Source organism: Mobula birostris, chromosome 5 (assembly GCF_030028105.1).
Source record: "Mobula birostris isolate sMobBir1 chromosome 5, sMobBir1.hap1, whole genome shotgun sequence".
Classification (NCBI taxonomy): domain Eukaryota; kingdom Metazoa; phylum Chordata; class Chondrichthyes; order Myliobatiformes; family Myliobatidae; genus Mobula; species Mobula birostris.
Genome location: NC_092374.1, coordinates 188469108 through 188534797, shown reverse-complemented (window position 1 = coordinate 188534797; position 65690 = coordinate 188469108). Strand labels below are relative to the sequence as shown.

The window sequence follows — 65690 nt, the reverse complement described above, 5'->3', positions numbered from 1 at the left end:
ATCCTGCTTTCTCTGGCGGACAGAGCGTAGGTGTTCAGCGAAACGGTCTCCCAGTCTGCGTCGGGTCTTGCCAATATATAGAAGGCCACACCGGGAGAAATGGACGCAGTATATCACCCCAACCGACTCACAGGTGAAGGGTTGCCTCACCTGGAAGGACTGTCTGGGGCCCTGAATGACCAGCATTTGATGTCCATCTCCGTGTGCGTTCCTGGGGAGAGCTCGTAGATCAGAGAGTCCTCCATCATGCAGCTGCGACGCAGGCCCCTTGCATCTTCCGCTACATCCTCTTCGCAAACCCACAGTCCGCAAAGCGGAGAGTGACCGTCTCTTTCCCACTAGCGGAAAAATGAATCTAATTTTTGTTGGCCTTCTGTCCCAGGGAGCACTTTCTCTGCACAGTCACCTTCCACATCAAAGGCAAAGTCAAGCCAAAGTAAAATTTATTATGAAAGTACGTATATGTTACCATATTCCACCTTGCATGTATTTACTGAAAAATAAAGCAATACAATATAGTTCAGATTTAGATTAGATTATGAAGACACGTAGTCCTCCTTTATTGTCATTTAGTAATGCATGCATTAAGAAATGATACATTATTTCCTCCGGTGTGATATCACAAAACACAGGACAGACCGAGACTGAAAAAACTGACAAAACCACATAATTATAACGTATGGTTACAAACAGTGCAACAATACCATAACTTGATGAAGAAGTCCATGAGCACAGTAAAGTTCTAAGTTTCTCAAATGTCCCACATCTCACGCTGACGGGAGAAGGAAGAAAAACTCTCCCTGCCATGCTGACCACAATCCGACTCTAAGTCATCTGAAAAACTTCGAGCTCTGATCAGCTCTCCGACACCGAGTACTGAGCGCCATCTCTGTCCGAACGATTCGACCTCCTTCTCGGTCGCCAAAAGCAGGCAAGGCCGGGGATTTTGAGGCCTACCCTCCGAAAGATTCCCGACCGCGCAGTAACGACAGCAGCGGACTGGTGTTTCAGAAATTTCTCCAGATGTTCCTCTGTGCTTTCACGTCCATTCTCCATCAAATCAGAATTGTCCACGGCCCCTTTTTAACAGATACAGTATCGTTTTTCACCGGAGGGCTGTTTGCACGCAGGCGCCCCGCCATCCTCTCCTCCCAATTTGGGCCACTTAATTAAGAAAGATTCTGCTGGCAACTTAGAGGGTCCGGAGGAGGTTCACAAGAGTGATCCCTGGAATGAAAGGGTGTAGGAGGAGTTTAATGGCTGTGGGCCTGTACTTGGAGCTCAGAAGAATGAGTGAGGATCTCATTTTAACCTATTGAATATTGAAAGGCCTAGCTGGGGTGGACATGGAGAGATTATTTCCTATAGTGAGGGGAGTCTAGGACCAGACGGCACAGCATCAGAATAGAAGGATGTTCCTTTAGAACAGAGATGAGGGTAGATTTACTTAGCCAGAGGATGGCAAATCTGTGGAATTATTGCCTCAGACGGCTGTGGAGGCCAAGTCATTGGGTGTATTTAAAATGGAGGTTGATGGGTTCTTGATTAGTCAGGGTGTCAAATGTTACAGGGAGAAGGCAGGAAATGGGGTTGAGAGAGGTAATAAATCGGCCATGACTGGATGGCAGAGCGGACTTAGTGGGCTGAATAGCCTAATTCTAATCCTTTATCTTATAATTCTGGAATCAGTCTGAAAGTCAGGCAGTATTGGTGAAGGGAGGAACAGTTAATATTCCAGGTTCGAGGCCCTTCAACAGAAATAGGAAAGAGAGTGAAATAAATTAGAATCAGAGTCAATGTTCAAAGTAAATTTATGGTCTAAGTATGTAAGCTTACTTTACCATAAACTATCTTGAGATGCATTTTCTAGCAGGTGTTCACATCAGAACAAAGTAATGAAATAGAGTCAATGAAAGCCCATATAATCAGGTTTATTGTCACTGCCACATGAGGCCTGTTGCTTTACGGCAGTAGTATTGTGGACTTCAAGCTCCCGGGTGTCAATATCTCTGAGGATCTAACTGAGTCGTAACATATTGATGGAGCAAGAAAGAAGGCGAGACAGTGGCTATACTCCATTAGGAGTTTGGGGAGATTCGGTTTGTCACCTAAAACATTTGAAAATTTCTACATATGTACTGTGGAGAGCATTCTGACTGTCTGGTATGGGGAGGGAGGGGCTAATGCACAGGATCAAGGGACACTACAGAGTTGTAAATTTAATCCACTCAACCTTGGTACTATCCAAAATATCTTCAAGGAGCAGTGCCTCAGAAAGGTGGCGTCCACCATTAAGGGACCCCACCACCCAAGACATGCCCTCTTCTCATTGTTACCATCAGGAAGGACGTACAGAAACCTGAAGGCACACACTCAGCAATTTAGGAACAGCTTCTCCCCCTCTGCCATATGATTTCTAAATGTATATTGAACCTCACTATTTTTTAATTTCTGTTTTGCATGATTTACTTTAATTTAACTACTTAAATACATATTTACTTACTGTAATTCATTGTTTTTCTATAGTTATCATGTATTGCATTGTACTGCTGCTGCAAGGTTAACAAATCTCATGACATTTGCCAGTGATATTAAACCTGATTCACGTGTACTGAGATACAGTGAGGTACAGTGAGATACAGAGAAATACAGAGGGATAGAGAGAAATAGAGTGAGATACAGAGAGATACAGTGTGATACAGAGAGATAAAATGACTTCTGATACAGACAAAGGAAGCAATGTTGAATTCTCCATCTTATGACAACTCACCTTGTTGACTACTAACCACCCTAATAACACTCTAACCACACGATGAAGCCAGAGGATGCTTGAAATATTGAGCAGCATACACAACCTGCTGGGGGAACTCAATGGGTCAGGCATTGCCTGTAGAGGGAAATAAAGAGCTGATGTTTCAGACTGAAACCCACCCCTCCCCATTCCCTAGCACTGTCCCCTGTGACTGTGAAGTTGTAACGCCCATGCCAACACCTGCTTGCTCACCACCCATCCGGGAACCTAAACTGCCCTTCTCCTAGCCTTGTCCATCGCACCTGTAGCTCCCTACGTGGCATCCCCTTCATCCGTAAGATCAAGTGCAAACTGGACATCTGCTTTGCTGAGCACCTGAGCGCCACCCAGCACGGCCATCCGGAGCTGCCCTCCCGCCATTGTACTTCTTCCCCCAAGCCCACACCAACAGTCTCCGCACTGGGACAGGTGTGGGTACTTGGAATTGGTTTACTACTGTCACGTGTAGCAAGATACAGAGGAAAGCTTGCCTTGCATAGGGACCCGATCATTACAATGTGCATTGAGGCAGAACAAGGTAAACCAACAACAATGCAGAATACTGTAATCTGCATCAGCTACAGAGAAACTGCAGTGCGGGCTGAACAATAAGGTGTCAGAGCATAAGCAGGGAGATTGTGACGTTAAGAACCCATGTTCTAGTGTTGGTGGGCCGTTCAAGAGTCCGATAACAGCGGGATAGAACCAGGCCTTGATCCTGATGGTATGTGTTTTCAGCCTTTTGTATCTTCTTCCCGGTGAGAGAGGGGGAGAAGAGAGAATATCCGGGTGGAAGGGGTCTTTGATTATGCTGTCTGCTTTACGGAGGCAGCGAGAGTGTAAACAGAGTCCCTGGAGGGGAGGGTGATTCCTGTGAGGTGCTGAGATATGTCCGCAACTCTCCGCAGTTTTTTGCGGTCATGTGCTGAGCAGATGCCAAACCAAGCTGTTACGTATCCAGAAAGGAAGAATTAGAAGATTTCCTGGCCGTGTCATTGATGTGGCTGGATCAGGACAGATGGTTGCCCCGAGGAACTTGGAGTTGTCAATATGAAGTGTCCAGCCTATTTTCTCAATGGCATGAACACTGAACTCACCAATTTCTGCTAACCTAGTCCCCCAATCCGTCCTTTCATCTCCCTCCTCAGTTCCCCCTACACCCACCATAGCCCCCTTCACCATTTGCCCTCCTCTACCCGATCCATTGCCCAGCATCTCCACACCCTGCTCCCATTGGTTCCCCCTTCCACCATTCCTATCGGCCTTCCCCACCTCCCTCACATTATCCCGTGTTTCGTCTTCCTGGCCCTTCCGATTCCACCTGTCGCGCCCACTTCGCGCCTCGCACAACCAAGGTTTGTCTCAGGAGTTCTCGTCTGCCGTGAACCGCAGGGTTGTCAAAACGCTCCCCGCTGCCTTTAAATGGTTCTGATCACCCAAAACATTGAGAAATATGGGCTTTTGAAGGTAAGCAAAGACTTCCCATTTCCGTTAAATTTCACTTAAGATATCCCAACCAAAAAAAGGACTTTGCAAATCATCAGCAGCCACTCCGCGCCAGTATTTTGAAATGAACCCGGAAACTGCTCGGTATCCAATCAGAAACTTCACGCCCTATTTCGGTACTTGTTTTCAGCTGATCGCGGGGCAGTATCGTCGAACACCCAGCTCCCCTCACCCCTTCAAAAATTAAAAAAAAATGTCCACATCTGCCATGAAATGGTATCAGGCTCCACTGGAAAGGTAAGACAAAAAGGCGCAATGGACGGTTAGACTTGCGTGCTGTCACTTATCGCTGCAAACTCTGAGCAACTCCCGATGCTGCTGAGTTTACATTTCTGTCGCTCCGCAGGTTCATGGACAAAGTGGCCATTATCAGTGTGTCGACCTACAGGGATCGCTACCTGGAGGAGCTGGAGAGAAATACCTGCTTGATGGGGAGAAGGACTGAGCAGGATGAACAGAGCAAGGTATTGCTTCGCCGCACAGCGATCTCGGGAGTTTAACCCACCCATTCCTGCCCAGCTGTTAAAACTCCCAGTGAAGTCTCGGCTCGAAGCGTCGATTCTTATCGAGGCTGCCCGGCCCGTTGCGCTCCTCCGGATTGTATGCGTGTCACTCCGGGTTCTCTGGCAATACGCGCAAAATGCTGGAGAACTCAGCAAGTCGATCAGCAGCAATGGACGGGGATTCATTTCTCTTTCGCTTTCAGACCTAGTGAAGCGTATCGGCTCTGAACGCCGACTGTTTATTCATCTCCATTAGATGCTGCCTGACTTGCTGAATTTCTCCGGCATTTCTTGTGTGTTGTTTATGAAGGTCTCTCTGGCGATCTCAGACACGATCTAGCAAGTGATGACGTCTGAGCTGTGTTCATATTTTCCTCTAGCAATGGAAACCCAGACTAGAAAAGTAAAGTTAATGTGGAGAGGGGTTTACCCACCGACCTCAGTTCTTTTTTTTAAATATCATCTCGGCGTCATTTGGAGGCTGGCGTTAACTGCCATCCTCACCGAGCAGAACAGGAGACACCAGCTGATTAACCTGGTGATACCGTAGTACAATTCATTCCGTTCCGTGCGAGCAGCAAGTTCTGACGGAGTAAGGGGCCACAAATAATAGATATTTCTGAATTCTATCTGAGTATTCCCTCTCTATTTAGGGGAAACTTCAGCGTAACGGCACAAACAAATCTGCAAGTGTGCCATTCTTGAAGTGCTGGGTAAACAGAAAGCCATTTATGCATCCATTTATTTGCCTCACCCAAATCCCTATTTGACTATAAGACATAAGAGCAAAGTTAAGCCATTTGACCCATTGAGGCTGCTTCACCATTTCATCATGGCTGATTTGTTCTCCCTCCCAATCCTATTCTCCTGCCATCTCCCCATAACTTTTGATGCCTAGACTAATCAAGAACTTACCAACCTCCACATTAAATATACCCAATGACTTGGCCTCCACAGCCGTCCATGGGAATGAATTCCTCACAGTCAGCACTGTCTGGTGGAAGAAATTTCTCCACCTCAGTTCTAAGGTGATCTCACTTTATTCTCAGCAGCACATGCAAAATGTTGGATGAATTCAGCAGTACCGGTAGCATCTATTGAAGGGAATAAGCAGTTGACATTCCGGACCAAGATCCCTCATCAGGTCAGGGTCTTGGCCCGAAATGTCGGCTGTTTATTTCTCTCCATAGATGCTGTGTGACCTGCTTTGCTCCCCCAGCTTTTTGCACGCATCTGTATCTGTAGAAATTCTTATTCTGAGATTCTGTCCCTAGATCCTAGTCTCCCATACTAATGGAAACATTCTCTACCAGACATTTCAGAATTCAGTAGGTTTCAAAGAGATTCTCCCACCCCCACAAATTCTTCTGATGTCCATCAAGTACAGACCCAGAGACATCAAGTGCTCCTGGAATGTTAACTCTTTCATTTCTGGCATCATTCTTGTGAGCATTTCCAAGGCCATCACATCCTTCCTTAGATAACAATATTGCTCACAATATTCGAAATGAGCTCCGCCCAACGTCTGTATCTGAGATAAGGTATTTAAGATCAGCTATAACATTCAAAAGTGAGCTATTAGTACCTGTAAATTAGTAAATAATTAGCAGAGCCAAGCGGGGGGGGGGGGTGCGTGGGAGTAGCTGGAATCCCCTCATGTGGAGCCTGTAGTGACTTGATGAGCTGAACAACCTCATAGCCATAGAACACTACAGCACAGAAACAGGTCCTCTGGCTCAAATAGACCAAACTGGTCTTCTGCCTCAATGACGCACACCATAGCCCCCAATACCCCTCTCATCCATGTACCTATCCAAGCTTCTCTTACCTGTTACAACTGAACTCGCCTCTGGCAGTTCCTTCCACACTCACACCACCCTCTGACTGACAAAGTTTGCCCTCAGGTTCCCCTTAGATATTTCACTTTTCTCCCTGAACCTGTGGCCCCTAGCTTTCATCTCACCATACCTGAGGGGGGGGGGGGGTGTGGAAAGCCTCCATGTATCCACCTACCCATTCACTCATCTTTCTGAGTACCTCCACAAGATCCCCCTCAATCTCCTGTGCTTCGGGGAATAATGTACTAGCCTATTTAACCTTTTACCTATCAAATGCTGGCAACCTCTTCTTCAGAACCTTCACCTGTGTTTTAACTGTTCTCATGTGCTGTGAAAAACAGAGCTACTGTTACAAATACAACTTTTTGCTCCCCTCCAAGTGTGTTAATTAACAGTTTTTAACTCTGGTTCTATTATGGTCCCTGCCATAAATAAGCAATCTCCCAAGCTTCTGAGTATGCAGAGAAAACAAAAACAGTTAGGCTTTGGAAGAAGTAGTAGTTGGAAAAAATAATTAGCCTGACAGATATATGAAAAGACAGGAAACCCTTTAAGAAAAATATTGGAGTTTCATTTAATTCATATCCACCCAGTAGTCCAATGACATGTTGGTATTTTAATGATGACTTATCACAGCTGATAATCGCTAAATAATCTGCAATAGACTCAAATAAAGTAATACACTTTCCATGTGTTTAATATAGTATTTTGATTCATTTATATCACTGTAAGACAATTGTATGATTGAATTACAGCAAATTTGAGGAGCCGGCAAACAAAAATGACAAGAGTGGTGACACAGCGCCACATAGTGGTAGTAGGGATGTACATACAAGTCATACTTTCATTGTGAAGTTTAAATGTCCATATTTAAACTGATAATTGGACGGAAAGATTTCATTAGATGGAAATTACGATTTCTAAATTATTGCAAATTGGCATTGATTGCATACAGTACATCCATGCTAGGGCAGTTTGGAAATGGAAATTTGGTCCTACGGAATTTATGAAGCAGCGCAAAAAAATTGAGATGCAAAATAAATAGCTACACATACCATTTTTATGTGATCAAAAAAAACCTAAAGAAAACACAGAATGCAAAGGAAACAACAGTTTTTGTCAGCTCTTCTCAGGGGTTCAGAGTGTGGAAATTCCTGTTTTCCAGGAATAAACCGTTCCATGATGTACTTTATTTGTTGGGTTTAGCAGCACTTGTTTGTCAAGGAAAATGGCAGCTACTGATCTAATAATATTTTTTTTCTATATTACAGGGTGTGCCTCAAAAATCAAACAAAAAAAGAAGTCAACACTGAAATCCAATCCATCCGACCATGTTGTGTAACAATGAAAGCAAATCAACAAAATGTTTAAGCAATCTGTTTCTTCTTCATGTGCCTTGTGTGTCCCATCTCGCGCAGGTCATTTTGCCCTGCCAGTCTGCTCCGCCGTTCAATCATAGCTGATCCCTTCTTTCCCCTCCTCAGCGTCTGTAACGTTTCACTGCTAATGTAATGGTTTCTCTGTAGCAGCAATGTTTGGGTTATGACTAGAGATAACGGGGACTTTGGAATGTAATGTTAGCCAATGAGGGGGATGGTGTTCTTTTTCACAGTCTTTTGTCAGCAAGAGATGTAGAGGGAAGAAGCGAGTGGAGAGACCTGGTAGACCACCACATGGAGTGGACTGGGATCAACGAAGATCAGCGACACTGGGTGGAGTTCGATGGTTGATGAATGGCCATATCAGTGAACTCCAACGTGCAATTTTGCCTTTTCCTTAAAATGGACCCGTTTTCTTTTTCTTTATGTTAATATCTTCAGAATAAAATTTATGAAGTTTGATCATTTAATTCCATATAGTGTACTGATTGGTATATTGCAGTGAGGATTTGTAACCGGGCAACACATCACACAGCATCCACACACGAGATTTCTCAGTTTGGTGGGGCCGGAGGCTGTTTTCCCCTAGACGAACACGGGCTGGCTGAACCTGAGGACCTGAGGGTTACGCATCTTGTTTTTTGCACCACTCTCTATAAACGCTCCAGACAGTTGTACATGAAAATCTCAGGAGATAGGTGGAGGAGCGGGTAGTGTTGAGGAAACAGAGAACCTGCAGAGAGACTTAGATAGTTTAGGGGAATGGGCAAAGAAGTGACAAATGAAGTACAATGTTGGAAGGTGTATGGTTATGCACATTGGTGGAAGAAATAAACGGGCAAACTATTACTTAGATGGGGAGAGAATTCAAAATGCAGAGATGCAAAGGGACTTGGGAGTCCTTGTGCAGGATACCCTAAAAGTTAACCTCCAGGCTGAGTCAGTGGTGAAGAAGGCAAATGCAATGTTGGCATTCATTTCTAGAGGTATACAATATAAGAGCAGGGATGTGATGTTGAGGCTCTATAAGGCACTTGTGAGACCACACTTGGAGTATTGTGTGCAGTTTTGGGCTCCTTATTTTAGAAAGGATGTACTGACATCATGGGCATGTGGCCAAGTGATTAAGGCATTGGACTAGCGACCTGTAGGTCGTGAGTTCGAGCCCCAGCCAAGGCAACATGTTGTGTCCTTGAGCAAGGCACTTAATCACTGCGACGACACTGGTGCCAAGCTGTATGGGTCCTAATGTCCTTCCCTTGGACAACATTGGTGTCGTGGAGAGGGGAGACTTGCAGCATGGGCAACTGCCGGTCTTCCATACAACCTTGCCCAGGCCTGCGCCCTGGAGAGTGAAGACTTTCCAGGCGCAGATCCATGGTCTCACAAGACTTACTTTACTTTACTGACATTGGAGAGGGTTCAGAGAAGATTCATGAGAATGATTCCAGGAATGAAAGGGTTACCGTATGAGGAACGTCTGGCAGCTCTTGGGCTGTATTCCCTGGAGTTCAGGAGATTGAGTAGGGATGTCATGGAAACATTCCGAATGTTAAAAGGTCTGAACAGATTAGATATGACAAAGTTATTTCCCATAGTAGGGCAGTCTAGAACAAGAGGGCACGACTTCGGGATTGAAGGACGTCCATTTAGAATAGAGAGGTGGAGAAATTACTTTAGCCAGAGGGTGGTAAATCTGTGGAATTTGTTGCCACGAGCGGCTGTGAAGTTCAAATCACTGAGTGCAGAGATAGAGAGGTTCTTGATTAGCCAGGGCATCAAAGGATATAAGGAGAAGGCAAGGGAGTGGGGATGATTGGAAGAATTGGATCAGCTCATGACTAAATGTCTGAGCAGACTCAATGGGCTGAATGGCCTACTTCTGCTCCTATATCTATGGTCTTACGGAGATCAAAAGGTTCTGAGCTATTCAAAACCACCCTGTCTGGGACCAACAATCATTCCATGATCAAAGTCACTTCGATCCCATTTCTTCCGCATTCTGATGTTTGGTCTGAACAACAACTGAACCTCTTGACTACGTCTGCATGCTTTTTCTTTGCTGCAACATGATTGGCAGATTAGATGAACAGCTATACAGATGAACCTAATGTAGTAGTCACTTATTTTTTTTTTACTTTTCTATCATTTACGTCAAACTGAATTTCAATAGTTCTCATGGATGGCTTATTAAACTAACGTGTTTATTCAACTAACTTTTTAAAAATATATATTTCTTACTGTAATTTACAGTTTTTATTATAATGAATTGCAGTGTACTGCCCCTGCATAGCAGCAAATTTCACGACAGACAGCATGCGAGTGATATTAAACCTAATCCCGATTCAGATCCTGGTTCTGAATATCATGCACACATTTCTTATGCAGCTCGGGGCATCTGGAAAGTTGAAAATGACTGCAGAGCATCAAGCATGCCAGTCTCAGTTTTACAGCAGAGCTGCCAAACCGGACCTTGCAGACACAAGGAGCTGTTAGTCCAGGTGAAGACGAATCTCAGCCTAAAGTGACGACTGTCCATTTCCCAATGAGTTAACGTACAACATGGAACCGTGCAACACAGTAAAGGCAGTTCTCGTGCCAACATATAAACCCACTCCAAGATCAATCTAACCTATCCCTTCCACCTAGCCTCCATCCATGTGCCTATCTGTCAAGTGTCAAGTGAGGTTTGTCATTTAATTACAAACGCACATGTAATATATAGACACGAGACAATGTTTCTCCAAACCAGGTTGAAAAGTACATGACACACATAACACACTATAACTTATGAAGGAAAGGATAAAATCTACAGGTGAATCACACATAAATAACAAACTAAAGTGCATTAATATTTAATATTGTAAAGTACAGAGCAACACTTCGAATACATTTGCGGCCGGGAGTTCAGAAGCCCAATGGCCTGGGAGAAGAAGTTGTTTCTTATCCTAACCAGTCTTGCTTTTGTGCGTCGTAGTCTGCTGCCTGATGGTAGAAAGTCAAAGAGGAATACCAAGTGGACCAGTGGATTCCTTAAGAATACCATGGGCCCTGCGCATGTGGCGCCCCTGATAAATGTCCCCGATGGATGGCAGGGAGACCCCTGTGATCCTCTCAGCTGTTCTCACAGCCCTTTATAGTCATAGTCATACTTTATTGATCCCGGGGGAAATTGGTTCTCGTTACAGTTGCACCATAAATAATAAATAGTAATAAAACCATAAATAGTTAAATAGTAATATGTAAATTATGTCAGGAAATAAGTCCAGGACCAGTCTATTGGCTCAGGGTGTCTGACCAGCCAAGGGAGGAGTTGTAAAGTTTGATGGCCACAGGCAAGAATGACTTCCTATGATGCTCAGTTTTGCATCTCGGTGGAATGAGTCTCTGGCTGAATGTACTCCAATGCCCAACCAGTACATTATGTAATGGATGGGAGACATTGTCCAAGATGGCATGCAACTTGGACAGCATCCTCTTCTCAGACACCACTGTCAGAGAGTCCAGTTCCATCCCCACAACATCACTGGCCTTACGAATGAGTTTCTTGATTCTGTTGGTGTCTGCTACCCTCAGCCTGCTGCCCCAGCACACAACAGTAAACATGATAGCACTGGCCACCACAGACTCGTAGAACATCCTCAGCATCGTCCGGCAGATGTTAAAGGACCTCAGTCTCCTCAGGAAATAGAGACGGCTCTGTCCCTTCCTGTAGACAGCCTCAGTGTTCTTTGACCAGTCCAGTTTATTGTCAATTTGTATCTCCAGGTATTTGTAATCCACCACTGTGTCCACACTGACCCCATGGATGGAAACAGGGGTCACCGGTACCTTAGCTCTCCTCAGGTCTACCACCTTATGGGGATCTTATGGGGATTTCTGGTCTGATGCCATGCCAGATGGAGATGCAGCTTGTCGGGACGCTCTCAATGGTGCTCCTGTGAAACACAGTTAAAATTTGGAGGGGGGGAGTGGGATGGGTAGCCTTGCTTGCCTCAATCTTCTTAGGAAGTGGAGGTGCTGCTGAGGGTCCTTGCTCAGGGAGGTGTTGTTAAGGTGAGGTTATCTGTGATGTGAGTTCCCGGGAACTTGGTGCACTTAAATCGCTCTACAGCAGAGCACTATTCGCAGGGGGGGATGGTTTGTCTGCATCTTCCTGAAGTCCACAATGATCTCCTTGCTCTTGTCCACGTTCAGGCTCAGGTTGTTCTCCTCACACCGATCTGCCAGCCGCTCCTCTTCCTCTCCATACTCCATCTTGTCACCGTTTTTGATAAGGCCAACAACTATTGTGCCAGCCGCGTACTTGATGACACGGTTTGAGCTGGGTTCAGTTCAGAATCCTGCACGCTGGCATCCTGGTGTGCTCTGCACCCTCCCTCAATAATGAATACAACAGAGGGCTCTTGGGGTGTCTGTCTACAGATCCCTCAAAGTTGCTGCACAAGTTGCTTGGGCGGATGAGAAGGTGTATGGTGTGCTGTTCTCCATTATTCTGGTGATTGAATCCAAAATCCGTGAGGTAATGTTGCAGGTTTATAACACTGCTTGGACCATACTTAGAGTATTGGAAGGATGTGGAAACTTTGGAGAGCATGAAGAGGAGATTTACTAGGATGCTGCCTGGATTAGAGAGCATGTCTTATGAGGAAAGGTCGAGTGAACTAGGGCTTTTCTCTTCAGAGTGAAGGGGGATGGGAGGTGACTTAACAGAGGTGTCCAAACGAGCAGGCAGTAATAGAGTGAACAGCCTTGATAACCCTGCCTGTACAATATGTGAACTCCTCCCATGTGCGAGTGGTTAATGGAGTGCCATAGGAATAACACTATTAACTACCACTACACATTTTACTAAGAATCATGTCATTAACCTTGTAATCTGCCTTCAATATGACCTTCTGAAGTGCATCACTTCACATTTTTTATCAATGGGCCTTGGGTTTTCCAACTGGCCCTTTCAGAACATGCATTCAAAACTTGACGCCGATCAGAAGAGATGTTATTCTTGCCCAGTCCGACCAAACTACCACTTGTGCTAATTAACAGGCCTTTTAACCCAAAACCTAAAGGCTGCAGGCTTGTTTAACAGTAAGGTATAGTGGGCTGTTCAGCTTTGTTGGAAAGATGGAACATTAAGTAAAGCTTTTTGAAAGTGTCGTAGCTCTGGTCAGAATAATAGTTCGGCACAGACCAGATGGACTAAAGGGTCTGTTTCTGTGTTGTAGTGATTTGTGATTCAATGACTCAGAGACAGAAGCTTTCAGATACACTGAACTGGTGACAAACACAACAGGTTTTGATGCCTACACCACTGGGAGTTGGCCATGAGAGATTCAAGATTCAAGACTCAAAACTGGTTAATGTCATTTCCTTTGCACGGGTGTAAAAGAGAATGAAACAATTGTTACTCCAGATTGGATCAGCACAACGAAACACGATAATATAAAATACAGAATAATAACAATAAAACACAATAAATATAATACATAAGATTGTATAAATGTACAAATGGTGTTTTATATATAAAATAAATATAATCCATAAGGGCAGTGTCCATTATTAAGGACCCCAACATCCAGGACCTGCCCTTTTCTCATTGCTACCATCAGGAAGGAGATACAGGAGCCTGAAGACACACACTCAGCGATTCAGGAGCAACTTCTTCCCCCTTTGCCATCCGATTTCTAAATGGACATTGAACTCATGAACACTATCTTTTTTAACTTCTGTTTTGCACTATTTTTAAGTTAACTAATTAATATACGTACATATACTTACTGTAATTGATAGATAGATTGATTGATTCTATATTATCATGTATTGCATTGTACTGCTGCCGCTGAGTTAACACATTTCACGACATATGCCGGTGATGTTAAACCCGATTCTAATTCTGATTCTGATTCTGACATAAAGCCGAAGAGAGTCCAGTCCAATCCATGACTCACAGAACTTTGGTAACATCCTCCGACACCCTCGAGGAAGAGGAAGACAACTCGAACACAGAAGCAGAGGCAGAGGTAGAGCAGCAAAGGAAATAGGTCATCACACAGAGACACCTAATCTATCAGCCACGAGTGATAGGCAGTCACACACAGATATCTTATCGTCAGCAATGAGTGATAGGCAGTCACACACTGACATTTTATCCGGCAGCTGCAAGAGGCAGATAGTCGGCTCCTTGAGGTTTCAATCTTCCTCAGTGCTTTAATTGCCAATTAATGGATGCTTTAATTGGTGAAATGGAGTGGATCATGGACTCGCGCCCATCTCTGAGTTTCACCATGAGGCTGAACACACTTGTCTCCTGGGAGACAGCAGAGCGCAAGATAACTCAATCTCTAAACTGTAAATCGCCGACTCTAACAGTTCCAGAAGCACATTTAAGATAAAAGGAAGATGTACAAGAAGTGAAATAAACAGTTTCGTGGACTGTCTGAAAGACATTGCCGGAGGATTTTTTTATTATTCGTTTTTGCTCTATTTTTAATTTAACTATTTAGTATACATATACATACTGTAATTGATTTATTTATATTTTCATATAATTATCATGTTGTATCATATTGCTGTTGCTAAGTTAACAAATTTCATGGCAGGCTGGTGATCCTGACTCTGGTTAAATGTATAGACCCATATAACATATACATATGTACATAAAGTGATACTAGGTGCAGGAGTTTCTGCGCATAAGGTGACTGACAGGAAATGATAATGTAGAGGTAAATGGGAGAGGAAGCGATAAGGATACCTGTAGAGAGGCCACACCAGCAGTGCCGCTGTGTAGCCGTCAGCGCAATCACTTTTCAGCAATCACCAAGTGGGTTATGATAGGTTTTCCAGAGTTGTTCGAGAGGGTTTAAACTAATTTGGTGGAGGGATGGAAACTGGTATGGTAGTGCTGAGGATGAGGTAGATAGATAGATAGATAGGTAGACATACTTTATTGATCCTGAGGGAAATTGGGTTTTGTTACAGTTGCACCAACCAAGAATAGAGTATAAATATAGCAATAAAACCATAAATAATTAAGTAATAATATGTAAATTATGCCAGATGGAAATAAGTCCAGGACCAAGCTATTGGCTCAGGATGTCTGACCCTCCAAGGGAGGAGTTGTAAAGTTTGATGGCCACAGGCGGGAATGACTTCCTATGACACTCTGTATTGCATCTCGGTGGAATGAGTCTCTGGCTGAATGTACTCCTGTGCCCAACCAGTACATTATGTAGTGGATGGGAGGCATTGTCAAAGATGGCATGCAACTTGGACAGCATCCTCTTTTCAGACACCACCGTCAGAGAGTCCAGATCCATCCCCACATCATCACTGGCCTTGCGAATGAGTTTGTTGATTCTGTTGGTGTCTGCTGCTACCCTCAGCCTGCTGCCCCAGCACACAACAGCAAACATGATAGCACTGGCCATCGCAGACTCGTAGAACATCCTCAACATCGTCCAGCAGATGTTAAAGGACCTGGTCTCCTCAGGAAATAGAGACGGCTCTGACCCTTCTTGTAGACAGCCTCAGTGTTCTTTGACCAGTCCAGTTTATTGTCAATTCGCATTCCCAGGTATTTGTAATCCTCCACCATGTCCACACTGACCCCCTGGATGGAAACAGGGGTCACCGGTGCCTTAGCCCTCCTCAGGTCCACCACCAGCTCCTTAGACTTTTTCACATTAAACTGCAGATAATTCTGCTCACACCATGTGACAAAGTTTCCCACCGTAGCCCTGTACTCAGCCTCATCTCCCTTGTTGATGCATCCAACTATGGCAGAGTCATCAGAAAACTTCTGAAGATGACAAGACTCTGTGCAGTAGTTGAAGTCCGAGGTGTAAATGGTGAAGAGAAAGGGAGACAAGACAGTCCCCTGTGGAGCCCCAGTGCTGCTGATCACTCTGTCGGACCCACAGTGTTGCAAGCACACATACTGTGGTCTGCCAGTCAGGTAATCAAGAATCCATGATACCAGGGAAGCATCCACCTGCATCACTGTCAGCTTCTCCCCCAGCAGAGCAGGGCGGATGGTGTTGAACACACTGGAGAAGTCAAAAAACATGACCCTCACGGTGCTCGCTGGCTTGTCCAGGTGGGTGTAGACACGGTTCAGCAGGTAGACGATGGCATCCTCAACTCCTAGTCGGGGTTGGTAGGCGAACTGGAGAGGTTCTAAGTGTGGCCTGACCATAGGCTGGAGCAGCTCCAGAACAAGTCTCTCCAGGGTCTCCATGATGTGGGAGGTCAATGTCACCGGTCTGTAGTCATTGAGGCCGCTGGGGCGCGGCGTCTTCGGCACAGGGACGAGGCAGGACGTCTTCCACAGCACAGGAACCCTCCGGAGCCTCAGGCTCAGGTTGAAGACATGGTGAAGTACTCCACATAGCTGAGGGGCACAGGCTTTGAGCACCCTGGTACTGACACCATCCGGTCCTGCAGCCTTGCTTGGGTTGAGACGTTTCAGCTGTCTTCTCACCTGTTCAGCTGTGAAGCCCACTGTGGTGGTTTCGTGTGGGGAAGGGGTATAGTCATGAGAGCAGGGTGGGGGGCTATGAGGAGGGGTAGGAGGGGAGAGTGGAATATGTGTTGATTGGGGGCCGACAACAGATGGCTCATGAGGGGGATGGGCAGGGGTCACAATGTCAAATCTGTTAAAGAACAGGTTAAGTTCGTTGGCCCTGTCCACACTGCCTTCAGCTCCTCTGTTGCTAGTCTCCCAGAACCCAGTGATGGTCCTCATCCCCGTTCAGACCTCTCTCATGTTGTTCTGGTTTACAAACCGAGACAGTGCATGGTGAGACTCCTAACAAGGAGAGGCTGACGATCGGGCAAAATTGCAGTCAACAGGATGAGTTACAGACAAAATTGAAAAGGATGAATACAGGACTGAAGTTGTTATATGGAATAATGTAGAGGAACTTGTAGCACAGTTGCAGTTTGGCATGTATGATGTTGTGGGCATCATTGAATCATGACTGAAAGAAGATTAGAGCTGGGAGCTGAATATCAAAGGATACACGTTGTATCGAAAGGGTAAGGATTTCACGCTGCATACTGACATTAAATTGAACCACTGGACCTTTTCTGGTTGGCTGATGGTGACTAGCGGTGTTCCTCAGGGGCCTGTGTTTGTTTTCACGTTATAGGTCGACGACTTGGATGATGGAATTCATGGCTTTGTAGCAAAGCTTGCATGCCATACGAAGGTGGAGGGACAAGTAGTTTTGAGGAAGTAGAGAGTCAACAGAAGGACTTAGAAAGATCAGAAGAGTGGGCAAAGAAATGGCAGATAGAATACAGAGTCAGGAAATGTATGGTCATGCACTTTGTTAGAAGAAACGAAAGGGCAGACTATTTTCTAAGTGGAGAGAAATTTTGAAAATCCAAGAGGACTTGCATATCCTTGCACAGGATTCCTGAAAGGTTAATTTGCAGGTGGTGAGGGAGGCAAGTGTGATGTTAGCATTCTGTTTACGAGGGCTGGAATATAAAGCAAGGATATACTGTTGAGACACTGGTGAGGCCTCAGCTGAAGTATTGTGAACAGGTTTGGGCCCCTTATCTTAGAGAGGATGTGCTGACACTGGAGAGGGTTCAAAGGAGGTTCATGAAAATGACTCTAGGATTAAATGGCTTGTCATATGAAGAGCGTTTGACGGCTGTGGGCCTGTATTCACTGGAATTCAGAAGAATGAGGGGTGAACTGATATTAAACCTATGGAATGTTGAAAGGCCTCAATTGAGTGGATGTGGAGAAGATGTTTCCTCTGGTGGGAGAGTCTAGGACCAGAGGGGCATCCTTTTAGAACAGAGATAAGGAGGAATTTCTTAGTCAGAAGTGGTGACTCTGTTGAATTTGTTGCCACTGGCAGCTGTGGAGGCCAAATCTTTACGTACATTAAGGCAGAGTTTGATAGATTCTTGATTGGTCAGGGCATGAAGGGATACAGGGTGAAGGCAGGAGATTGGGACTGAGAGGGAAAATTGATCAGCCATGAGATGGCAGAGCAGACTCAATGAGCCGAAAGGCCTAATTCTGCTCCAATATCTCATGGTATTATACGGCCCTATTCCTGCCACTATCTGAAATGTACGTATTCTAGACTATGACTACTACTACCATTCCCTGTGACCACAAGGGTGCTCCCGTTTCCTCCCATATTCCAAAGATGTATGGTTAGTAGGATTATTGGTCACATAGGAACAATTGGACAGTGTGGGTTTGTTCTGCTGGCACAAACAAAAGTAACGATAAACGTGACTGAGGATGAACCTGAATCTGATCCAGGTTTCTATTGTGGACTGACAGTGGGAAGAAGGCAGGGAGAGGGGAATCTTGGTTGGCAAAAGGGGAAAAGAGAGCAGGAAGCACCAGAGAGACATTCTGTAATCAATTGTTTGGAATCAAAGGACCTTGCCTGGTGTCTCAGGGCTGGGTGTGTCTGCACCCATGCCACCCTCCCCCAACCCCTAGCACACCTTCTCTGTCCTCTGTCTCACACCCCTCCCACAACACCCCATCCTCACCATTTCCAACGTCTTTTGCTCCTTCCAGATTTATAATCTCACTCAAAAAATGCTGGTGACTGCAGCAGGCCAAGAGCATCTCTAGGAAGAGGTACAGACAACGTTTCGGGCCGAGACTGTTCGTCAGGACTAACTGAAAGAAGAGATAGTAAGAGATTTTAAAGTGGGAGGGGGAGATCCGAAATGCTAGAAGACAGGAGGGGGAGTGATGGAGCCAAGAGCTGGACAGGTGATTGGCAAAAGGGATACGAGAGGATCATGGGATGGGAGGCCTAAGGAGAAAGAAAGGGGGAAGGGAGCCCAGAGGATGGGCAAGGAGTTATAGTGAGAGGGACAGAGGGAGAAAAAAAGAGAGGAAAAAGGGGGGGAAAGGGGGGGGGAATAATAAATAGATAGATAGATAGATAAATAAATAAATAAATAAGGGATGGGGTACGAAGGGGAGTTAGAGAAGTCAATGTTCATGCCATCAGGTTGGAAGCTACCCAGATGGAATATAAGGTGTTGTTCCTCCAACTTGAGTGTGGCTTCCTCTTGACAGTAGAGGAGGCCGTGGATAGACATGTCAGAATGGGAATGGGATGTGGAATTAAAATGTGTGGCCACTGGGAGATCCTGCTTTCTCTGGCGGACAGAGCGTAGATGTTCAGCAAAGCGGTCTCCCAGTCTGCATCGGGTCTCGCCAATATAGAGAAGGCCGCATCGGGAGCACCGGACGCAGTATATCACCCAAGCCGACTCACAGGTGAAGTGTCGCCTCACCTGGAAGGATGTGTTTGCGTTATAATCTCACTCTCCACCTCATGTTGACAGATACAGGTGCCGAGGACTCTTGCACTTTATTAGGTATGCCTGTACACCTGCTCGTCAACGCAAGTATCTAGTCAGTCAATCATGTGGCAGCAAATTAATGCATAGAAGCATGCAGATGTGGTCAAGAGGTTCCTTTTTCTGTTCAGACCAAACATTAGAGTGTGGAAGAAATGTGATCTAAGTGACTTAGACCGTGGATTGATTGCTGGTGCCAGACAGGGTGGTTTGAGTATCTCAGAAACTGCTGAACTCCTGGGATTTTCATGCACAGCTGTCTCTAGATTTTACAGAGAATGGCATGAAAAACAAAAAGACTTCCAGTGAATGCCGGTTCTGTGGGCAAAAACACCTTGTAATGAAAGAGATCAGAAGAGAATATCCAGACTTGTTCAAGCAGACAGGAAGGTGACTGTAACACAGTTGTGTGCAGAAGAGCATCTGTGAATGCACAACACATCAAGCCTTGAAGTGGATGGGTTATAGCAGCAGAAAACCACAAATATACATTATGTCACACTCTGTGGCCACTTTATGAGGTGAAGGAGGTTCGTAATAAAGTGGGCACTGAGTGCTGTTACATACAAAATGGATTTTGTGGGGATTTCCCACATGAAAATAGACAATGTATACGCCAAATCTCAACACTAATGATAGAGCAGCAAATCGTACATGTCTCATTGAATTTTGCTTGTTAGTGTTACAAACCTTCCTGTTTGAAACATTGCCCAGTAGTCTGTTTGATGTTGAATACTTGCCAGAACTGTGAATTAGGTTATTAAGTTTTGTCCATATAAGTAAGGTCCTAGTGAATGGTTAACTTGCAATAGAACACAGAACATAGAACATAGAATAGTACAGCACAGTACAGGCCGTTCGGCCCACAATATTATGCCGATCCTCAAACCCTGCCTCCCATATAACCCCCCATCTTAAATTTCTCCATATACCTGTCTAGTAGTCTCTTAAACTTCACAAGTGTATCTGCCTCCACCACTGACTCAGGCAGCGCATTCCACGCACCAACCACTCTCTGAGTAAAAAACCTTCCTCTAATATCCCCCTTGAACTTCCCACCCCTTACCTTAAAGCCATGTCCTCTTGTATTGAGCAGTGGTGCCCTGGGGAAGAGGCACTAGCTATCCACTCTATCTATTCCTCTTATTATCTTGTACACCTCTATCATGTTTCCTCTCATCCTCCTTCTCTCCAAACAGTAAAGCCTTAGCTTCCTTAATCTCTGATCATAATGCATACTCTCTAAACCAGGCAGCATCCTGGTGAATCTCCTCTGTACCCTTTCCAATGCTTCCACATCCTTCCTACAGTGAGGCGACCAGAAATGGACACGGTACTCCAATTGTGGCCTAAACAGAGTTCTATAGAGCTGTATTATTACCCCGTGACTCTTAAACTCTATCCCTCGACTTATGAAATAACTCCTTTTTCAGGCTGGAACATAAAGTGCATAAACAATTCATGTGTGCTCCACTGTTTTCATGTCATTATTGGTGGCATGCGTCTTTAGTGGTTATGATTCTAAGGTCTGAGAATTCCCTTCCTGAATCTCTCTCATTCTCCATCTCTCTCCACTACTTTGAATTTCTACCAAGGACCTTTTAGCTTTTTAGCCAGCTCTCTGCCAGCTTCCTTTATACAGTATGTCATAGAACACAAAACATGAGAGCACAATAAAGGGCTTTCAGCCCACAATGTTGTGCTGACCTTTTAACCTACTCCAAGATCCATCTAACACTTTCCTCCCACATGGACGTCCATTTTCTCTTTTCTCTTCTCTTAGACGTCCCTAATGTATCTGCCTCCACCACCACCCCTGCCAGCACATTCCATGCACCCACCACTCTCTGTGTAAAAGACCTACAGTATCTCTGACACTCACCCTGTACTTTCCTTGACATTATTTAATTAAGGCATCCATTAGTCTTGTGAGACCATGGATCTGCGCCTGGAAAGTCTTCACTCCCCAGGGCGCAGGCCTGGGCAAGGTTGAATGGAAGACCAGCAGTTGCCCAAGCTGCAAGTCTCCCCTCTCCACGACCTTGATGTTGTCCAAGGGAAGGGCATTAGGACCCATAGAGCTTGGCACCAGTGTCGTCGCAGAGCAATGTGTGATTAAGTTCCTTGCTCAAGGACACAACACGCTGCCTCAGCTGGGGCTTGAACTCACGACCTCAGATCACTAGTCGAATGCCTTAACCACTTGGCCACGTGCCCACATCTTAAAATTCTGCCCCCTCTCATTAGCCATATCTGTCCTGGGAAAGTGTCTTCTTCAATGTATGTGTGTAGAGATGACTGAATGCCTCATTGACTGAAAGAGAAGATTGGTTCTGTTAAGTTTAACAGAATGTGTTTACCGAATTGACATTTTTCAGTAAGGATACACTTGAAACACTAACAAATATTTCTGTTTTTTGAAACCATTCCATAACAGCGAGGTGCTTGGAGAGAGAGAAGCCACAAGCAAGCAGATTTCCTGTCCTAGTAGTATCAGCAGTGACCAATGTCTTCCAAAGAGTAACCAGAGCAACAGGGTCAGAGGCACAGAAGGAAATAGCTCTCTACAAAAACTAAGTAGCAGCTTGTTCAGATGAAATAATTGCTGTGTGCAAATGTACACACTTGGGATTTATACTTGGCGTCTCCATCAAAAGATGTGTTCAACCAGGAGAGACTAGGGATGGGCAAATCAAAAGGACCCAAATGAAACTTCTCCACAGAGAAGGGTAAACAGTGATAAAATGATAAGATCATTATCACGATATTAAAAGAGAATCTTTATGAGAAAAGTATATTAAATAAATAATTATATAAACATAAAAATAATTAGAACTCTTCATATATATATGGATTACCTCCACCAACCCAGAAAGCCCACAGCCTTTGTCAAAGCTGGAAAACAACCACAGCCTCAGCTCAGACCACCAGCAGGTTTGTTCACCATGGCACCTGACTGGCAACTGAATGTTGATCTTGGCAAGTTCCCCGACTTCATCGTATCATCATCCCTGAGGCCTCACATGGTCACTCTCAGAAACCTCAAAGCAGGTGGTCAAGGTAGAACTGACAGTGCCATGGGAAGACTGGACTGAGGAGGCACTTGAGTGTGAGAAAACCAGGTACCAGGAGCTGGTCGAGCAGTGCCCGAGATGGTGGGGGGGGGGGGGCGGGAGGGCACGATGAGAGTCTACAGAGGTGGGGTATAGAGGTTCTGCCGGCTGCTTGCTGTGAAGAACCTACTCTCTTCTTGACATGACAGGGTCTGCACACAGAAGAACCATCAGGACCGTCACAGAGGCTGCTGAGTGAGCCTCCAGATGGCTATGGATCAAGAGCTGTGACCCCAGGACCATTGCTGCTGGGACACAAGCCAGGGACTGATCAACCCTGGCTGGTTCACCTGGGCGAGAGAGTCTGATGCTGAAAGACCTGAAACACCCGATGACCGCAGACTACATCACTGATGATGTGTCCCAGTGCATCTTAGGAGGTGTCTCAGCATCATTGAAAATAAAATCATAAACTATCAATATAAAATAATAAAAGTGACATGTATCCGTACTAAAGATCTAAATTGATAATGCTTTGATTGTCATACTGCATGCAATTAAAAACGGTAGATTTAATTAGTGGGACATAAATGACATTAAAGTTAAATTGTAAACTTTAAGTGGAACTTCACTGGATTTCTTCCAGCTTCATTGGGACTAACCACCATTGCAGCTTTCAGCTCTCCCACAAATAAAATCACATATTTCATCAAAGACAAAACCAAACAGAACTACATTATTCTGGCTGCTGTACACAGTGTTCCTGATGTGGCCTCCTTTACCAGCTTTTTTGAACTACTCTGTGGAATTCAATACCTAAAACTATAGGGGATGCAGACTCAGTTGACACCTTTAAACTCCAGCTCAAATCCGATTTATTCAACCTTGCTATTAATGAACATTGTTTTGTCTTTTATTTACATGTTTATTTCTATTTTATATTATTTTTATACCTATAATTTTATCCCATTGTAAATTGCTTTGAACTACATGATCTGTATAGAAAGGGCTCTATAAATAAAGTTATTGTTCTTATCGTATTTTTATTGTTTCTCAGCTCAAGCTGGTGAAACCTGAGGTACAGACATAGACAAGCACGCTCATTTCTTAATCGCTAGGATTTTTACGACTATTCTAGTGGTGTTTACTATTGAGGCTTTCTGGAGATTTGCCTAGATATGGCTGTATAGGCCTAATTGTTTCGTGCTACTGTGTCGTGACTGTGGTGATACCATTTGTAGATATTACTGCTGGGATATTATCATTTGTGTATATTATTATTATTATCATCACATTGGTGAGAACCAGTGTAGATGATTGGGACATGCTTCATTGAGCACCTCAACTCTATCCACAAAGTGGAATTTCCCAGCAGACAATCATTTTGATTCCTATCGCCATTCGCATTCTGACACGTCGGACCATGGCCTCCTCTTCTGCCACGATGAAGCCACCTTCAGGCTGGAGGAGCAACACCTCATGTTCCGCCTATGTAGCCTCCAACCTGATGACACAAACATCGATTTCTCCAACTTCTGCTCCCCCACCTTTCCTCTCCCTTATTCCCCCACTCTGGCATCTTACCTCTTCTCCTCACCTCCCCCCAGTGCCCCTCCTCTTTCCCTTTCTCCCAGGTCCATTCTCCTCTCCTATCAGATTCCTGCTTCTCCAGGCCTTTGCCTTTTCCACTTATCACTTCCCAGCTTGTTATTTCATCCCCCACCCCCACTTATCAACTTCTAGCTTTTCCCCCTTCCCCTCCCCCCACCTTCTTATTCTGGCACCTTCCCCCTTCCTTTCCAGTCCTGATGAAGGTTGCCCTCCCAAAATGTCAGCTGTTTATTCAATTCCATCGGTGCTGTCTGACCTGCTGAGTTCCTCCTGCATTTTGTGTGTGTTGTTCTGTTAACTCAGGATTGCTCTGGGCTGTGATAAGCCGTCTTTAGGAGGATAAAGAAACTGCTTCAAGGTCATGCTGATATTAATCTTAACAATAATCATAATAACCTCAACAACTTATGGGAATCCCAAGTCCAAGGCATACTGGAAAAGATGAAGAACTTTGTGGTTCCAATGGGAGGACATCCATTTAAATATTTAAATGTTTTGCCTCAAATTAATGAAAAACGCATGCTAGAAAATCATTTGTGCATGAGGTTGCCTACCCCTGCCCTAGACGAACCATGAGATCGCGGTCTGCTGAGGGCCAGAAAGTGCCATTCAGGTTTGGTGACAAACCAAGATGCAAGAGGTCCAATACGATTTCCAGAAGTGGCAATTCCATGACAAACTTGAATCACTGACAGATGCTCAACGCTGTGGGAAGGCTTGAATGCTTTTCCCTCTTAAAGATAGGCCCAATGCCTTCGATGCTGGCTTTAACCATTAAAACATGGAGAAATATTCACGAACTCCCACTGCCCCGATTACCCTGTGAGGCCAATGTGAGATCACCCTTCAGGCGGGTGAACCCATGAAAAACATCCAGGTCAGTTGGGGTATCTGGCCAAGTACTAATTGCCTGTGCTGATCAACCGGATGGAGTGTTCACCGATACCTTTAACCTCTCGCTTCAGCAGTCTGGAGCAGGCTTCAATTATACCAGTGCCCAAGAAGACTGTGATAATCTGCCTAAATATCTATTACCCAGTAGCACATACATTCACGGTGATGAAGTGCTTTGAGAGGTTGGTGATGCATGAGAAGCAGCTGAGAGATCCGCTCCAATTTGCCTGCCAGCACAACAGGTCCACGGCAGATGCCATTTCATTCGCTCTTCGCTCAATCCTTGAATATCTGGACAACAAAGGTGCATACATGATTAGGATGCTCTTTATCCGCTACAGCTCAGCATTCAATACCATCATCCCCTGAAATCTAAGCAATAAGCTTCAAGACCTTGGTCTCAAACCTCCTTGTGCAATTGGGCCCTCAATGTCCTCAGTTCGGATTGGCAACAACACCTCCTCCACAATCTCCATCAGCACAGGTGCACCAGAAGGCTGTGTGCTTAGCCCCCTGCTCTACTCACTTTATACTTATGACAGTGACGCTAAGGACAGCTCTAATGCCATGTTTAAGTTTGCCAACGACACCACTGTCACTGGCTGAATCGAAAGTGATGATGAATCAGCATATAGGAGGGAGATTGAGAATCTGACTGGGGGCGTCACGTGATGGCGTGGGATTGAGACGTGTAAATCCAGCTCTCCCGCAACAAATCAGTAAAGTACCGTTTAAACAAAACAAAGTTAGTAAATATTTTCTGAAAACTATTTATAAACTTTGTAAGACTACTTTACGATATGCCTCCTAAACCGCAACAAAAGAAGTCTGCTGTTGCGAAGCAGCCGCGAGACGGGAAGAAAAAAGAGCCTACTGCAACGATGGAGCCTCGGACTCAGGTTGGATCTCCTTCGGTAGAACAGGGAGCAATGCCGGTGGTAGCGGTTTCTCCGAAGAAGACACCGGAAATGCGCATGCGCAAATCGACACAACACAAACTACAAGAACCGACAGCCACTGCAATTGAAAATGACTCAGAGTCAGAATTGGATTCTGCAGAGAACACAGATGAAGAAGAGGAGGAAGAATTGGAAGTGATTGGAAGTAAAGGAGATGATAGAGATATGAGAGAGGCTATATTGCAGTTAACAGCTGAATTAAGAAAAGTAAGAGAAGAGCTTGGAGATACGAAGATGTGCTATGACAAAGTTATGGCAAGACAGGACAAAATGGATAAGAAGCTTCAGAAGATGGAAAGAGCAATGGGGCATATGAATGATAGAGTGGAAAAAACAAAAAATGATCTGCTTGTCTGGAATTCGGAAAGAAACCGACTCTTGGAGAAAGTGGACCTGTTGGAAAATTTTAGTAGACGTAATAATATCAAAATTGTTGGTCTTAAAGAAGGTACGGAGGAAGATAAACCAATAGAATTTTTTCAAAGATGGATCCCGGATGTTTTGCAAATGGAAGAGGAGGTTCGACCAATTGAAATTGAGCGGGCACATAGAGCTTTAAGACCAAAACCAAAAGATGACCAATATCCACGATCAATTTTAATAAAATTCTTAAGATTTCAAGACAAGGAAAGGATTCTACAGGCAGCTGCTCGAGCTGCCAAAGATAGAAAAGGGCCATTGATAATTAAAGGGAACAAAGTTTTTTCTACCCTGATATAAGTTACGAACTTTTGAAGAGAAGGAAGAAATTTTACCCAGTGAAAAAAACCCTATGGGATCATGGTTATCAATTTACACTGCGTTATCCTGCAACCTTGAAGATTTTTTTGCCTGGTGGAGAAAAAAGATTTTTTGATGACTACCAGAAAGCAGAGCAGTTTGTGCGAGATTCTCTGAATATTCACCAGATACAAGAACAAACCCAGGAGAGAGAATCTGGCTGAGTTGTGCCACAACAACAACCTCTCACTCAATGTCAGTAAGATGAAGGAGCTGATTATTGACTTCAGGAGGAGGAAACCGGAGGTCCGTGGGCCACCTTCACCAGGGGATCAGAGGTGGAGAGGGTCAGCAGCTTTAAATTTCTCATTGTTATCATTTCGGAGGACCTCTCCTGGGCCCTGCATGTAAGGGCAATTATTACGAGAGCACAGCAGCATCTCTGCTTCCTTACAAGTTTGCAAAGATTCAGCATGACATCTAAGATTTTGACCAGCTTTTATGGAAGTGTGATGGAAAGTATATTGACCGGTTGCATCACAGCCTGGTATGGAAACACCAATGTCCTTGAATGGAAAATCATACAGGAATAGTTATTGCCCCTCAACCATCAGGCTCTTAAACCAATAGGGTTAACTTCACTCAACTTCTCTTGCCCCATCATTGAAATGTTCCCACAACCTTTGTATTCACTTTCAAGGACTATTCATCTCATATTCTCGATATTTACTTCTTTTTTTCTTTTGTCTTTGCACAGTTTGTTGTCTTTTGCACTTTGGTTGTTTGTCCGTCCTGTTGGGTGCTGTCTTTCACTGATTCTATCATGTTTCTTGGATTTAGTGTGTATGACCGTAATAAAATGATTCTCAGGGTTTTACGTGGTGACATGTATGCCCTCTGATAATGAAGTTACTCTGACCCTTGAACATTGAACTTAATATTATCTGTATTGGGACAAGAAGTCATGAAAGACAATGGAAGAATCAGAAATGGCAAGGATGGAAAATATCAAGAAAGGTGCACTGGCATCTTTTTCTCAGAAAGTTATGGAGGCTTAGCATGTCACTAAGCATTCTAATTTACACAGATATAGTGTTGAAAGTACCCTGCTGGTTGCATCATGGTCTGGAATGGCAATCTGAATATGCAGGAATGTAAGAAACTGCAGAGAATAATGGATTCAGCCCAATAGATCACTGGCACATTCCTCACAACCACTGAGAGAATAGACATGAGGCACATCCTCCAGAAAACAGCAACAATCATCGAAGACTGCTGCCATCCAGCCACATTTTCAGCTGCCATTGGGCAAGAGGTACAGAGGCCTGATGACCCACACCACCAGGTGCAAGAACAGCTACTTCTCTTTGATCCTTGAACCAACCTGCACAACCCTAATCACTACCTCAGTACAGCAACACTATGAACACTGTGCAATAGTGGACTTTGTTTTCTTGTGCGTTTTTCTTGAAACATTTTGTCTAATTTATGTTTTTCTTGTAAATGTTGTGTCTTTAATGCTGAATCCCTATGATCCTGCTACAAGTAAGGATTTGCACTGGAAAGTACTGCACACATGTACTTGTGCAGATGGCAATACAATTGACTTTGACTTTGAAATAGACCATCAATGTTCAGCATGAAGGGTAAAGAAACATTCAAATTCTGAACTAGAACAGGAAGCATCACCAGTACAGTCATTAATGTACAGAAAGAGAGGTGAGCAGAACTAAAGCAAACTTCCATTTATTCCCCAAACAACTTGGATCCATATGGGTTTTCATAGCCATTACTTTGATTTGGCACAGGGGTTCCCAATCTTTTTGTGCCATGGACCCCCGTCATTAAGGGGTTGGGAACCCTTGATTTGGAGGAAGTGAGCAGAGTTAAATGGGAAGTTATACATGGTGAAAACCAAGCTCAGCCAATGAAGGAAGTGTGAGGGTGAGAGAGACTGGTTGGCCCTCTTTACCAGAGGAAATGAAAAATCCTGTTGCTTTAGTGGTGTTAGAACATAAAAAACCTACAGCACAATACAAGCCCTTCAGCCCACAAAGCTGTGCCAAACATGTCCTTACCTTAGAAATTACCTAGGGTTACCCATAGCCCCATACTTTTCTAAGCTCTATGTACCTATCCAGGAGACTCGTAAAAGACCCGATCGTATCCATTTATTGTGTTGGATAAAGATTAGAGGGATAGAAATTCCACAGTGAAAATGAACCGAAATCTAGAAATTTATTTTGAATTATTCTTCTCCTGAAATAGACCAACTGTTTTGAAAACAATTTATCCCTTTGTTAATTTAAATTGATTCAATGAATTTTCTGTGAAACAAGTTCAAATTTAATTATCACCATTTACTGAACACCCATGAATACAGCCAAATGAAACAGCATTTCCCCAGGGTCAAGGTGCAGAACACAATCAAACGCAGCGCAGAGCACACTTAGTACATATGATATAGCAATAAATATACAGATGCACAAAAATAAATATACGAGGGGTGATTGATAAGTTTGTGGCCTAAGGTAGAAGAAGATGAGTTATTAACTTCAAAATTTCTGCATTTTCATTCAAAGAGTTGACCTGCACATGCATGTAACGAGAGTGTCTTGGATCTCCAGGTGGTCCACAGCAGGGGTGATTGATTAGTTCATGGCCTAAGGTAGAAGGAGATGAGTTATACAGTTCTCGTTACATGCATGTGCAGTTCAACATCTGAGTGAAAATGCAGTAAGTTTGAAGTTAATACCTCATCTCGTTCTACCATAGGCCATGAACTTATCAATCATCCCATGCAGTGGGGGCCCATTTCTGGAGGGCCAAGACACCGATTTCTACAAAGAAGGGATCCGTATGCTCCACGACCGCTGGACTAAGTGTGTAAATGTAGGAAAAATAAATGTGCTCGGTTTTCTGAAATTGACTCCTTCTACCTTAGGCCACAAACTTATCAATCACCCCTCTAATATAGCCCAAGTCCCTGAGTGACTTGTCCCGCAAATTAATCGTGCATGGGCGCTGTTGGCAAGAACAAGCAGTTTTCAGCAGTCTGCAGTCAAGCATATGCATGCACGCATGTAGACAAAGGTTGTTTTCCACTGGGTGAATACTGGAGGGCAGCACCAGTCAGGGGTTGGGCCAGCCCCCAACCCCGCATGGACAGTGCACCATACTGCCTCCGGCATCAGCCCTCCTGGACTGCTGCAACAGGCAAGTCCGCAGCATGAGGCCTGGTCCTTGCTACAATGGAGGCCATGCTGCTCCCCTCTGTCAGTTTCACAAATATACCAGTGGCCCATACTTGCATTATTTTACATTACTAATGCCCAATATTGTCTTGCATTCACAAGGAAAGCATCCAAGACAATCACTCGCTGTTAGACTGCACACCAATTCCAATGCCCCTCCCGAGCAGACAACAGCACAGTCTGCACCAAGTGCGGTTACTCCAGCTCTTCTGTTATCGCTGCTGGAGTAGACCTGCAGACCATGGAGTTCTAAATGCTGTGATCAGAAAAAAATGTTTAAAAAAGAAAAACACCTTTGTTTGGTCCCGGGGAGGCAATGGCATCCAAGCACATCACTATCTTACCATGAGCAATGTGGCCCAAGGCACCAAGTGTCACGACATGCTGATATTCCACCTGTCCCTGGTATAGCAGAAGAGAAGCCTGGCTCCATTGTCGAGCAACGTCCTGGTCAGCTGGATGTTGCCACAATACCTGGCCTTTTTGGAAAAGTCCATCTTTGAACAAAAGTCCAATAGTCCGTGGTCAGCAAGGAATGCAGATACTGTGGGGCAGGGACACTGTCGTCCATTGGTTTGTTTCCTAAACAAGCAATCCAAACCATCTAGCATAACGTCCTATCACCAGATCTGACCAACAAGCACCAAGACCTCATTTGGCTTACAGAGAAAGGGTCTCTCAGAGTCAGTGCTTTCCTCTACAGATGACGTATGTACTCTGCCCTTGGGACGGCTGTGATGGGGAAGGTCATCCACCTCTTCACAGATTGTGGATTTGCTAAGAGGGTGTGGAAGCAGATGCAGGGGCCCAGGTTCATCCCCAACAGTTGTGTATAAGAGGACTCTGCGATCTACAGGCTGTTCTCAGGGTCACACACTGAGACAGACATTAAGTGTTGGTAGGTGATCAGCTCTCTGAAAGATGTACTTTGGTCTTCCAGCACAGTGAGATGTCCATATGGAAATGCTGTTGGCTGGCCCAGTTCAGGCTGTAGAGATACATGCTGGAAGCTCCAAACAGATAACACTAAGGTTCTATCCAGACCCCTTTTGCAACCACACATGGATGGGCTGAGTTACTATACATGACAAAACCCCTTGACCATGAAAGGGAGATCACCTCAGGGAGCTTTATGAGGGACAATGGCACTATGTTTGTGATTTTTCTTAAGTTTATACTACTGAATGAACCAATCATGAATATAAAGGTTTTCGAGAGAGCTATAGATGGTGGTGAACCCAAGTGCAGAGAAAGGTCTAGAATTAACTCACACTCAGTCTCAAAAAATAACAAGACAGCACAAACAAAATCAAAAGGCAAAATAACATACAATAGTACTAGAAATCAAACTCCTATGATTGAGCACTGAGTGCTCAGCATGGGACCTTTAAGTACAGACTTTTCGAGAAGGAATGTGACAGGCAATAATTGGCAGTCTGACAGTGGCAGCTAACCATACTCTGGGGAATTGGAGCACTGAAACCTGGATGCCCGACGAAGTTCAGCCGGGACCATGAAAATTTCTTACCTTGCATATATTTTTTTATCATGAAAAAGTTTATTTTTGAAATGGAATAATACAGTTCTATTCTTTGGGATATTGCCAGATTTTTGTTAGATGAAAAATATAAAACCAAACATTGAAGGTTAGGAGAAAAAGCAGGGCGGAAAAAGAAATTCAGATACCATAATTAAATAGCTCTTCATCATCCTGTCCAATATTAGACAATAAAACTACAAGACGTAGGAGCAGAATTAGGCCATTTGGCCCATCAAGTCTGCTCTGCCATTCAATCATTGTTCAACTTATTTTTCTCTCATCCTCAACCCTATTTTCCAGCCTTCACCCTGTAACCTTTAATGCAATGTCCAATCATGAACCTATCAATCTCTGCCTTAAATGCACCCAACGACCTGGCCTTCACAGCTGCATGTGGCAACAAATTCCACAAATTCACCACCCTCTGGCTAAAGAAATTTCTCTGCATCCCTGTTTTGAATGGATGCCATTCTATTCCAAGGCTGTGTCCTCTTGTCCTAGACTCTCCCACTATGAGAAACATCCTTTCCACATCTACTCTGCCTAGGTCTTCCAACATTCATAAGAACCCCCCCCCCCCCACCACCACCATCCTTCTAAATTCCAGAGAGTCCAGATCCAGAGCAATCAAACGTGTCTCGTATGCTAACCCTTTCATTCCTGGAATCATCCTTGTGAACCTCCTCTGGAGCCTCTCCAATGCCAGCACACCTTTTCTAAGATAAGGAGCCCAAAACTGTCCACAATACTCACCAGTGCCTTACAAAGCTTCAGCATCACAACCCTGCTTTTCTATTCTAGACCTCTTGAAATGAATGCTAACGTTGCATTTGTCTTCCTCACCGCTGACTCAAGCTGCAAGTTAACCTTCAGGGTGTTCTACATAAGGACTCCTAAGTCCTTTTGCATCTCAGATTACTGAATTTTCTCTCCATTCAGAAAATAGTCTGCACATTTATTTCTACTACCAAAGTGCATGACCATGCATTTTCCAACATTATATTTCATTTGCCACTTTATTACCTATTCTTCTAATCTTTCTAAGTCCTTCTGCATCCTACCTGCTTCCTCAACACTACCTGCACCTCCACCAATCTTCGTATCTTCTGAAAACTTGGCAACAAAACCATCTATTGCATCATCTAAATCACTTATATACAGCATAAAAAAAAGTGGTCCCAACACCGAACCCTGTGGAACACCAATAGTCACTGGCAGCCAACCAGAAAAGGATCCTTTTATTCCCACTCACTGCCTCCTTCCAATCAGCCAATGCTCTAATCATGTTGGTAACTTTCCTGTAATACCATGGGCTCTTGTCCAAATATACAACATCCATTGCATCTCCTTTATCTATCCTACTTGTAAACTCCTCAAAGAATTCCAACACATTCATCAGAAGGAAACCATACTGACAATCTTGTCCTGTGTCACCAAGTACTCCATCACCTCATCCTTAACAATTGACTATAACATCTTCCCACCACTGAGTCAGGCTAACAGGTCTATAATTTCCCTTCTGCTGCCTTCCTCCTTTCTTAAAGAGTGGAGTGACTTATGCAATTTTCCAGTTATCTGTCACCATACCAAAGTCTAATGAATTTTGAAAGATCATTACTATCGCATCTACAACCTCTACCACTAATCTTCCAGCACACTCGGGTGCAGTTGATCTGGCTCGGGTGACTTATGTACTCAAATGTCTTTTAGCTTTTTGAGCACCTTTTCCCTTGTAACAGTAACTGCACCCACTTCTCTTCCTTCACTCACTACAAGATCTGGCACACTGCTCATGTCTTCCACAGTGAAGACTGATGCAAAATACTCATTTAGTTCATCTGCCATCTCCTTGCCCCCCGTTATTATTTCTCCTGCCTTATTTTCTCGCGGCCCTATAACCACTCTCAGCTCTCTTTTATTTTTTACATATTTGAAAATACTTTTACTATCCATGTTGATATTATTTGCTAGCTTGCTTTTATATTTCATTTTTTTCCCTTCTAATGACTCTTTTAGTTGCTGTCTGTAGGTTTTTATAAACGTCCCAATCCTATATCTTCCAACTAATTTTTGCTTTGTTGCATGCCCTCTCTTTTATTTTTACATTAGCTTTGACTTCCCTTGTCAGCCACAGTTGTACAATTTTGCCATCTGAGTATTTCTTCATTTTTGGAATACACATGTCCTGCACCTTCCTCATTTTTCTCAGAAATGCACACCATTGCTGTTCTGCTGACATCACTGCCAGCAGCTCCTTCCAATTTAAGTTGAACTCAGTCATATTGTGATCACTGGTTCCTGAGGGTTCTTTTACCTTAAGCTCCCTAATCATCTCCAGTTCATTGCACAACACCCAATCCAGTATAGCTGATCCCCTAGTAGGCTCAACGACAATCTGCTCTAAAAAAAACTGCCTCTTAGGTATTCAACAAACTCACTCATTTGAGATTCATTTCCAACCTGATTTTCACAATCAACCTGCATGTTAAACTTTCCCATGACTATCATAACATTGCCCCTTTGACTCGCTTTTTCTATTTCCTGTTGTAATTTGTGGCCCACCTCCCAGACACTGTTGGGAGGCCTGTATATTGCATCAATGTCCTTTTACCATGCGGTTTCTTAACTTGACCCACAAGGATTCAACATCTTCTGATCCTATGTCACATCTTTCTACTGATCTGATGCCATTCTTTACCAGTAGAGCCACACCTCCCCCTCTGTATACCTTCCTATCACTCTGATACGAAGTGTAACCTTGGACATTCAGCTCCCAACTACAACCATCCTTCAGACATGATTCAGTGATGGCCACAACATCATATTTGGCAATCTGTAATAGTGCAAAAAGATCATCCAACTTATTTTTTATTCCCCATTCATTGAGATACAACACCTCAAGTACCGTATTTGCTATCTTTTCTGATTCTACATTCCTATCGTTTTGTTACTCAACCTGTTGGCTGCAACTAAGTCCCATCATCAACATGCCCTTCCTGACAATATGACTGCATGCTATCTTCACTTTTTTACCATGCATCCTATCCTGAATCCCATTACTCTGGGTCCTACCCCACTGCCAAATTAAATTAAACCCTCCCCAAAAGCTCGAGAAAACCTGAGAATATTGGTTCCCCTCGGGTTCAGGTGCAACTCCTCACTTTTGAACAGGTTATACCTCCCCCAGAAGAGATCCCAATGATCCAAGAATCTGAAGCCCTGCCCCCTGCACCAGCTTCTCAGCCACGCATTCATCTGCCAAATCATCCTGTTTCTACCCTCACTGGCACGTGGAACAGGCAGCAATCCAGAAATTACTACCCGGGAGGTCCTGCTTTTCAGCTTTCTATCTAGCTCTCTAAATTCTCTTTTCATGACCTTTGTTCTTTCCGATGTCACTGGTACCAATATGTACCAAGACATTTGGCTGCTCTACCTCGTTTTCCAAAATGTTGTGGACGCGATCTGAGACGTCCCCGACCCTGGCACCTGGGAGACAACGTACCATCAGGGTGTCCCATCCACGTCCACAGAATCTCCTGTCTGTTCCCCTCACTATTGAGTCCCCTATCACCACCACTCCCTTCTTCTCACTCTTTCCCGTCTGCCCCACGGACCCATGCTCAGTGCCTGTAACCCGGTCTGTGTGGCATTCCCCCGGGAGGTCATCCCCCACAACAGTATCCAAAGCGGTATACTTATTTTTGAGGGGAATGGCCACAGGGGAGCTCTGTTCTAACTGCTCATTTACATTTACATTTCTCCTGACAGTCACCCAGCTACTCGCCTCCTGCAACTTCGGGGTGATTACTTCCCTGTAACTCTGATTAATTATCTCCTCACTCTCCCGTACAAACATTGAAACACCCTAGAAGTTCCAGCAGAACTCTGAAAAGTCCCATTAACAATTTTGCTTCTCAAATATCAACACGAAAGTTCAGAACCTTATTGCATAGAACCCTGTTTTAAGTATGCCTTTCACTTTCCCGGAAACGATACAGCCAATACAGCCTTTGACCTGGATCTGAGATTCATCACCACAATTATGTGCCGTGTGGTATGACGTGAGCTTACATGATCTATCCATGACCATGATTGTTCTTGGCCATTTTTTTTCGACAGAAGTGGTTCGCCATTGCCTTCTTCAGGGCGGTGTCTTTACGGGATGGGTGATCCCAGCCATTATCGATATCTTCAGAGATTGCCTGCCTGGCGTCAGCGGTCGCATAACCAGGACTTGTGATACGCACATCCGCCACCCCCTGTTCCCCTGACCCTGATCAGGTTTGGGAGAGTGGGGCTAAGCAGGTGCTACACCTTGCGCAAGGGTGACCTCCAGCTAGCGGAGGGAGGGAGCGCCATACACCCCGCCACCTATGTGAGATTATCACCGTTAGCACGAGAGATTCGTACCAGAAGTGACATTACCCGTATCTATGAAAAGGGATTTGGTTGATGTCACGGTTAATGTTTAAGATACAAGGTTCGATATTTATGATAGCTTATTGTTATTCTTCAGTACAGGAGAGTAATGGAGAACGAAGTGATTGCTAGTCCGGATCCGATGCATCATAAAACACAATAAACATAAATTTAAAGCAATCTTCTGAAGCGTGGTGTGTAAGTAACTGTTTGAGCATGGCCGTATATACACACACACACACATATATATATACATATATATATATACACATATGTGTGTGTGTGTGTGTGTGTGTGTGTGTGTGTGTGTGTGTGTATGTACGATTAGTTTATACACACGGGCTGATTTTATGTACATAAAGTGATCCAGGTGCAGGAGAATCCATACAGACTCTAAGAAGTGACTCTGACAGGAAATGATTCAATGACAAAGTCACTCTTGGCAAGAGGAACTCTTGTCGGTCTGAGCGTGGCATTGAGTACTGTACACGGTGGGACGGTCACTGTCGGTGTGGGTATCAGGTGTGAAGTGTCAGCGTAAAGCGGCACTGCATGAAGCTGCTCATTTTTACTCTGACAGTGGATTAACTCTCCTCTCGGAAAGTCAAGTGGAATGAGTCAAAATGTCACCCAGACGAAGTGAGGGGGTCAGGGTGTATGGCGTCCAGCTATTAACTTTTACTCTACTGGTCCCGATGGGTAAGTGCTTCCTACTCGTGTAATGTCCATCTTGCAATCATAATTGCCGAAGAGTAGGAAAAATATCACGGATGATTACCTTGGCGAAAATATATCCAGCGGAGCTACCGTTTTGGAAAATATATTTACACCGCTGTAAATCGTGGTTCTGCTCAAAGTGAGCACCTGGTTTGATTATTTTTGTGTGATTATCGGGTGGATAATCGCAGGGCCAGACTGCCCCCAGTTCCACTGGGATGCCCCTGCTCCTCTTTGACAACCTCCCTACACTGTTCATCGATCAGTGTAAAACTACAAGAAGAAGGCATAGAATTGCCGGCGGAATGCTACAAAGAACGTGATTAACACTACAATCTTAGTGATACTGACTGCCTATTTCTCACCGCTGGCATTTGGGGCAGCAGAGAAGGTCCACCATCTCTGGCGGTGTTCAGGGATTCTTCGTGTCACAGCTCGGCTTTCACGACTACTGTTAGACATGCAAGTCCCACCCGGGGACTCAGCACACCATCGCACTCAGATGTTGAAGTTTCCGTAACAATTTTGTTTTACCAGTTTGGGTTGTTCGCCCTGAGCTGAACCCCCGAACCTGGAGGACTGGTAGGCCACTCTTCGTCTGGCCTCTGCCCATTGACCTGTTTGGCATGGGCGACCCTACCAAGAGCCAAACCACAAAGCCCCTGCCTCCAGCCAACAAAGCTCTCCCGGTCATTGAGGCATACAAGCCTCCAAACTACGACAGGGCTGTGGTCCTTTTGGAGGAATCATAGTATTAATAGTAACAGTTACCAGTGATGTTAGGAAATAATTCAGATTCTGACCCGGCGAATATAAAGTTCCCGCATTAAATCCCTGGGGACCAAGAATATCGCCGTGTTGTATTCATTTGAAATTCCCGACCACAGAAGACAACTGAAGACAAGTAATTAAAGTATTTAAGGAGTTAGGTATATTAAGATATCAAATGAGAATGGCCAGACTGTTTCTTCAAGCTCACAAGAAGGCGACAGTAACTCAAATAACCACTCGTTACAACAGTGATGTGCGGAAGAGCATCTCTGAACGCACAGCCTGTCGAACCTTGAAGTGGGTGGGCTACAGCAACAAAAGATCACGAACACAGAGGAAATCGGATGTTCCCGGGGACGCACACGGAGACCAACATCCGGTGCTGCTGGCAGATCAACAACTCGGTGAAAGACGCTCTTTGGTCGGCCCGAAACTTGATGATCTTCCAGCACATGGAGATGTCCGTGGGAGAATGCTGCCGACTGGCACACTCTCGGCTGCAGGAGTACGTGCTGAGGGACGCGCTGAAACTCGGTGCAGCCACCGCAAGGGCCCGATGGGGAAGGACCACTGTTTAGGGTTCTTCTCCCGCGGGAGTGGGAGGGGTCGGGTGGCGGGGAGTATACTGTATCCCTCAACAATGGTGTGGGAAGGTGAAACAACAGAGCGCCACGTGGGTGGCCAAAAGTATGGATATGTAGAGACCATAATGGAAACGTATGTAAAGGATTGATTCATTGAATGGTTTATTGTATGTAATTTTATTTTTGAATAAAGTATATTTTGAAATAATAAAAAAGAACTCAGCAGGCCAGGCAGCACCTATGCGAAAGAGTACAGTCGACGTTTCGGGGCGAGACGTTCTCTTTTGTTAGGTTTGTTGAGAATGTTTGGATTCGGACTGCAGCTGGTAGAATATATTAACTGTGGTTATCCTTTAAAGCGTTGAGGAGTTTGTTCTGATGGACAGAAAACACTTTTAGGGACTTTTGTTCCCTCCAGTCTGCTGAAGCGTCTCAGCATCCATAGGCGCTGCTTGACCTGCTGAGTTCCTCCAGCATTTGTGCGTGTTGCTTAGATTTCCAGCATCTGCAGATGTTCTCCTGTTTGTCACTTTGTAGGTACTTTCTTCTGGCAAAGAGATCGTGGTCCTGAGAAGGGAGCAGTAACACAGTATTGACATTCGCCATGATCGTATTAAATGGCGGAGCAGGTTCGAAGGCCGAATGGCCCACTCCGCCTCTAATGTCCCTGTCTACGGGTGGCGGCGGAATGTCAAACACCGGAGAGCGTTTTCGTTTTTGTAATTAGTGATACACTGTCGTTTAAGCAATGATTAGTTTTATCATTTAAATATCATTTCGTTTTGTATCACTCTCCACCTTTAGCCGTTGCAACACTGAGGGTACATCAGAACCGCTTGAACGGAAGCGTGGACCATTCTGTGCTCCTACCCGCCTCTTACACAATCTCGGACCCACGGGGTTATCTGCGGATCAAATGGAGCAGGGCTGGGAAAAGAATTGTGGAATACAGATGCATATCAGAGCGAAACAGCAACTCAGATGAATGCAGCCACGTCATGTCGTACTCTGATCTCTATAAACACCGGGTTGTTCTTTTCCCGGAGAACGCTTCGCTGCTGCTGAAACATTTGCAGATTAACGACAGTGGACTTTATGAATTATCTGTTAGCCAGGCAAGAGGAATCGAAAGAGGAAGCTTTAACTTAGTTGTCCAGGCTGACAACGCAAATGAAACCGGCCACGGGGAGATAATGGGTAGGTAACTTCCCAGTAGTTTTGTTCCGTCTGTTGAGAATGTTTGGATTCGGACTGTAGGTGGGAAACGTATAAACTGTAGTTATCTTTTAAAGCGTTGATTAGTTTGATCTGGCGTACAGAAAACACTTTTAAGGACTTTTTTGCCGTGCCTTGCTCTCTTCTCGCTGCTGCCAGCACGAAGGAGGTACAGGAGTCTTAGGTCCCACATTATCAGGTTCAGAAACAGTTATTACACTTCAACCATCAGGCTCCTGAACCAACGTGGGTGACTCCACTCACCTCAACATAGATCTGATCCACAACCTGTAGACACATTTTCAACGACTCTAGAACTTACGTTCCCAGTATCTGTCTATATATTTATTTATTTCTTACACAAAGCATTTGGTTATTTGTCTGTTTATTCAGTTACTGTATTTGCAGTTTGTTTTCTTTTGCACGCTGGTTGTTTGCCAGTCCTTGTGTGTAGTTTTATCTGTGATTCTATAGTATTTCTTTATTCTAATGTGAATGCCTGGCAGAAAATGAATCTCAGGATAGTATATGGTTACATACATGTACTTTGACAATTAATTTACCTTGAACTTTGAAACTGTATTTAAAATGAGGCACGACGAGCCCAGCGAGTTGTATTCATGCAGGTTTTCAATGTAGTTAAACATCACAGGAATCTTGAAGGCTAATTTACAGAATTTGATGCCTAACCACAAAAGAAGATTGGAGCGTGTGTATAACACTAAAGAGGTGGCACGTTTTAAAGATTATTTCAAAGATGTGGTTTCCAAAAATCCACACTCTTCTCCACGGACTGCCTTCTCGCCATAGGTTAGAAAATGCCAAACATTCACCACTTTCAGACTGAAGACATTTCTTTAACCTCAGGCCTGAATGGCCTGCCCATTATTTGAGGCTCTGACCTTAAGCCAGTCTCCATACATTTATGCTGCTTAGTCCAACCCTCATATTATATGTTTCAATGACATTCTACTGCACTAAGCTCAAGACAACTATGGCTTTCTCCTCATTCACAGATCCAGTGTCCCAAGAACCATTCAGCTGCATCTTGGCTGCTCTCCATCTAAACTGTTGTCATTTAAGTGAGGATATAGTCATAGTCATAGTCATACTTTATTGATCCCAGGGGAAATTGGTTTTCATTACAGCTGCACCATAAATAATTAAATAGTAATAAAACCATAAATAGTTAAATAGTAATATGTAAATTATGCCAGAAAATAAGTCCAGGACCAGCCTATTGGCTCAGGGTGTCTGACACTCCAAGGGAGGAGTTGTAAAGTTTGATGGCCACAGGCAGGAATGACTTCCTATGACGCTCAGTGTTGCATCACGGTGGAATCAGTCTCTGGCTGAATGTACTCCTGTGCCCAACCAGTACATTATGTAGTGGATGGGAGACATTGTCCAAGATGGTATGCAACTTAGAAAGCATCCTCTTTTCAGACACCACCGTCAGAGAGTCCAGTTCCATCCCCACAACATCACTGGCCTTACGAATGAGTTTGTTGATTCTGTTGGTGTCTGCTACCCTCAGCCTGCTGCTCCAGTACACAACAGCAAACATGATAGCACTGGCCACTACAGACTCTTAGACTCTTAGAACATCCTCAGCATTGTCCAGCAGATGTTAAAGGACCTCAGTCTCCTCAGGAAATAGAGACGGCTCTGACCCTTCTTGTAGACAGCCTCAGTGTTCTTTGACCAGTCCAGTTTATTGTCAATTCGTATCCCCAGGTATTTGTATTCCTCCACCATGTCCACATTGACCCCCTGGATGGAAATAGGGGTCACCAGTACATTAGTTCTCCTCAGGTCTACCACCAGCTCCTCAGTCTTTTTCACATTAAGCTGCAGATAATTCTGCTCACACCATGTGACAAAGTTTCCTACCATAGCCCTGTACTCAGCCTCATCTCCGTTGCTGATGCATCCAACAATGGCAGAGTCATCAGAAAACTTCTGAAGATGACAAGACTCTGTGCAGTAGTTGAAGTCCGAGGTGTAAATGGTGAAGAGAAAGGGAGACAAGACAGTCCCCTGTGGAGCCCCAGTGCTGCTGATCACTCTGTCGGACACACAGTGTTGCAAGCACACGTACTGTGGTCTGCCAGTCAGGTAATCAAGAATCCATGACACCAGGAAAGCATCCACCTGCATCGCTGTCAGCTTCTCCCCCAGCAGAGCAGGACGGATGGTGTTGAACGTACTGGAGAAGTCAAAAAACATGACCCTTACGGTGCTCGCTGGAGGACGTAGCCACGGTTCAGCAGGTAGATGATGCATCCTCAACTCCTAGTCGGGGCTGGTAGGCGAACTGGAGGGGATCTAAGTGTGGCCTGACCATAGGCCGGAGCAGCTCCGGAACAAGTCTCTCCAGAGTCTTCATGATGTGGGAGGTCAGTGCCACCGGTCTGTAGTCATTGAGGCCGCTGGGGCGCGGCGTCTTTGGCACAGGGACGAGGCAGGACGTCTTCCACAATACAGGAGCCCTCTGGAGCCTCAGGCTCATGTTGAATACATGGCGAAGTACTCCACATAGCTGAGGGGCACGGGCTTTGAGCACCCTGGTACTGACACCATCCGGTCCTGCAGCCTTGCTTGGGTTGAGACGTTTCAGCTGTCTTCTCACCTGTTCAGCTGTGAAGCCCACCGTGGTGGTTTCGTGTGGGGGAGGGGTATGGTCATGAGAGCAGGGTGGGGGACTGTGAGGAGGGGTAGGAGGGGAGAGTGGAATATGTGTTGGTTGGTGGCCGACAACAGATGGCTCATGTGGGGGATGGGCAGGGGCCACAATGTCAAATCTGTTAAAGAACCGGTTAAGTTCATTGGCCCTGTCCACACTGCCTTCAGCTCCTCTGTTGCTAGTTTGCCGGAACCCAGTGATGGCCCTCATCCCCCTCCAGACCTCTTTCATGTTGTTCTGCTGGAGTTTCCACTCAAGCTTCCTCCTGTACCTGTCTTTAGCCTCCCTGATCCTGGCTTTCAGGTCCCTCTGTATTGCCCTCAGCTCCTCCCTCTTTCCGTCTCTATCTTCCATCTTCCATCTCTACCCAATTTACCCAATTTCCCTCGGGATCAATAAAGTATATCTATCTATCTAAACACCCTCTTTTTAGCATTCAGGATGTCCTTAATGTCCTTTGTTACCCATGGCTTGTTATTTGAATAACAAAGGACAGTTCTTGTCGGAACATTGCAGTCTACACAGAAGTTGGTGTAATCAGTGATGCACTCTGTGAGCCCATCAATATCTTCTCCATGTGGCTCACAGAGTGCCTACCAGTCTGTCACCTCAAAACAACCCTGGAGCACCTCATAAGCCTCCTCCGACCATTTCCTCACTGTCCTCGAGGTTGCAGGTTTACTCTTCACCAGAGGCACGTAGCAGGGTTTGAGATGCACCAGGTTGTGATCTGATCTTCCCAGTGGGGGGAGGGGAGAGGAGCTGTATGCATCCTTAACATTAGCGTACATCAAATCCATATCAAGATTGCACCTAGCACACCAGGCATGGACTCAGACTTTCTCATTTTGTACTCAAATCTTCTTACAATAAAGGCCAACATACACGTGGCATAAACCCATTCAGTAGGTCAGACCACATCTGTGGAAAGAGGAAATGAGTTAATAGCTCAGGCTGAAGACCTTCCAAATTTTTTTTATTTTGTATTTTCAGCATATATAGTGTTGAAATTTCAAGTCACTTACCTTCCTTTGCCTACCGCACCCGTATGTTATTTCTGAGTTTGCATGGAACGTCACAGTGAGCATTATGCTATAACAATACCAGCGACCCAGGTTCAATTCCCGCCCCTGTCCGTAAGGAGTTTGTACGTTCTCCCCGTGACCGTGTGGGTTTCCTCCGGGTGCCTCGGTTTCCTCCCACGTTCTGGTCATGTATGGATTGGTCATGTGGGTGTGATTTTGCACCTTGGTTGTTTGTCCATCTTTGCTATTTCTATTGTGTTTCTTTGTATTTATTGTGAATGCCCACAAGAAAATGAATTTCAGGGTAGTATATGTACTTCGATAATAAAGTGTCCTTTGAGCTTTAACTGGGCGACTGGGGACTCGTTGGACCAGAAGGGACTGTAACTGTGCCTCATCTCTAAATTAATAAATGTTATAAGGACAACCAGCTCCCTCTGACTATTAAGGCAGTCAATCTCATACCATTTGAAAATACTCCTCCTTCCTCTTTTTCTCCCTTGTATTTCTGCACATTATATTCAACTTGCTGTGTCATTACCCAGTCACAAATTTTAATTGTGCCATCATAAAACACGTTTGGATTCTCCTCACAGACCATACTGCCACTTTGTAGCACCAGGTTTAAGCAGCACCCGCAGAGACAAAAAGAGTAAGTTTCAGGACAACACCCTCCATCAGGACTGAGAGGGAAAAGGAAAGATTGCTGTTATAACTGTCAGAAAGGGATGGGAGAAAGGCTGGGCAGTGATAGGTGGAACCAGATGCAGATAGAATGGGGGTGGGAGTGGATAGGAGTGATGAACAATAATCTTGGCAAACAGGGAGTGGACATTAGGAAATGGCCCATTATGATTTATCATCTGGATTCTGCATCTTCCATCTATTTTCTTTCTTCATTTAGCTTGGTAACAGGCCTACGCTGCCTAATACACATGCAACCTGTTAACCTACTAACCTGTACATCTTTGGAATGTGGGAGGAAACCAGAGCACCTGGGGGAAACCTACATGGTCACAGGAAGAACGTACAGACTTCTTACAGACATCAGCAGGAACTGAACCCGAGTTACTGGCACTCAAGTAGCATTGCACTAACTGCTATGTTATCATGCGTCCTGAAGTGTTTTGTCTCTGTACTTCATATCACCAGCTGTCTCATATATATTATACAAGATTCCCTTATCAAAATTTCACCATATCCAGTAAGTAGCTGGGACCCCACTCTCCAACTTCCTATACCTACACTGGTCAAAATCTCCGAACCTGAATCTTGTCAGGTTAAAACTAGTCAGATTCCTAATCTTTACTTTTCATGCGTTAAACAATCTTCAATCCAAGTCAGTATGTTACTCGCAATAGTGTGCACTCTAATTATCAACAACCTCTTCTGTGGTGCCTCATCAAAGACTTTCTGAGGGTTCAGTTAGACCACAATTAGTTTGCCTTTATCTATTAACAATGTCAGAAAATCACAAAAGATTAGTAAGGAATCATTTCTTTTTCATAGTGGCATCAAGGTAACCCCAACCCTATCCCACCTGAGTGAGAGGATCAGAAAGCGAGTGACATTGTTTTCTTTTTCTCAGACACACCCTAAAAGTCAAAAAGTCTTTTAAGTGTTCCTTTCAACGTGCACACAGAGAGAATCAGTTTAAAAATAAACCTACAGTAACCCAAAGAATTAATTTTCCACTTGTACTTATATGGAAGCAGTTAATGCAAGTATGGCCACTTTATATAAAACTATTGAGTTATATATTTATAAAATGTTTATTTTTATATTTATATGTAGAATCTAAATCTAAGTTGGAAATTAGCAGAAGTTCCAATTTTCCCCATGCTGGAGATCCCCTCCTTTCTAAATAGTCATAGTCATAGTCATACTTTATTGATCCAGGGGGAAATTGGTTAATTGAATGTACTGGCTTGACAATTGTCAAGTTTGAAATACCTGAATATCTCCTCATTGCTGCCATCAGGAAGAAGGTACGGGAGCCTCAGGACTCACACCACCAGGTTCAGGAACCGTTATTACCCCTCAACCATCAGGCTCTTCAACGAAAGAGGATAACTTGATTTACCCCATCATTGAAATATTCCTACAACCAATGAACTCACTTTCAAGGACTGTTCATCTCATGTTCTTGACATTTCTTGCTTATTTATTTATTATTATTGTTCCTTCTTTTTGCATTTGCACAGTCTGTTGTCTTCTGCACGCTGGCTGAACACCCTACTCTTTCATTGATTCCGTTGTAGTTATTATTCTAGAGATTTGTTGAGTATATCCACAAGAAAATTAATCTCAGGGTTGTTTATGGTGACATATATGTACTTTGATAATAAAATTTACCTTGAACTTTGAACTTCCAATCCTGACTTGTTCCACAGATACAGCCAAGAAGAAAACTCCAGGGTTCAAAGACAAAATTCGATATGTTACTCTTACTCTTATTTTGTTTTTCTTGTGTTTTACCATGAAGATACGGAGAGGTGAGCAATTATGATATGGCACAGCCTACCTATACTTGAGCATGATATTTGTGTGTTTTCTACAACTTTCAATTATTTTATTAATACACAAAACTAATAAAATGCTGTGCTGTTATATGGATTACATATTGTACCTCTATCAATCTGAGATCAGTTTAGCCACATAAAAACAACATTATAAACACAAGAGAATTGACAGACACTGGAAATCCACAGCAACACTCAAAATGTTGGAGGAACTCAGCAGGCCAGGCAGTGTCTGTGGAGCAGAATAAACAGTCGATGTTTGGGTCAGAAGTCTTCAGCAGGAAAAATTGCCAAGTACAATCATGGTCAAAGATACCAAATGACACGGCTACCACATGGTCAGCTAATTAGATACAATATTTGAAATAATGAGCAAGCGTACAGGTGTACCTAATAAAGTGGCCACTGAGTGAAGGTATGTAGGTCAGTTTCTACACCATACATGGCTTTATCACATCATCCTATTTCTCCATGGCACGATGATGATGATGATGATGATGATATGTGTAGTTAGTAACATTTTAACTTTTCTCTGCATGGCAATCTTATGGGTTGAGTTGAGTGCCTGTTATACGTGGCACCCAAATTAGGATGGGTGTAGAAACCACTGTTGCTCATGAACCCATTAATTCCTCAACATTAACATTTTACAAAAGTAATAAAATAACAAATACTAATAAATGTAATAACTAAATATTAGTGCTGTGAAGTTCCTATAAAAGTTAAAATGATAGAATATTCTGCAATCCTATTTGTTAAATGAATCTATGATAGAACATTTCTCTTCCAGTTAAAAATTAATTAAGTACAGTACATAATGTTTGCATGACAGAAACTCCTTATAATCTTGACAGAAGAAAAAATTAGTTGAGATGTTAGCTGTGCAACTTTAAATGTTTAATATATAATTATTTTGGCTGGAGTGTACCAATTCAAGGTTCTGACCAGCAACTGATCATTGCCAAAGGGGGACTAATATGAGTTTTTTTTCTTCTTAGATTCTAAACGAGCTCAAAAACGATCAAAAAGAGGAAATGCTTCTCAGAATGGTCAGGTAAGCACAACCATGGGGAACGTTGAGATTATCTTATCCATGTAGATATTTGATTCTTGAATTGCTGCTCCTCCACAGTCTGCAAAGATATGGGCTCTCTAATATGTACTTAGAGAACACTTTGGCTCATCTGGTGCTGGCTATTGGCAAGGGATGTTGTATTAGTGATGGTGGAAGGGTGGAGAAACAGGATGGTGTGGTAAAGCTGTGCATCAGCATTCTACATATAGTGAGTGACCTACATGCATACACTTAGTGGTCACTTTATTGGTACACCTGTACACTTGCTTGTTAATGCAAATATCTAATTATCCAATCACATAGCAGCAACTCAATGCATAAAAGTATACAGACATGCTCAAGAGGTTCAGTTGTTGCTCGGAATGGGGAAGAAATGTGACTATATGACTTAGTGGAATGATAATTGGTGCTGGGCGGAGTATCTCAGAAACTGCTGATCTCCCGTGATCTTCATGCACAACAGTCTCCAGAGTTTACAGGGAACGATGCGACAAAGGAAAACGTCCAGTGAGCGGCAGGTTCTGTGAGTGAAAATACCTTGTTAATGAGAGAGGTCCGAGGAGAACGGCCGGGCTGGTTCAAGCTGACAGGAAAATGGCGGTAGCTGAAGGGCAGCTAGTTACAGCAGTGGTGTGCAGAAGGGTCTCTCTGAATGCACGATACATCAAACCTTGAAGAGGATGGGCTACAGCACAGAAGACCAGGAAGGTACACTCTGTGGCCACTTCATTAGGTAGAGGAGGTAGCTGACCAAGAGGCCATTGACCATAGGGCTATGGCTGGGCTTTCAGATGATTGTACTGAGGGCACGGAGATGAGAATTGAAAGGGTATACATCACAATAATCACATTCCCAACACCGTGTTTGAACACAAGCAATATTCTTCTGTGAAATGGTTATATCATGACCTTTCTGTGTTTCATTGCCCAAGGTATCTACTGTGCATGTCCACAACTGTTGCATATGCTTTAACTTATGCATAGCTCCCTAAAATGTGCAACATTCCTGTAATACATATCATCTTCCCAATAGCAGACGGTTCAAGGACAAGGAAACGGATTAAAGGTGAAGGGCAGCAGAGACAAGGAACTCTTTAACACAGGGTGTTAGCAAAGACTGCTGTAACACAGAAACAGGCCATTTGGCCTCCAGTCCGTGCCAACCCAATCTTCTACATAGTCCCCTCTGGAACATAGCCTCTCTGAACCTGTTGCTGACATGTCGGGTGCTGGGGTGGAGATACTCCTTTGCAAAAGGAGGTGTAAGGCACTCATTTCCTCTGCTAGCCTGCAGGTCACCCTTGGGTAAGGTGTAATACCTGCTTAGCCTCCCCCTCCCCAATCAGGAACATGTGAAGCCATGGGAGCAGGTGGTGGGTGGTCATACGAGCAGCTGGTGCATACCACTAGTCCCGGTTATGTGACCACTGATGACAGCAGTCGATCTCCAAAGAGCATTGATAATGGCTGGAGTCACCCATCTTGTAAAGAGACTGCCCAGAAGAAAGCAATGGCAAACCTCATTTGTTAAAAAAAATTACCAAGAACAACCACAGTGTTGGAAAGACCACGATCACCCACGTCATACAATACGGCACATAACAATGACGATGATCTTGGCAGATACAGTAGCTGGAGATCTAAGCAGCACGTTGAGAACAGGAAGCAGAAAGGTTAAGCAAGTCCCATTAAGTCATGGACTGCTACAGCACAGAAACAGGCCCTTCAGCCCATCTACTTCATGCCGGCATGGTCTTCTGTCTACTTGCACCTGGACCATAGCCACTCCAAACCCCTTGCAGGCATATGTCATGAAATATACTGTGCAGCAACAATACTGTGCAAGACATTAAAATTACTATAAGTTACAGAAATAAATAACTAGTGCAAAAGTGGAATAATGATGTGGAGTTAATAAGTTTGTGGACAGTTCAGGCTCCTGCACAGATCTTTGGATTTCAGCTAATCTATGTCCTGCTTGTGATATATGACTTCATGTCATCAGCAAACTTACCCATTAAACTAAGTACTAATAAAAAACAAAATAAATAAATCATGCAAACAAGGAATAGTGATGTGGTGTTCATGGGTTCATGGACTATTGAGGAACCTGACGGTGGAGGGGAAGAAACTGTTCCTCAAACATTGCATGTGGATCTTCAGACTCCTGCACCTGCTCTCCATAAGGACAAATTTCACAACATATGCTCATGATAATAAACCTGATTCTGGTACTAATGAGAAGAGGACATGTCCCAGATGGTGAAGGTCCTTAGTGTGGATACTGCCTTCCTGAGTCTCCATGTCAACATAATCCTATATTAATCCCATTTTATTCTACCCACATTCCCATTATCTCCCCGAGATTCTACCCCACGATTTACAGTGGCTAACCAATGGGCAATCTGTGCCTCTTTGGAATGTGGAAGGAAGCTGACCTACCTGGGAAAACATGCAAACTCCACACAGGCAGTCCCAGAGGTCAAGGTGCCTTGAGATGCAAGGCAGTGTTATTTGTACCTTCACCAACTAGTGGTGAAACTCTACCGCAGAACACCTTAAAAACAAAGTGATTAAATACTGTATATTCATGGAAGAGTTAGATGACTAAAGAGATCACGCCATCAAGAGTACTGAGGCAATCAGCTGTTATTATAAGGAATGGCCAACTCTTGCTTTTATTTTCTGCATTTCTATCTTTTGTATTATGACTGAAGTATAAAAGTTTTCCAATTAATATACTGTTTGAAAGTTAGAATCTTTTTAAAGCAAAAACGCATTTTCCTTTTAAATTATTTTTTATCCATTTGTGAATTATTTATAACCGTGACAAACAGCCCAAAGAAAAATATTGCATCTGTTCTAATTCATGTAAACATGATTTGTAATTGTGGATGGTTATATTCAATGTTCTTCCATCTTCGAGTGTTAGATGTTCACGCCAAAGTGACTTCACACATTACAGTTGACATTTAGCTCATTTCTACTTCTGGTTTGTGTTTACCTAAAAGCCCGGTGCAGATATACAGACATTAACTGACCTAAAAGCACAAAAATAACGAAAGGAAATGGAAGTGACAGCCTATGCTTTGCTGCAGAATGTGACAATAAAAAAGCAACAAACCCCTTTAAACTATAATATTACAATTAGTGATGAATCTCAATTTTCTGTTTTTCTCAATTCAGTGGTGTGAAGAAAACGACAGATTTTTTTAGAAGACAAAGATAGAACAGAATGGCTAAAATGTCCCAAGTTTTTACCTTAATCCCTCAATTTAAATCCATCAGGAAATTATTGCCTAGAAATTAGATTGCACCTACTTTGCTTTGGTGCAAAACCATAAGACCATAAGACAAAGGAGCAGAAGTCGGCCATTCAGCCCATCGAGTCTGCTCCGCCATTTTATCATGAGCTGATCCATTCTCCCATTTAGTCCCACTCCCCCGCCTTCTCACCATAACCTTTGATGCCCTGGCTACTCAGATACCTATCAATCTCTGCCTTAATTACACCCAATGACTTGGCCTCCACTGCCGCCCGTAGCAACAAATTGCATAGATTCACCACCCTCTGGCTAAAAAAATTTCTTCACAAACGTCACTGTATTTTAGATTAGATTAGATTATGAGGACACTCAGTCCTCGTTTATTGTCATTTAGAAATGCATGCATTAAGAAATGATTCAATGTTCCTCCAGAGTGATATCACAAAAAAAAGGACAAACCAAAGACTAACACTGACAAGACCACATAATTGTAACATATAGTTACAGCAGTGCAAAGCAATACCATAATTTGATAAAGAGCAGACCGTGGGCACGGTAAAAAAAAAGTCTCAAAGTTCCAATCGACTCCCAATAGTCCCGATAGCAGGCGGTAAAAGGGAGAAACTCTCCCTGCCATAAACCAACAGGCGCTGACAACTGCCAACGCATTGGAAGCACCCGACCACAGCCGACTCTGAGTCCGTCCGAAAACTTCGAGCCTCTGACCAGCCCCTCCGATACAGCCGCCCGAGCACCATGCTCTGCTGAGCGCTTCGACCCCCGACCCCCCCCACCCCCGGCTGCTGAACAACAAGCAAAGCCGAGGACTCGGGGCCTTCTCCTCCAGAGATTCTGGATCACACAGTAGCAGCGGCAGCGAAGAAGGCATTTCAGAAGTTTCTCCAGATGTTCCTCTGTGCTCTCACATCTGTCTCCATCAAATCAGGATTTTGCACGGCACCCTACTTGACAGATAACAGATATCATTCACCTGCGTGGCCGTTGCAAGCTGTGTCGCACCGCCATCTTCTCCTCCTCCTCCTTACTTGTTTGAGTTTGAGCTCTCAGTTGGGTCTCTCTCCATTGCAAAGGAAGTACATAAGTTTTAAGATGTTGTATCCTACACTCAGAAAGAGTGCAGAAACATGACTTCCAAAGTCCCGAGTTGTGTTCCCACAGATTAAGTGCAACTTCCAAGACTGCTGCATAGCAATACTAAGAGACAGGGACAGATGACAGGGGACAGGGGACAGGAAATAGTGGACAGGGGACAGGGAACAGGGGCCTGGTGATAGGGAACAGGGGACAGGCGACAGGGAGGGACAGGGGACAGGAGGCAGAAGGGAGAGGACTGTGATAGGGGATAGAGAACAAGAAACAGAGGACAGGTGTCAAGACAGAGAGGACAGGTTACAGGAAATACAGAATAGGGAACCAAGGGCAGAAAACAGAGAACAGGGAACATGGGATGGGGGATAGGGGAGAGCTCCCAGATTTATTGACAGTTAAGCGCAAAAGTGTTTGAACTGAAGCATTAATTCTCATGCTCTTTTCACAGATGCTATCAGACCAGCTTAGTACTTCAATCATTTTCTATATTTTCATTTTAAATTTGCAGCATCTGCATTTTTGGTTTTCCCATCTCTGTGATCAGGGTTGGCCAGGCAGGTGAATGTTGGAGGCTGAGGTGATGGAAGTATGATCTGGTGCTTTAGTTGCTCAGTTGTCGACCCTTGCCCCTAAAACAAAAAATCACCTGGTGTGCAGGCTCAGGCACTGATGTCCCCGTTCTACAGGACAGCAGTTTACCTCCTGCCACGTTTAGACAACTCAAAATTAGAATCAGAACAGGTTTAATATCACTGGCACATGTCGTGAAATTTGTTGTACTTGTGGCAGCAGGACATTTTAATACATAATAGAGAGAGAGAGAGAGAGAGAAAAGGTGAATTACAATTATATATATATATATTAGTTAAATTAAATAACTAGTGCAAAAATAGAAATACTAAGTAGTGAGGTAGTTCCACGGGTTCAATGTCCATTTAGAAATCAGATGGCAGAGGGGAAGAAACTGTTCCTGAATAGTTGAATGTGTACCTTCAGGCTTCTGTACCTTCTTCCTGATGACAGCAACGATAACAAGGCATGTCCTGGGTAGTAGAGGTCCTTCATAATGGACGCTGCCTTTTTGAGGCGTCGCTCCTTGAATATATCCTGGATACTATGGAGGCTATTGCTCATGATGGAGGTCACGAAGTTGACAACTCTCTGAAGCTTATTTCGATCCTGTGCAGTAGCCCCCTCCCCTATAGTCAGTTGTTCACCACAGACAGACAGGCCTTGCCAGATTTTTCCCTCAAAGAGCTAGGGCCAGCATCTGGAAGCCAGACCATGTGTGGCAAAGATGTCATGGATTAATGACGTCAAGCAGACCCTAAACAACAATGACCAGATTTCCATCAGCCCAATTCTAATCATGGAGGAGACTCTGCAATTCTAGGCAATCAAAATCCAGCATGAAGGTCATCAAAAGGGCATTGAACTGAGATAGAGGATTTAATTGGACAAATTAATGCCATATCTCTTCCCACTGGTCTTATTTGATTCTGTTTGCTTGTATGTGGTTGCAAAGCCACTAACAATTTTCAAACATTCAGCAAAGAGAAAGAACTCATCACGAGTATTGGTAATTTCTCTGTGGGGAAAGAGACACACTCAGTGGCCATTTTATTAGGTGCAGGAGTGTGCCGAATAAAGCAGCCACTGAGTGTATATTTATGGCCTCCAGCTGTTGTAGCACATCACCTTTGAAGTTTGGTGCATTGTGTGTTCAGAGATACTGTTCTGCACACCGCTGTTGAAACGTGTGGTTAGGTGCCTTCCTGTTAGCTTGAACCAGTCTGGACATTCTTCTCTGACCACTGTCATTAACAAGGCATTTCCACCCACAGAACTGCTGCTCACTGGACGATTTTTGATTTTTGCACCATTCTCTGCATGATACTTCCAGGGGAATCTGGAATACTCAAACCACCCTATCTGGCACCAATAATCATTCCATGGTTAAAGTCACTGAGATCACATTTCTTCCCCATTCTGATGTTTGGTCTGAACAACAACTGAATCTCTTGACCATATCTGAATGCTTTTATGCATTGAGTTGCTGCCATACAATTGGCAGATTAGGTGTTTGCACTAACAAGCAGGTGTACGCAAATACTTAATAAAGTGGCCACTTCTTTAAATCTTTAGCATAGAGAAATAGCTCTTACTGATATGGAGGCTACTGACATTGCTGTGTACCTTTCGATGTCTCTTGAAGCAAGGCTGATAGGTTAAAGTGCTCAGGAAATGCGTTAATTTTTGAAAAGCAATGCTCTTCAAAGAGAACTTTACAGCTAAATCAATATGGTTTTGTGGAAAGGAAATTGTGCTTGACCAATGTATTGGGCTTCTTTGAAATAACATATGGTGTGATTAAGGGAATTGTGAAATGTGGTATACTTAGATTTTCCACAGAGCATTATATAAATATCTGTATTAAAGGTTATGGTGCAAAATACAGCGATGGTGCATGAGGTAACAGACTGGGCTGGATAAAAGATTGGCTATCTAACAGAAAATAGAAAGTGGGCACAAGATTTTCTTACTGGCAAGGTGTAATCCTATTAAATGTCAAAAAGGTTGCATGGACATCTCCTACTCTAATGCATATCGCCGTCTGTTCCAACTGAGAGGACATGAGAAGAATATCGTGGGTGAGAGACAGAGAAAGGTTAAGATAGAAAGAGAGTAAGAAAGGCAGATAATGAAGAGATGAGGAATGCAGTCAGCTGCTCGGCTGTTCTGGTAACAAGGTGGGGGGAGTGAGGTATGGTCCTCCTGGGAGGTTCACAATTCTAATTCGGGAGTTTGGATGGTGAGTGAGTGAGAGAGTGACAGAGAGAGGCAAAGGGAGAGATAGGGTGTTAGATCAAGGGAGAGGGAGATGTAAAGGGAGAGCAAAATAGATAGAGAGGGAGAAATATAAAGATAGGTAGTAAGAGAGAAAAAAGAAACAGCGAGAGAGGGAGGGAGGTGTACAGAGAAAAAGAAAGATAGAGGGAGAAAGAGATAGGGTCATAGAGGTAGAGATATATAGATAGATATAATAGAGTAGAGAGAGATATAATAGAGTAGAGAGAGAGAGAAAGTGAGAGAGAGAGAGAGACAGTGAGAGAAGTTCCAACGGATAGTAAGTGGGAAGAGAAACAGAGACTTGCAGATCAATGCGGAATTTGCCGCGGTGGATATGGGTTCAGATATGATATCTGACAGATCTGGGGTGGGTAGATTCAGACCTTTTATGTTCCTGTTTCTGAATGGATTCTGCAGTTTGAAGAAGCACAGCTCAAGGATTCCTGGAGTTGCTGAAGATGTTATACTTTATCAAGGAAGGACTTTTCTTTGTGTTCCTGGAAACCCGCGCCAGAGCTTGGAATAAATTTCCAATTTCAGAAGTCAGGGTCCAGGTATGACATGCTCACCAGTGGTAATTCAGCATGATCAGAACATCAGTGCTGAGGATATTGGCCTGGGAGTAGGTGCTGATGTTAGCTCACCTATCCTGCCTGTTTGTTTGGTGAACTTTGCAGGGGTAATACTTGTCGAGTGGTTTCAGTTTGCCCATGCCTCTGAAGAGTAAAGGAGAATGGAATCACTGTTGCTTGGTTGCTCTGCGCTGAGCTTGATGCCACAGAAAGCTGGCAGATTCCAGTGCCCTAGATGCATCTGTTCATTACCAAAATCAAATCGTATTGATTGACTTATTTGTGAATATAGTGTCCAGATCACCTCCCTGGTGCAACGGTGAGCAGCAAATTGGAAGACCTCAGGGATACAGATACCATGAATGTTAGCAGGCTTTTTCCTGTCAGGTTGCATGAGACTCAATCTAGAGGTCATAGGTTTAGGGTGACAGGTGAAATAGTTAATGGGAATCTGAAGGAGAACTTTACACAGAGGGTCGTGCAAGTGTGCAACAAGCTGCAAGCTAGTTGGGAGGTCAATAGTTACATTTAAGAGAAGTTTGGATAGGTACGTGAATGGAACAGGTTTGGAGGGCTATGGTTCAGGTTCAGGTAGTTGGGATGAGGCAGAAGACCAGGCTAGCACATATTAGATGGGCTGAAAGGCCTGTTTGTGCTGTAGTACTCTACAACTCTAGGCCATGATAGTTATTGCTAAAGATGATATAACAGAGATGCTCACAGCCAATATGACCTTGATTCCCACAGCGGGCACAGCCAGAGATCTCCCACAGGATATTGGCTATGATGGCAGCCCTGAAGAACAAATGCATGGTTCATCAGTAAGGTGTCATTGGGAAGTGGTAGCTCTGAGCTGTCTGTGGGAGTCAATATTCTACAACCTGTCCTGTGCACATCCCAGAAACTAAATAATGACTGGAGGGGCAGGGAGAGAAATGAAAGAAATAAAGAAATTCAGGACAATTTTCTGATCAGGTGCATCGCCCTTCGTAAACTGGCTGTAATTCCATCAGTTACAAATGTTAAAAGAGAACAAATAAATATTCATGATATTGCTCTCATTGTGTACAATATAACTAATTATTGGTACCAAATGAGCAATACTGGTATAGGTATTGGTTTATTATTGTTACATATACAGAGATACAGTGAAAAGTTTTGCCTTACCAACAGTCATGCAGATCACGTACATTGAGGTAGGACAAGGCAAAACAATAACAATACAAAATAGACTGGAAAGGTTGAATTAGCTGCCATTTTAATAGCTCAGCGCTCTTTGTGAAAAGTGGGAAATTGTTGTCCATCCATACTTTATTGTTTTATTGGCAAAAAGAGCCAATTTTCTCATTGTATTGAATGGTGCTGAACACAAACATTATCTTGTTCCATCATTGGAAAGGCACAAGGATTTTAGTCCAAGAGATTCACGGAGATCTGAGTGTCCTGGTGCATGATCTGCAAATGGCTAACATGCATTGCATCAAGTCAATTGGGAAGCTGGAGGAACTGAATACAAAATAGGGAAATGTATTTCACATGTATTAGGCATTACTGAAATTGAAAATGCCGTATTTGTACTGGTTTACTGGGTTGGCTGGTGTATGGGGGATGGTTAGAAAAGCCAGGCTTGTAACCTCTGAGATTTAGAACCTGGAGAGGTGACTTGAATGAAACAAATCCAATCTTAACAACAAGGACAAAATGCTGGAGGAACTCAACAGGTCAGGCAACATCTATGGAAAAAAGTACAGACGACGCTTCGGGCTGAGACCTTCGGCAGGACGATCTTGATGGGTCTTGGTAGGATGGAGTCATTAGTGTCACAAAGCTCTCCAGCACAAAAGGGGGGAGGATGTTTCTCCTTGTGGAAGAACCTAGAATTTGGGATCACTTCAAAATCAAGGGAAATTTGCTTAAGAGAAAAATGAGACAAAGGTTTTCCAATCAGGGGATAATGAGTCTTTCCACCTCTCTTCCTTAAAGTGCCATTGATTCAGAGTCTTTGAATACATTTATGGTGCTAGAGACTTTGGTGAAAGGCTATCATGAGTGGATGGAATTGCAGAGCTAAGATTATAAAGTCAAGTTAATTAGCATAATAAAAATAAATAGCATAGAAATCTTGAGGGGTCAAATGGCCTATGCTTGATCCTAATTTATGTAGTCATTTGTTTCTACAGCAAGTGCAACAGAATCTTCCAGAATATTCCACTTGCAATGGCAAAACATCCCAAGAATGATATGGAGGTGAAATCAAACAAAATAGATGCCACATCAGATTACCAAAATCTTGGTCAATGTAGTATATTTAAGAAGGGTCTTCAAATAGAAACAAACTTAGAACTTCAGAAAAAGTTTAGAGAGGGAATTCCAAAATTCCATAAATTTTAGAATTGCCCTTTTGGATTGGAGGATTGCAAATGTGACCAGACTATTTTAGAAAAGAAGAGAGAAAACAGAGAATTACCAAGCTTTTAGCTGAAGTTTAGTTGGAGAGAAAATGCTGAAGCCCATAACAAGCTAAACACAGAAAATGTTGCAGGAACTCAGCAGGTCAGGCAGCATCAATGGAAGTGAAGGATTCATCATGAGGACTTCAGGACATTGGAAGCTCTGATTCTAATGAAGCGTCTCAGCCTAAAACATCAACTGTTCATTTCTGTCTATAGGTGCTGCCTGACCTGCTGAATTCCTCCAGCATCTTGTGTGTGTTGCTCAGGATTTCCAGCATCTGTAGAATCTCTTACATCATTAACATCTATATTGAGGTTCATTGAGCAACACGTCTTGTTTTGCTCGATATCATGTTTTGACTAATCTACTGAATTATGAAGGCTGTGATTAACAGAATAAACAATGGGGAATCAATATTTGGATCTTTGGAGGGTTTTTGTTAAGGACCCAAATATTTGCTAAAGACTTTGGTGACATACCAGGCTCTTTTTGACTATTAAGGCAATCGAGGGATGTGGGGGTAGTGCCGGAAAATAGAACTGACGTTAAAAGTCTTGGGGAATCATGGAGCAGACAGGAATGGCTAGAGAGCTAAACATTGGCTTTTATTCCTAGTGTCCTTGTGTCCTAATGAGTTACAGAGCTCAACGTTAGTAGCTAAAGCTTCGCCCACCAGTGAATTTCTGGAAATGCAAAATAAAATCAGAAATTCTATTGATGATAATTCACCTCCCCACAAACAAAAATATTCCATGCATCAAATTCTATTTTTACTAGATTACTCTAACAAAATTTGTGATCTGTTCCTTTTTCTTTATTTAACATAAGAATCCAACAACAAGCAACCCCATGGTATTTTATTCTGACATGAACTCATCAGAATATGCAGGAATTACTGGAAAAGCGGATAAGTGGTGAAAAACCAGAAGAAGGCCATTTTCAGAAACTGAGTAATTATTCATAAAATAATGTTAACCTTGTTTGTATGAATTGTTTTTATTTGCTCAAATAAAATGTGTAGACATGTTACCTACACACACTAAGCAATAATTGGCCGGTGGACAAGAACTTATCTCCTGGTGCTTGTGGTCTAGAGAATGGAATTTCTCAATCAAATTAAGGAAAAGTGCATTTGAGAGAATTTGCTCCAAGTCTTCAATGCATATCGTCAACATATACGCCTGAAAAGGTGTTGCATTCTCATCACCAAAACAAATACTTCCTGCCCCTGTGAGTCTCTGTCTACATCTGAGTCTACCTGAACTGAAGCCAATCGTAACTGGAGGGTGAAACTTAATTTGACACTAATTAATGCCAAGAGGTTCATCTTCTACATTTTCCTAGTGTTTGGTTCTAACATTACAAAAGTCAATTTCCACTGAGTCTACAACAACTTGATTATTGTCTACATTGTAAATTTTCTTGTTTAATTTTCTTTTAACTCTATGTTTGTATAATCACCTGTTTGCCTATAAATGCTCAGTGGATTATCAGTACTTTCTATAGTTTCTTTGTCTGCAGCCTATGACATGCCATAAATTGAACTTTCTCAAAGGCTTTTCTTATCAAAAGAATTTTCTTATCTGTAATTTAAGAGACTGTGCAGATGCTGGAAATCCTGAGCAGCACACACAAAATGCCGGAGAAACTCAGCAGGTCAAGCAGCATCAATGGAGAGGAATAAACAGTCAATGTTTCATCAGAACTCCAAGCCTGACTGTTTAGTTTGAAGTAGTTTTCAGTATAAAGATATCCACAGGTTCTTTGCTCTTTGTCTTTCTTCATTACAGAAGACTGAGTTGGTTATTGTTATTTCCTTGTTATGAGACTTAATAAAACAACTGTAACCACAAGATTTATGCTTCATTCTTGACTTGCAAAGTGCCTTCTGGACAATATCATATCCAGATCCAACAAACTCAACTGCTTTAAGTCCCCAGACATCTTTGCTTTAAATCCACCGTCCAATTCCAATATCCAAGTACCATCAGATCCCGACCTTTCAGCTCACTGCAGTCATCCTGTGCTGCCAGCAAATCCCAGATACAGCCCTGCCCTTCGGTCAAGGCTGATTCCTTGCATCGACACTCACACTGATCCTCCCTCCACACCACTCAACCCAATACCCATCTAGATACGGTGCAACAATCAGACGTTTTCACCGATGTTATGAGATTGCCACATTTGCAACCTTGCAGTTTGCAAACTGGTAAAATGTTCCCTATGTTACAACCATAAATACACATTCTAAAGCATGCCAGCTTCTGTGATGCATTTTAGGGTATCGTGAATTCATAAAAAGTACTTATAAACACAAGCCCTTCTTTCCTTTGGTTGTTATTACTTGTGTGCAGTTGTATGCAAAGGGACTTGTGCCACTGGGTGCTCCAAGCTTTAATAAAGTTCAAAGTAAAGTTTATTATCAGAGTACATACATGTCACCACATACAACCCTGAGACTCTTTTCTTACAGGAGTAGTTAGCAAATCTATAGAACAGTAACTGTAAACAGGATCAGTCGATGACAAACTGTGCAAATGCAGATAATAACTAAATTACAATAAATAATGAGCATGAAATAACAAGATAAAAGAATCCTTAAATGAGCCTCGTTATCCCCATTTGTTCAAGAGGCTGATGGTTGAGGGGTAGTAACTGTTCCTCAACCTGGTGGTGCGAGTCCTGAGGCACTTGTACCTTCTATCTGATGGCAGCAGTGAGAAAAGAGCATGGTCTGGGTGCTGATTGTCTTTAATGATGGATAATGCTTTTCTATGGCAACGTTTCATGTAGATGTGCTCAATGGTTAGAACACAGAGCTTAGCAATCTACTGCACATTGCAGGCCCTTCGGCCCACAATGTTGAGTTGACCATATAACCTACTCTAGAAACTGCCCAGAATTTCCCTACCACATAGCTCTCTGTTTTTCTAAGCTCCATGTACCTAATAAGAGGCTTCTAAAACACCCTATTGTATTCGTCTCCACCACTTTCACTGGCACTGCATTCCACGCACCCACCACTGTCTATGTGAAAAACTTACCTTTGATATCCCCCTTGTACCTACTTGCAAGCACCTTAAAACTATGCCCCCTTTATGTCAGCTGCTTCAAGCCCAGGAAAAAGCCTCTGGCTATCCACATGGTCAATGCCTCTCTTCTTATCGGGTTACCTCTCATCCTCCATCGCTCCAAGGAGAAAAGGCCAAGTTCACTCAACCTATTTTCAAAAGGCATGCTCTCCAATCCAGGCAACATCCTCATAAATCTCCTCTGCACTCTCTCTATCGTACCCACTATAGAGAGTTGGGAAGATTTTACCCGTGATGTACTGGGCTGAATCCACTAACTTGTGTAGGATTTTCCGCTCAAAGGCTCTGGTGTTCCCATCCAGACTATAATTCAGCTAGTGGCTTCTACTTCTTGTTACGCACCCCGTAACTGGGTTGCCAAACCAGCAGAAATGGATCACTCAGTTGGAGTCTGGATTACTAGAACTAAGAAAGTTTTATTAAAGAAACAAGCAACACAGTACTCTAATCAAAAGGATAATAAATGCAACAGTTCAGCAATGATAAACCCACATGTACACAGAATTAAGATAACAGGATCAATCAAGCTCTATCATTGTCTAGCAAACCTGTCCCTTTTTATCCCCCTGCTGGGGTATCGCCTGTCCATCACTTCAAACAGTTCAGGGTTCAAAGGGGGAGCCAATCTTGACAGCTCTCCTTCCGTTAAACTCTCCCGTCCCTTCATTAACATCTCCAAATGCTGCTCCATTGTTTTCCTTATTTCTCTCTCTCCTGAAGACAGGTGGCAGACCAACTGCTGCTCCCACTGGTGCCAGCACAGGACAGCTAACATCTTAATCTATGTGTATTCTCGTCACATTCTCAATCTCCCTCTTCTTAGTCAACCCCGTGGAGTTAGGATGTCATACTGGCACTCCAGTTTGTTTGGTCCAGAGTTCAGTGTGGGGATCTCAGATACTAAGGTACAGCAAGCAACAGAGCCAGTGGAAGTTACTTGGTTTCATACACATGAAAACCATACTTGGTGTGCGGTCAGAGTGGGGTGCAGAATGGCTTGTTTCTGTGGCTCTATGGTTCCTTCTGGATGGTGATTGGAATGGAGTGGAGGGGTGCTAGTTTGTGAGGTGATTAGCTCCTTCTGCCACTCACACAGGGCCTACGTGTTCTTCCAGTGAATGGTCTTGGGGCCCTCATGGAGGCATTGAACACTACGGGCACAGAAACAGACCATTTGGCCCATCTAGTCTGTGCTGAACTATTATTCCACCTAGTCCCATCAACCTGCAGCAGACCCTGGCTCCCATACACCTTCCACCCACGTACCTAATCAAATTTCACTTAAATGCTGAAATCAAACCCAAATCTACCACTTGCACTGGCAGCACATTCCACACTTGCATGACACTCTGAGTGAAAAAGTCCTCCCTCATGATCCCCTTAAACATTTCACCTTTCCCCCTTAACCCATGACATCTAGTTCTAGACTCACCCAACCTCAGTGAAAACAGCCTTCTTGCCTTTACTTTACTTTTCACAATCCTGTATGCCTCTATCAACTCTCCCCTCATTCCCCTGCTCTCCAGGGAATAAAGTACTAATCTACTCAATCTTTCCCTGTAGCCCAGGCCCTCAAGTTCTGGTAACATCCTTGTAAACTTTCTCTGCATTCTTTCAGTACTATCTCAAATGCTTTCTCATTTTCCATATTTCCTTATGATGTAGATTAGGAGGCCATTCAGACCATCGAGTCCATGCAGTATCACAAAGTAACCCCTTTCCCTAGTTACTTCCTCTGTAATCTAATCCCCTCATGTTCCCACCATCCACATGGCCCCAGACTCTATTCACCATTGCCAATTACCTGCACACTACACTTTCTCTGTAACCATTACACCTTATACTGCATCTGTTATTGTTTTAAATTGTTCCACCTCAACACACCATGCAATGATCTGCAAGATAAGCTTTTCACTGGATGCTGGTACATGAGAAAATTATAAACCAATTCCAGTCAGTTAAATACCCAAAATACCAGGTGTAAGAATGGTGGGAGAAAATTCAAAGTTCAAAGTAATTTTATTATCAAGGTACATATACGTCACCATATATTACCCTGAGATTCATTTTCTTGTGGGCATACTCAATAAATCCATAATAGACTAATAACCATAACAGAATCGATGGAAGACCACACCAACCAGGATGTATTTGCACAGTCTTTAAACTGTGCAAATACAAATATAAATAATAATAATAATAATAAATAAATGAGCAATAAATAGCAAGAGCATGAGGTGAAGAGACCCTGAAAGTGAGTCCATAGGTTGTGGGAACATTTCAGTGATGAAGTAAAGTTGAGTGAAGTTATCCCATTTGGTTCAAGGGCCTGATTGCTGAGGGGTAATAACTGTACCTGAACCTGTTGGTGTGAGTCCTGAGGCTCCTGTACCTTCTATGTTGGGATTCAGCCTTCCGTATTGCCCTCACTCCATTATGCTGCCTGTCAGGAGTTCGCAAGTTCTCCCCGCGGCCGCATGATTTCCTCTGGGTGCTCTGGTTTAATCCCACATTGCAAAGACCCTCAGAGACAGTTATTTAGCTGTGGGCATGCTACCTTGGCACTGGAAATGAGGCTACACTTGTGGACTGCCCAAGGATAATCCTCGCAGACTTGATTTGACACAAACAACGCATTTCACTGCATCTTTTGACGTACACATGACAAATAAAGCCAATCTCTTTATCAGAACACTGATTTGTGCAGACCTTGCTGGTCTTCCCAGTGTGAGGAGTTCCCACGTATGAACACTGCTGATTGACAGGGCCCAGGCTGCAGGAGTCCATGCTGAGCGATGCACTGAAGTTCAAGTGCAGCCACAGCAGAGGCTCTGTGAGGAAGGACCACAGTTCAGGGCTTTGCTGCCATGGAAACAGAGGGGCTAGGTCCTTGTAAAAACCTCTCAGAGGCACTTTCTTTAGGGAAGAATTCTGAGTAGCATTGACATATTGTAAGAAATGCATTTTACTGATGCTACAACAAACGTAGAGCAAGATGTATAATGAATGTCATTATTTAATATGTTTGTTACTACCAAGAGGGAGGAGGAACAGGAGCCTGAAGGAACACACTCAACATTTTAGAAACAGTTTCTTTCCTTCCAATGTCGGATTTCTGAATGGACTATGAACCAGCCCACGAACTCTACTGTTGGAATCGGTTGTTCTTTAAGTTTTTAATAAGCTATAAATTGAATTCATGAGTTTTTTGTAGTTTCCCTAAAGTATAACTTATATTTTTCACAATATGTGGTGTGAGACTCCACCTACTGGTGGCAAAATGATATAACCATTACATAGCATTTTATGATCTCCCTCCTGGTATTTATCCTTGCGAGTGGAACAAGTGCTAACACCTGTCCCTACACCTCCAACCTCACTACCATTCAGGACCCCAAACAGTCCTTCCAGGTGAGGCGACATTTACTGCTTCCGATGCTCCCAGTGTGGCCTCCTGTATATCGGTGAGACCCAACATAGACTGGCAGGCCACTTCACCGAGCACCCACCCTCCATCTACCAGAAAAAGCCACCACCTTCAATTCCACTTCCCATTCCAATTCCGAAGTCAGTCCATGGCCGCCTCTACTGCCATAATGAGGCCACACTCAGGATGGAGGAACGACATCTTATATTCCATCTGGGTCGGCTCCAACCTGATGGCATGAACGTAAATTTATCAACCTTCTGGTAATTACCCCCCTCTTTCCACGATTCCCCATTCCTGTTTCTTTCCCTTTCCTATCTCTTGCCATCACTTCCCTCTGGTTTCTCCTCCCCTTCCCTTTCTTCCATGACCTTCTACCCTCTCCTGTCAGATTCCTCCTTCTCCAGTCCTCTATCTCTTTCACCGATCAACTTCCCAGCTCTTTACTTCACCCCTCCTCTCTTCTGCTTTCACTTATTACTAATCACCCTCTTCTTCTTCTTCTTCTTCCCCTCCCCCCACCTTCTTACTCTGACTTCCCATCTTTTTTCCCAGTCCTGATGAAGTGTCTTGGCCTGAAACATTGACTGTTTATTCATTTCCATAGATTCTGCCTGATCTGCTGTGTTCCTCCAGCATTTTGTGTGCGTTCCTCTGGATTTCCAGCATCTGCAGATATCCTCATGTTTGTTATAACAGTTACATTTTTATGTAACAGTTTTATCATCTTTCATTTTTCATTGGCTGAGTGTTAAATATGCTACACCTGTGTGCCATCCAATAGGCCCTTGTTTATCTCAGAAATTTGCCTTAACTCGGTATGAAAGTGACTCCTTCTGCAAAAATGACCATCCTATCAACTCTGCTCTTAAACGCATCTCCCCCATTTCACGTGCATCTGCTCTCACTCCATCCTCCCGCCACCCCACTAGGAACAGGGTTCCCCCGGTCCTCACCTACCACCCCACCAGCCTCCGGGTCCAACATATTATTCTCCGTAACTTCTGCCACCTCCAACGGGATCTCACCACTAAGCACATCTTTCCCTCCCCACCTCTCTCTGCATTCCGCAGGGATTGCTTCCTACGCAACTCCCTCGTCCATTCGTCCCCCCCATCCCTCCCCACTGATCTCCCTCCTGGCACTTACCCGTGTAAGCAGAACAAGTGCTACACATGCCCTTACACTTCCTCCCTTACCACCATTCAGGGCCCCAAACAGTCCTTCCAGGTGAGGCAACACTTCACCTGTGAGTCCGCTGGGGTGATATACTGCATCCGGTGCTCCCGATGTGGCCTTTTATATATTGGCAAGACCCAATGCAGACTGGGAGACCGCTTTGCTGAACATCTACGCTCTGTCCGCCAGAGAAAGCAGGATCTCCCAGTGGCCACACATTTTAATTCCACATCCCATTCCCATTCTGACATATCTATCCACGGCCTCCTCTACTGTAAAGATGAAGCCACAATCAGGTTGGAGGAACAACACCTTATATTCCGTCTGGGTAGCCTCCAACCTGATGGCATGAACATTGACTTCTCTAACTTCCGCTAAAGCCCCACCTCCCCCTCGTACCCCATCTGTTACTTATATTTATGCACACATTCTTTCTCTCACTCTCCTTTTTCTCCCTCTGTCCCTCTGAATATACCTCTTGCCCATCCTCTGGGTCCCCCTCCTTGTCTTTCTTCCCGGACCTCCTGTCCCATGATCCTCTCGTATCCCTTTTGCCTATCACCTGTCCAGCTCTTGGCTCCATCCCTCCCCCTTCTGTCTTCTCCTATCATTTTGGATCTCCCCCTCCCCCTCCAACTTTCAAATCCCTTACTCACTCTTCCTTCAGTTAGTCCTGGCGAAGGGTCTCGGCCTGAAACGTCGACTGCATCTCTTCCTAGAGATGCTGCCTGGCCTGCTGCGTTCACCAGCAACTTTGATGTGTGTTGCTTGAATTTCCAGCATCTGCAGAATTCCTGTTGTTTGCATCCTAGTTCTTGTTGTTCTTAGTTCTTTAATCTTTAGTTTCACGTCCCCTGTACCCACTTCCCTGTTTTAAACTTTCAGCAAAAGATTGTGAAGTGACAAGTTTCTGAATCTCAGACTCCTAAAAGAACCTGCAGATCAAAAATCACCAGAATCGACAACTAGCTCACTACTTTTCCTCTCTTTTTGCCCAGCTTATTTAAGTTAATTTTTAAATACATATTTCTCATTGTAATTTATAGTTTTTAATGTATTGTACTGTAAATAAAAGAACAAATTTCTTGTCTTATGTTAGCGATATTAAACCTGATTCTGATAATATATAATTTGAATGATTTTTTAAATAAATTACACCATCTGCAGCAGGTATCTCATAGCCCTGTTAGAATATCTGGTGGGTGGTCCTTGGGGTTCTAACATTTAACTATCATTCATTTTTGGGGCACTCCTCTGTTTTTGTGGATGGTTGCAAAGAAAAAGAATTTCAGGATGTATATTGTATACATTTCTCTG

At 43.7% G+C, this 65690-nt stretch overlaps 1 protein-coding gene and 1 long non-coding RNA gene across 2 annotated transcripts; both read left to right on the top strand.

Annotated features, from left to right (window-relative positions):
• The first annotated feature begins 4406 nt into the window (after positions 1-4406).
• On the top strand, positions 4407-8487 carry LOC140198145 (uncharacterized). Its single transcript, XR_011886110.1, has 3 exons — positions 4407-4534; positions 4644-4761; positions 7910-8487. It is a non-coding gene; the product is annotated as an uncharacterized lncRNA (long non-coding RNA).
• Positions 8488-36332: 27845 nt separating this feature from the next.
• On the top strand, positions 36333-58518 carry LOC140197401 (uncharacterized). The gene is made up of 5 exons (XM_072257358.1): positions 36333-36527; positions 38705-39097; positions 45220-45321; positions 46347-46402; positions 57504-58518. Exons 1-5 carry the CDS (start codon positions 36452-36454, stop codon positions 57591-57593), a joined length of 717 nt encoding a protein of 238 aa, XP_072113459.1. The 5' UTR covers positions 36333-36451; the 3' UTR covers positions 57594-58518.
• The last annotated feature ends 7172 nt before the right edge of the window (positions 58519-65690 follow it).

Bases quoted from the DNA above. Each gene is read 5' to 3' on its own strand.
- LOC140197401 (XM_072257358.1), top strand. From the start codon at position 36,452: ATGTCACCCAGACGAAGTGAGGGGGTCAGGGTGTATGGCGTCCAGCTA. The intron at 36,528-38,704 runs GTAAGTGCTTCC...CTCCACCTTTAG, and splicing joins TACTCTACTGGTCCCGATGG to CCGTTGCAACACTGAGGGTA. The intron at 39,098-45,219 runs GTAGGTAACTTC...CTTGTTCCACAG, and splicing joins CGGCCACGGGGAGATAATGG to ATACAGCCAAGAAGAAAACT.